This window comes from Nyctereutes procyonoides, unplaced genomic scaffold, assembly GCF_905146905.1.
Source record: "Nyctereutes procyonoides isolate TBG_1078 unplaced genomic scaffold, NYPRO_anot_genome, whole genome shotgun sequence".
Classification (NCBI taxonomy): Eukaryota; Metazoa; Chordata; class Mammalia; order Carnivora; family Canidae; genus Nyctereutes; species Nyctereutes procyonoides.
The window spans coordinates 37824759-37896419 of NW_026575043.1; the positions used below are offsets into that span (position 1 = coordinate 37824759).

At 44.9% G+C, this 71661-nt stretch overlaps 1 protein-coding gene, 1 pseudogene and 2 gene segments (V, D, J or C); all 4 read right to left on the minus strand.

Moving 5' to 3' along the window:
• Window positions 1–520: 520 nt before the first annotated feature.
• Window positions 521–17720, minus strand: LOC129508271 (immunoglobulin iota chain-like). Its single transcript, XM_055323260.1, has 3 exons — window positions 17651–17720; window positions 17007–17330; window positions 521–852 (listed from the first exon to the last, which is right to left on the minus strand). Exons 1-3 carry the CDS (start codon window positions 17694–17696, stop codon window positions 521–523), a joined length of 702 nt encoding a protein of 233 aa, XP_055179235.1. The 5' UTR covers window positions 17697–17720.
• Window positions 17721–44753: 27033 nt separating this feature from the next.
• On the minus strand, window positions 44754–45347 carry LOC129508272 (immunoglobulin lambda variable 3-25-like). The segment is given in 2 exon segments: window positions 44754–45148; window positions 45302–45347. Coding segments are annotated over 2 exon segments (441 nt in total).
• A 3900-nt stretch (window positions 45348–49247) lies between these two features.
• Window positions 49248–49961, minus strand: LOC129508273 (immunoglobulin lambda variable 3-9-like; annotated as a pseudogene).
• Window positions 49962–68680: 18719 nt separating this feature from the next.
• LOC129508274 (immunoglobulin lambda variable 2-8-like) lies at window positions 68681–69203 on the minus strand. The segment is given in 2 exon segments: window positions 68681–69009; window positions 69126–69203. Coding segments are annotated over 2 exon segments (375 nt in total).
• Between the last annotated feature and the right edge of the window lie 2458 nt (window positions 69204–71661).

Consider the following 71661-nt stretch of genomic DNA (forward strand, 5'->3'; position numbering starts at 1 on the left):
TATTGATATTCCAACCCATATCTCCTGGAGTCTGCTGTGGGAAGAGTTGTACACTAGTCTATTTGGTGTCTGGGGAAGTTGGGAAACGGCTCATTCAGATGGGGATCCAACTGTAAATGGTACAGGTCACAGTGCAGCTGAAAATTTTCCCTTGGATTCCAACAGAGGAAGACAACAGACTCCAACGCCAAGGTTACCTCACTGAGACTCCCCTGAGCTGTTGTCATTAAAGAGACACTTCAATGTTTTGTAGTGTTTAACGTGAACTGAAGCGTTTTCTCATTGAGAGTGAGTGTCATCATTTCACTGCAAGTAAACCAGAAGCCCAGAGAGACTAGGTAACCAGGAAAATGGCGTATGTTGAGAGATGCAATCTAGATGTCCCAGATTCAAACCCTGAGTCCCGTGGGGCTGAGCTGGACTAGGTTGGAAAGAAGGGAGTGTGGCCTAGGCTAGACAATAGGGCTTATGTCCCCCGATCACTGCCATCCCCATCCCAGCTGATCTCTAAGGAGTCCCCTCACCTTGCATTGGAAGGGTCAATGGCATCATGTTCCAGGATAGAAATGGAGAATCTGTGGGGCTGGTGCAAGCTGTTTGGCTGTGCTGGGCCCTGGTCTGGGTCCTGCTGGCTCTGCTCAGCATTACTGCTTGGTCTTCTAGCACTGCTCTCCTGGGCCAGTGAGAAAGACAGGGATCTCGTGACCCTCTCCAGGGGGCAGTTGTGTCTTACAGGTGACCAGAGGGCCTGCAGTTTCTGGAGATTCTGGGGGTCCAGCATGCCCTTCTGGACTGAGCTCAGGGTCGGGGTCATGCTCAGGGTCCTGTGGCGGCTGAGCCTGTAGGCAGGTCCTGGGAGGCAGCACATGGGCAGAGAGTGTGTAAATTAAAACTTGGGGACTGCAGTGATGTGTTGCCAGAATTCATTCTACTGATTGTTTACAGTTTCAGTGAATCCCAAGAATGGATCCTGTGTGAACCTGGAACAAATAAAGGGGAATCAGCAGCCTTTTTGTAGCTGACAGTCACCGTGGCTGATCTGCTGGCTCAACTGGCTGACATAGGACAGGGGTCACATGGCATGTCTGTACTTCCATCCTCTGTCAGCTTTGTCTCCTGGGCCAGGTGTGCGTGTTCTGCGAGACAGATTCCTGTGACACATCCCTTAATATGATATATTTGTGTATGTGCTCAAATATTAATCACACTCAATATATGTCCGTAGATAGATTTGTCTCTGCTATCTATGCTTGTAGATGGATGTGTGTGTTTATACATACACACAAACAAACATATATCAATATTTTTAGGGTTTCAGAACTTTAAACTGGGTCCCAGAGTTGTTCTTCAGGTGATCTTTGGTTGGGAAGAAACCACCAGCTCCACTTTATGACCAATGATGAGCGAATGTTGTTCCTACAACGAACAGTGGGGTAAATGACTAATCAGAATCATTGACAGAGATCATTGGTGTGAGATGCTCCTGAGCAAAGGAGCTTCAGCTCCAGGTCTGGGTCTTTCTGGAAGTGAGGAGGTAGATATGAAGGTGAGTGGTCAGGACCCTGACTGCCCAGCACAGAGAAGTCTGCTCCCTGGGAGCACTCTTGGACAGTAAGGACACTGGCATTTCCCAAGGGGAGCATTTTCAGGGACTCCCGCCAGTGCTGTGGGTGCTGCTGTGTGAGTCTGACTCTCAGGACATGGTCCCTACAGCCTGAGGAGATAAGATGGATCATCTGTATTTTCTTCTGAGGATTTCACTGGGGACCCCTGCTGACCCCCAGGCCTGGTGTCCCTGGGAGGCACCTACTGGGCAGCCCCAGCCTCTGTCCTGCTGCTCCTGAAGCACCTCTGCTGCCCCCTGCTGGTGGAGGAGGACTCAGCCCAGGAGCTGCCTTCCTGCAGGTCACCTCACAGCACCTGTCACCTGAGAAATGTGAGGACCAGGGATTGCTACCTCAGAGGCAGCTGTACCCCCACTAACCTGCCCTGCCTCCACACTCAGGACATTGACAGGCACATGGAAGGAGGGTAGGCGACATTCATGTACCATGTCCCAGTGTTGGACTGCCCTGGCCTGGCCCATTGTTACATTTTTTTTTTTTTTTTTACTTTTTTTTATTGGAGTTCAATTTGCCAACATATAGCATAACACCCAGTGATCATCCCGCCAAGTGCCCCCCTCATTGCCCATCACCCAGTTACCCCAATCCCCCTCACTTCTCCTTCCACTAACACTTGTTCATTTTCCAGTTAGGTGTCTGTCATATTTTGTCACTCTCACTGATATTTTCACTCCTTTCCCTTTATTCCCTTTTACTAATTTTTATTTTTATTTATTTGATTTTTTTAATTTATTTTTTATTGGTATTCAATTTGCCAACATATAGAATAACACCCAGTGCTCATCCCATCAAGTGCCCCCCTCAGGGCCCGTCACCCAGTCACCCCCACCCCCCGCCCACCTCCCCTTCCACCACCCCTAGTTAATTTCCCAGAGTTAGGAGTCTTTCATGTTCTGTCTCCCTTTTTGATATTTCCCACTCATTTTTCTCCTTTCATCTTTATTCCCTTTCACTATTTTTTATAATAAATCTATTTTTATGGTGTTCAATTTGACAACATATAGAATAACACCCAGTGCTAATCCCATCAAGTGCCCCCCTCAGTGCCTGTCACCCATTCACCCTCACCCCCCGCCCTGCTCTCCTTCCACCATCCCTAGTTCGTTTCGTAGAGTTAGGAGTCTTTATGTTCTGTCTCCCTTTCTGTTATTTCCCACACATTTCTTCTCCCTTCCCTTATATTCCCTTTCACTATTATTTACATTCCCCACATGAATGAGAACATACACTGTTTGTCCTTCTCCGATTGACTTACTTCACTCAGCATAATACCCTCCAGTTCCATCCACGTTGAAGCAAATGGTGGGTATTTGTCGTTTCTAATGGCTGAGGAATATTCCATTGTATACATAGACCACATCTTCTTTATCCATTCATCTTTCGATGGACACTGAGGCTCCTTCCACAGTTTGGCTATTGTGGACATTGCTGCTATAAACATTGGGGTGCAGGTGTCCTGGCGTTTCACTGCATCTGGATCTTTGGGGTAAATCCCCAACAGTGCAATTGCTGGGTCTTAGGGAAGATCTATTTTTAACTCTTTGAGTAGCTTCCACACAGTTTTCCACAGTGGCTGCACCAGTTCACATTCCCACCAACAGTGCAAGAGGATCCCTTTCTCGAGATCCTCTCCAACTTTTGTGGTCCTGCCTTGTTTATTTTCCACATTCTCACTGGTGTGAAGTGGTATAGAAGAACCACTGACTTCTGGGCATTGATTTTATATCCTGTCACACTGCTGAATTGCTGTATGAGTTCTACCAAACTTGGGGTGGAATCTTTTGGGTTTTCAATGTACAGTATCATGTCATCTGCGAAGAGGAAGAGTTTGACTTCTTCTTTGCCAATTTGAATGCATTTTATTTCTTTTTGTTGCCTGATTGCTGAGGCTTGTACTTCAGGTACTATGTCGAATAGCAGTGTTGAGAGTGGACATCCCTGTCTTGTTCCTGATAATTAGGCTCCCAGTGTTTCCCCCATTGAAAATGATACTTGCTGTGGGCTTTTCGTAGATGGCTTTTAAGATGCTAAGGAACGTTCCCTCTATCCCTACGCTCTGAAGAGTTTTAATCAGGAATGGATGCTGTATTTTGTATTTCTCTGCATCTATTGAGAGGATCATATGGTTCTTGTTTTCTCTCTTGCTGATTTGATCCATCACATTGATTGCTTTATGAGTGTTGAAGCAGCCTTGCATCCCGGGGATAAATCCCACTTGGTCATGGTGAATAATATTCTTAATGTATTGTTGCATCTTATTGGCTAGTACCTTGTTGAGAATTTTTGCATCCGTGTTCATCAGGGATATTGTTCTATAATTTTCCTTTTTGGTGGGGTCTTTGTCTGGTTTTGGAATTAAGGTGATGCTGGCCTCATAGGATGAGTTTGGAAGTACTCCATCTCTTTCTACCTTTCTGAACAGCTTTAGTAGAATAGGTATTATTTCTTCTTTAAACATTTGATAGAATTACTCTGGGACGCCTCTGGCCCTGGATTTTTGTGTCTTGGAAGATTTTTGATGACTGCGTCAAATTCCTCCCTGGTTATCGGCCTGTTCAGGTTTTCTATTTCTTCTTGTACCAGTTTTGGTAGTTTCTGGTTTTCCAGAAATGTGTCCCTTTCTTCTAGATTGCCTAATTTATTGATTTATAGCTGCTCATAATAAGTTTTTCAAATCGTTTGTATTTCCTTGGTATTGGTGGTGATTGCTCCTTTCTCATTCATGATTTATTAATTTGCGTCTTTTCTCTCTTCTTTTTAATAAGTCTGGTTAATGGTTTATGTATCTTATTAATTCTTTCAAAGCACCAACTCCTGGTTTTGTTGATCTGTTCCACAGTTCTTCTGGTCTCTGTTTCATTGAGTTCCGCTCGAATCTTTTTTTTTTTTTTTTCCGCTCGAATCTTTATTAACTCTCTTCTTCTGCTGGGTGTAGGATCCTTTTGCTGTTTTTTTCTCCAGCTCCTTTAGGTGCAAGTTTCGCTTTTTTTTAAATTTTTATTTATTTATGATAGTCAGAGAGAGAGGCAGAGACACAGGCAGAGGGAGAAGCAGGTTCCATGCACTGGGAGCCCGACGTGATATTCGATCCCAGGTCTCCAGGATCGCACCCCGGGCCAAAGGCAGGTGCCAAACCGCTGCGCCACCCAGGGATCCCCCAAGGTTCGCTTTTGTATTTGAGTTCTTTCCAGTTTTTGGATGGATGCTTGTATTGCGATGTATTTCCCCCTCAGGACTGCTTTTGCTGTATCCCAGATATTTTGTTGTTTTTTTTTTTAATTTTTATTTATTTATGATGGCCAGAGAAAGAGAGAGAGAGAGAGAGAGAAGCAGAGACACAGGCAGAGGAAGAAGCAGGCTCCATGCACTGGGAGCCAGACGTGGGATTCGATCCCGGGTCTTCAGGATTGCGCCCTGGGCCAAAGGCAGGCGTCAAACCGCTGCGCCACCCAGGGATCCCTATCCCAGAGATTTTGAATGGTTGTTTCTTCATTCTCATTAGTTTCCATGAATCTTTTTAATTCTTCTCTTATGTCCTGGTTGACCCTTTCATCTTTTAGCAGGATGATCCTTAACCTCCACGTGTTTGAAATCCTTCTGAACTTCTTCTTGTGATTTAGTTTTACTTTCAAAGCATTATGGTCTGAAAATATGCAGGGGATGATCCCAATCTTTTGGTATCAGTTAAGACCTGATTTGTGACCCAGTATGTGGTCTATTCTGGAGAAAGATTCATGTGCACTTGAGAAGAATGTATATTCAGTCACGATTGGATGTAAAGTTCTATAAATATCTGTGAAATCCTTCTGGTCTGTGTATCATTTAAAGGCCTTGTTTCTTTGGAGATGTTGTGCTTAGAAGACCTGTCGATTGTAGAAAGTGCTACATTGAAGTCGCCAAGTATAAGTGTATTATTACCTAAGTATGTCTTAGCTTTGGTTCTTAATTGATTGATATACTTGGTGGCTCCCACTTTCGCAACATAAATATTCATGATTGTTAAGTCCTCTTGTTGGATAGATCCTTTAAGTATGATATAGTGTCCCTCTTCATCTCTTACTACAGTCTTTGGGATAAACTTTTATTTATCTGATATAAGGATGGCTACCCCTGCTTTCTTTTGAGGACCATATGAATGGTACATGGTTCTCCAACCATTTATTTTCAGGCTGTAGGTGTCCTTATGTGTAAAATAAGCCTCTTGTAAACAGCAAATAGATGGAACTTACTTTTTTATCCAGTCTGAAACCCTGTGCCTTTTGATGGGGTCATTAAGCCCATTCACGTTCAGAGTTACTATCAAAAGATATGAATTTAGTGTCATCAGGCTACCTATTCAGTCCCTATTTTATGGATTGTTTCCTTGGAATTATTCTTTCTTTTACACGGTCCCCTTTAATATTTCTTGGAGAGCCAGTTTGGTGGTCACATATTCTTTCAGTTTCTGTCTATCTTGGAAGCTCTTTATCTCTCCTTCTATTCTGAATGAGAGCCTTGCTGGATAAAGTATTCTTGGCTGCAGGTTCTTCTCATTTAGGACCCTGAATATATCCTGCCAGCCCTTTCTGGCCTGCCAGGTCTCCTTGGAGAGGTCTGCTGTTATTCTAATGCTTCTCCCCATAAAGATTATGGATTTCTTGTCTCTTGCTGCTTTAAGGATCTTCTCTTTATGTTTGGAATTTGCAAGTTTCCCTACTGAATGTCAAGGTGTTGAGCGGTTTTTATTGATTTTAGGGGGGGATCTCTCTATTTCCTGGATCTGAATGCCTGTTTCCCTTCCCAGATTGGGAAATTTTTCAACTATGATTTGTTCAAATACATATTTTGGACCTCTGCCCCTTTCGGCGCCCTCCGGAACCCCAATTAAACATAGATTTTTCCATCTGAGGGTGTCATTTATTTCCGTAACCTATCCTCATGATCTTTTAATTGTCTCTTTTTTCCTCAGCTTCCCTCTTTGCCATCAACTTGTCTTCTATGTCACTCACTCATTCTTCTACCTCATTAACCCTCATATTTAGGACCTCCAGTTTGGATTGCATCTCATGTAATTGATTTTAAATTTCTGCCTGATTAGATCTAAATTCTGCAGTCATGAAGTCCCTTGAATCCTTTATTACTTTTTTCTAGCACCACCAGTAGCTTTATAATTGTGCTTTGAATTGGCTTTCTGACATTGAATTGTAATTCAAATTTTGTAATTCTGTGGGAGAGAGGGCTGTTTCTGGTTCTTTCTTTTGAGGTGAGTTTTTCCTTCTAGTCATTTTGCTCAGTACAGAGTGGCCAAAAACAAGTTTTACTAGAAAAAGGACGAAAAAATGGGGGGGGGGGGAAGGGGGGCCAAACAGAAAACAAAAAACAAGGGGAAGTATCCTCTGATTCTATATACTGTAAATCCCTCGACTTCACCTGGAACTTTCCAGTGCTGTTTGGTCAATAACTTGCTTTTCCACTGTCTTTCTAGCTGGTCTTCTGGCAGAGGGGCCTGCTGTGCTGATTCTCAAGTGTGAGCACCTGGGGGAGCTACCCAGCCCCCTGCCAGGTGCATGTCTCAGTGGGAGCTATTTATCCTGTGAGGCCCATGCTCCCTGGTGGCCTTGCTCAGTCCCAGGTACAAGGTGACACCAGGAGGAACAAAAGCAGTGGTGGCAGCCAGCTCCCCAGCCCTGGAGTCAGCTCCCACAGTAACTACCACAGCTCCCAGTCGGCAGGGGCTGGGATGCTCCGGGGTGGGGCCGCTGACCTGCTCAGCTTGGGGCCCCCAGCGGCAGGTGTCCTCGCTGTCCTGGGCCCTCCCACCCCCACCTGTCCCGGGGGAGGCCGGATCCTGGGCTGTGTCCCCGGCGCCCTGGGCTCCCGGCCTGCGCTGCTGGAATCGTGCTCCCGGCCGTGCAGCCCCCTCCGCAGAGCCTCCTTCCGAGCCCCTCCAAGCTGCTCCTGGGCGGCAGGGCGAGCTGCAGCCCTTTAGGGAGCTCGGGCGTGGGGTGTGGGACTCTCCCTGGGGGCAGGGGCTCTGTTAGTGCCCCTGGGAGCCTGAGGGCATCCCCGCCCTCCTGGGGTCCTGCTCCGACTCCCTGTGAGCACCTGTCCATCTGGGAAGGTTGGTTCAGCTCCTGCTCCTCCAGGCGGGGAGCTCCTGACCTGGGGGCACTCGCCACAGCCTCAGCCTGGCTCCTCGGGGCACCTCCCCCTTGGATGCTTTTTTATTTCTTTTTATTTGTCCGTCTTCCTACCTTGATAGAAGCGCAAATTCTTCTCACTGTAGCATTCCAGCTCTCTTTAAATCTGAGGCCAAATTAGTAGGTTTTCAGGATGATTTGAAAGTTATCTAGGTAAGTTGGTGGGGACAGGTGACTTTGGGACCCTACTCTCCCGCCTTCTTGCCCCCCTCGATCCCATGTGTTGTTTCTTATTTCCATGTATTTCTTTCTCTTTTTAAATCTAACTGAGAATTGTCAAGTGACTCCATTTCTTCTCAATATTTAGGCTCATTGGCTCTAACTGCTTATGACCTCATTACCTCTCCCCTGTCATGTCTGCTTGCAGGTGATGGTAGAGCAGGTCACCAAAAGAGGAAGAACCTGAGAGCATATCTCTGTGTGCTCTGGTTTTGTGCCGTCATTTTCATGCTTATTACTCTTACCTCTACTGTAAATTCCAACATAGGAACAAATTAGATTTGCTTCAGACACTAAGTTACCTTGAAACAGATTTGGATAAGCAAGACTGTTAGTATTTATCCCAGTCAGTGGCCTTTGGGTTTCTTTCTTTCATTTTGTAGCTTCACTTCATTCTGGAATCACTTCCTCCTGGGCATTGTTATTTCTTATATTATGGGTCAGCTGGTGATCACTTTTGTCACTTTGTATATCTGATAAAATTTTATTTATTTTTCATTTTTGAATGATGTATTCCATGAGTCAGGAATGAAGTTCTTTTCTCTTTTTTCAATATTTAAAACATGCTGATCCACCATCTTTGACTGCATTTCTACTCCTGAGAACTCTGCTAGAATCCTTCTGTCTGTTCATCTGAACATAGTGTATCTTTCCCCTCTGGTTCCTTTTAATCCTGGTTCTTTTCATCTGCCTTAAAGAATTTGATAGGGACCGGTGTTGGGTTCGGTTTTTAAAAACTATGTATCTTGTGCTTGAGGCATTGAAGTTTCTGTATCTGTGGGTTTTAGATTTTGATGAAACTGAGCATAATTCTGAGCAACATTTCATTAAATACGTCTCTATCTACCTCCGGGGACACAGTTGCATGTTCTTACATTGCCTGAGGTGGCCCAGACTCACTGATGCTCTGTTCGCTCTTTAGAGTGTTTTTTTTCTTTCACTTTGCAGTGTCTGTGCTGTGTCTTCAGGTTCCTTCATGTGTTCTTCATATTGTCATGTTAGCTCCTCATCTCAACTCTGGTATCTATGATCTGAGACATGCAGATTTCATCTCTAGGAGTCTCAGTGGGATCCTTTAATTTTCTTCACCTGCTAATGTGTTCCATCATTCAGACTAAATTTGGACCACAGACTGCATCATGGTTTTTCCTGGAATCTCCAGCTTCCTGTCCTGCCCTGCAACTTCCAGGCCTGTCACCCTATGACAGCGTGAGCCATTTATCAAGGTAAGTCTCTCTCTTTCTCCTGATCTCTCTCTCTCTCTCTCCCTGTGTATCACATATACACACACATATGGATAGATATGAGATACTTGTTCTATTGGATCTGAATTCTCTGGGGGACCCTAGCTGATGGACCTCATTAGCTGGAGTATTTATTTATTTATTTATTTATTTATTTATTTATTTTATTTAGAGAGGGAGAGACACAGGCAGAGGGAGAAGCAGGCTTCATGCACGGAGCCTGATGTGGGACTCGATACCAGAACTCTGGGATCATGCCTTATCGAAAGCAGATCCTCAACCACTGAGCCACCCAGGCTTCCCTGGAACTCTTTGTTGTGAAGAGGTTTTATCTTAATGGTTTCTTTAGGATTTGAGTCCTCACCTCCTAACTGATCAAAGTACTTAACTGTGACATGGATCCGATTGATATGTAGGATAAGCACATCATAACTCCGTCTTCTCTCCCCCATCATCTTTGCTCTTATTGTCATATGTTTTATTTTTATGTTCATTGTAAATCACAACACCTTGTTATCATTTCTGATGTGAGCAATTGGCTCTATATTGGACACATCAGCCAAACTAATGCTTTTCTTTTTTTCAAACTAATGTTTTTATATTTATCCACATGCTTACAATATCTGATGCTTTTAATAACTTTACATGGATTCATTATATGTCTATCAACCTGTCCTTCCAACTTTAGCTCATCCATGTAGAGGGTCTTGTGTGAAGTTTGCAACAGAAAATGCTTTATTTTGCTTTCAGTTTTCAAGGACATTTCACTGGGTAGACATCAAGGTGGACTGGTATTTTCTTTAGTATTTTGAAGATACTGCTTCATTCTTTTCTTGCTTATGTGGCTTGTGATAAGAAATGTGCCCCACCATGATGCTGGTTCCTCGGTAGTGAACACAACTCTCCTCTCTGGCTGTGAGAATGTCTGCATCGCTCGTTTGTAGCAATTTCATGACATGTACAATGTGCTGTCTCTCCAAGCGTCTTGGATATATTGGTTCATTGGTTTCTCCAAATTTGAAAACGTGCTGGCGCTTTTTCCTTCAGATATATTTTCAATGACTACCTGCCCACACCTCCTCTGCCTCAGTTGCTCTGACGACCCATCTTTAGGGGGAATGAAGCTGACCTTCCTGCACTGAGGCTTTATTCAATTATTCCAGCTATTTAGCTCTGTGATTCAATTTAATTCATATTGCTGTGACACCAAAGTGACTAATCTATTCATTTGCAATATCTAATCAGCTATCAATTTATTTTTTTAATAAATTAAATTTTATTGCTGTTCAATTTACCAACATACAGAATAACACCCAGTGCTCATCCCGTCAAGTGTCCCCCTCCGTGCCCGTCACCCATTCACCCCCACCCCCCGCCCTCCTCCCCTTCCACCACCCCTAGTTCATTTCCCAGAGTTAGAAGTCTTTATGTTCTGTGTCCCTTTCTGATATCTCCCACACATTTCTTCTCCCTTCCCTTATATTCCCCTTCACTATTATTCATATTCCCCAAATAAGTGAGAACATACACTGTTTGTCCTTCTCCGATTGACTTACTTCACTCAGCATAATACCCTCCAGTTCCATCCACGTTGAAGCAAATGGTGGGTATTTGTTGTTTCTAATGGCTGAGTAATATTCCATTGTATACATAAACCACATCTTCTTTATCCATTCATCTTTCGATGGGCACCGAGGCTCCTTCCACAGTTTGGCTATTGTGGACATGGCTGCTAGAAACATCGGGGTGCAGGTGCCCCGGCGTTTCATTGCATCTGAATCTTCGGGGTAAATCCCTAACAGTGCAATTGCTGGGTCGTAGGGCAGGTCTATTTTTAATTCTTTGAGGAACCTCCACACAGTTTTCCAGAGTGGCTGCACCAGTTCACATTCCCACCAACAGTGTAAGAGGGTTCCCTTTTCTCCGCATCCTCTCCAACATTTGTTGTTTCCTGCCTTGTTAATTTTCCCCATTCTCACTGGTGTGAGGTGGTATCTCATTGTGGTTTTGATTTGTATTTCCCTGATGGCAAGTGATGCAGAGCATTTTCTCATGTGCATGTTGGCCATGTCTATGTCTTCCTCTGTGAGATTTCTCTTCATGTCTTTTGCCCATTTCATGATTGGATTGTTTGTTTCTTTGGTGTTGAGTTTAATAAGTTCTTTATAGATTTTGGAAACTAGCCCTTTATCTGATATGTTATTTGCAAATATCTTCTCCCATTCTGTAGGTTGTCTTTGAGTTTTGTTGACTGTATCCTTTGCTGTGCAAAAGCTTCTTATCTTGATGAAGTCCCAATAGTTCATTTTTGCTTTTGTTTCTTTTGCTTTCGTGGATGTATCTTGCAAGAAGTTACTGTGGCCAAGTTCAAAAAGGGTGTTGCCTGTGTTCTCCTCTAGGATTTTGATGGAATCTTGTCTCACATTTAGATCTTTCATCCATTTTGAGTTTATCTTTGTGTATGGTGCAAGAGAGTGGTCTAGTTTCATTCTTCTGCATGTGGATGTCCAATTTTCCCAGCACCATTTATTGAAGAGACTGTCTTTCTTCCAGTGGATCGTCTTTCCTCCTTTATCGAATATTAGTTGACCATAAAGTTCAGGGTCCACTTCTGGGTTCTCTATTCTGTTCCATTGGTCTATGTGTCTGTTTTTGTGCCAGTACCACACTGTCTTGATGACCACAGCTTTGTAGTACAACCTGAAATCTGGCATTGTGATGCCCCCAGATATGGTTTTCTTTTTTAAAATTCCCCTGGCTATTCGGGGTCTTTTCTGATTCCACACAAATCTTAAAATAATTTGTTCTAACTCTCTGAAGAAAGTCCATGGTATTTTGATAGGGATTGCATTGAACGTGTAAATTGCCCTGGGTAACATTGACATTTTCACAATATTAATTCTGCCAATCCATGAGCATGGAATATTTTTCCATCTCTTTGTGTCTTCCTCAATTTCTTTCAGAAGTGTTCTATAGTTTTTAGGGTATAGATCCTTTACCTCTTTGGTTAGGTTTATTCCTAGGTATCTTATGCTTTTGGGTGCAATTGTAAATGGGATTGACTCCTTAATTTCTCTTTCTTCAGTCTCATTGTTAGTGTATAGGAAATGCCATTGATTTCTGGGCATTGATTTTGTATCCTGCCACGCTACCAAATTGCTGTATGAGTTCTAGCAATCTTGGGGTGGAGGCTTTTGGGTTTTCTATGTAGAGTATCATGTCATCGGCGAAGAGGGAGAGTTTGACTTCTTCTTTGCCAATTTGAATGCCTTTAATGTCTTTTTGTTGTCTGATTGCTGAGGCTAGGACTTCCAGTACTATGTTGAATAGCAGTGGTGAGAGTGGACATCCCTGTCTTGTTCCTGATCTTAGGGGAAAGGCTCCCAGTGCTTCCCCATTGAGAATGATATTTGCTGTGGGCTTTTCGTAGATGGCTTTTAAGATGTCGAGGAAAGTTCCCTCTATCCCTACACTCTGAAGAGTTTTGATCAGGAATGGATGCTGTATTTTGTCAAATGCTTTCTCTGCATCTAATGAGAGGATCATATGGTTCTTCGTTTTTCTCTTGCTGATATGATGAATCACATTGATTGTTTTACGAGTGTTGAACCAGCCTTGTGTCCCGGGGATAAATCCTACTTGGTCATGGTGAATAATTTTCTTAATGTGTTGTTGGATCCTATTGGCTAGTATCTTGTTGAGAATTTTTGCATCCATGTTCATCAGGGATATTGGTCTGTAATTCTCCTTTTTGGTGGGGTCTTTGTCTGGTTTTGGAATTAAGGTGATGCTGGCCTCATAGAATGAATTTGGAAGTACTCCATCTCTTTCTATCTTCCCAAACAGCTTTAGTAGAATAGGTATGATTTCTTCTTTAAACGTTTGATAGAATTCCCCTGGGAAGCCATCTGGCCCTGGACTCTTGTGTCTTGGGAGGTTTTTGATGACTGCTTCAATTTCCTCCCTGGTTATTGGCCTGTTCAGGTTTTCTATTTCTTCCTGTTCCAGTTTTGGTAGTTTGTGGCTTTCCAGGAATGCGTCCATTTCTTCTAGATTGCCTAATTTATTGGCGTAGAGCTGTTCATAATATGTTTTTAAAATCGTTTGTATTTCCTTGATGTTGGTAGTGATCTCTCCTTTCTCATTCATGATTTTGTTAATTTGAGTCTTCTCTCTCTTCTTTTTAATAAGGTTGGCTAATGGTTTATCTATCTTATTAATTCTTTCAAAGAACCAACTCCTGGTTCTATTGATCTGTTCCACAGTTCTTCTGGTCTCAATTTCGTTGAGTTCTGCTCGAATTTTAATTAACTCTCTTCTTCTGCTGGGTGTCGGGTCGATTTGCTGCTTCTTCTCTAGCTCCTTTATGTGTAAGGTTAGCTTTTGTATTTGAGTTCTTTCCAGTTTTTGAATGGATGCTTGTATTGCGATGTATTTCCCCCTCAGGACTGCTTTTGCTGCATCCCAAAGATTTTGAACGTTGTATCTTCATTCTCATTAGTTTCCATGAATCGTTTTAATTCTTCCTTAATTTCCTGGTTGACCCTTTTATCTTTTAGCAGGATGGTCCTTAACCTCCACGTGTTTGAGGTCCTTCCAAACTTCTTCTTGTGATTGAGTTCTAATTTCAAGGCGTTATGGTCTGAGAATATGCAGGGGACGATCCCAATCTTTTGGTATCGGTTCAGACCCGATTTGTGACCCAGTATGTGGTCTATTCTGGAGAAAGTTCCATGTGCACTTGAGAAGAATGTGTATTCAGTTGAGTTTGGATGTAATGTTCTGTAGATATCTGTGAAATCCATCTGGTCCAGTGTATCATTTAAAGCTCTCGTTTCTTTGGAGATGTTGTGTTTAGAAGACCTATCAAGGTTAGAAAGAGCTAGATTGAAGTCACCAAGTATAAGTGTATTATTATCTAAGTATTTCTTGACTTTGGTTATTAATTCGTTTAAGTATTTGGCAGCTCCCACATTCGGGGCATATATATTGAGGATTGTTAAGTCCTCTTGTTGGATAGATCCTTTAAGTATGATATAGTGTCCCTCTTCATCTCTCACTACAGTTTTCGGGATAAATTTTAGTTTATCTGATATAAGGATGGCTACCCCTGCTTTCTTTTGAGAACCATTTGAATGGTAAATGGTTCTCCAACCTTTTATTTTCAGGTTGTAGGTGTCCTTCTGTCTAAAATGAGTCTCTTGTAGACAGCAAATAGATGGGTCCTGCTTTTTTATCCAGTCTGAAACCCTGCGCCTTTTGATGGGGTCATTAAGCCCATTCACGTTCAGAGTTACTATTGACAGATATGAGTTTAGTGTCATCATGATATCTATTCAGTCCTTGTTTTTGTGGATTGTTCCACTGAACTTCTTCTTAAAGGGAATTTTAAGAGTCCCCCTTAAAATTTCTTGCAGAGCTGGTTTGGAGGTCACATATTCTTTCAGTTCCTGCCTGTCTTGGAAGCTCTTTATCTCTCCTTCCATTTTGAATGAGAGCCTTGCTGGATAAAGTATTCTTGGTTGCATGTTCTTCTCATTTAGGACCCTGAATATATCCTGCCAGCCCTTTCTGGCCTGCCAGGTCTCTGTGGAGAGGTCTGCTGTTACCCTAATATTCCTCCCCATGAAAGTCAGGGATTTCTTGTCTCTTGCTGCTTTAAGGATCTTCTCTTTATCTTTGGAATTTGCAAGCTTCACTATTAGATGTCGATGTGTTGAACGGTTTTTATTGATTTTAGGGGGGGATCTCTCTATTTCCTGGATCTGAATGCCTGTTTCCCTTCCCAGATTAGGAAAGTTTTCAGCTAGGATTTGTTCAAATACATATTCTGGCCCTCTGTCCCTTTCGGCGCCCTCGGGAACCCCAATTAAACATAGGTTTTTCTTCCTCAGGCTGTCATTTATTTCCCTTAATCTGTCTTCATGGTCTTTTGTTTGTCTCTTTTTTCCTCAGTTTCCCTCTTTGCCATCAACTTGTCTTCTATGTCACTCCCTCGTTCTTCCACCTCGTTAACCCTCGTCGTTAGGACTTCTAGTTTGGATTGCATCTCATTCAATTGATTTTTAATTTCTGCCTGATTGGATCTAAATTCTGCAGTCATGAAGTCCCTTGAGTCCTTAATGCTTTTTTCTAGAGCCACCAGTAGCTGTATAATAGTGCTTCTGAATTGGCTTTCTGACATTGAATTGTAATCCAGATTTTGTAACTCTGTGGGAGAGAGGACTGTTTCTGATTCTTTCTTTTGAGGTGAGGTTTTCCTTCTAGTCATTTTGCTCAGTGCAGTGTAGCCAAAAACAAGTTGCATTAGGAAAAGGAGAAAAAGAGAGAGAAGTTAAGAAAAGAGAAAAAGATAAAAGGAAGAAAAAAGGAAAAAAGAGAAGAAAAAGAGAAAGAAAAAGAAAGAGGTGAAAAAAAAGGGTGGGGGAAACAATCAGAAATCAAAAAGAAAAGAAAAAAAAAAACACGGGGGAGTATCTTCTGATTCTGTAGACTTTCAGTCCCTTGACTTCCCCTGGAACTGGTCAGTCTAGCTGGTCTCTGGGGGAGGGGCCTGTTGTGCTGATTTTCAGGTGTTAGCACTTGGGGGAGCTGCTCTGCCCCTGCCTGCTGCAGGGCTCAGTGGGGGTTGTTTACCCCGTGAGGCCCCAGGAGGAACAACCGCAGTTGCTATGGCAGCTCTGGAGCCCTGGAGTCAGCCCCCGCAGTAATTCCGGAGCTCTCTGTCCGCAGGGCCTGGAGGCTCTGGGGCGGGGCCGCTGATCTGCTCAGCTCGGGGCAGGAGCGTCCTCGCTGTCCTGGGCCCTCCCGGCCTCTGCCTGTCCCGGGGGAGGCCGGATCCTGGGCTGTGTCCCGGCGCCCTGTGCTCCGGGGCCTGCGCTGTTGGATTCGCGCTCCCGCCCCGCAGCCCCCTCCGCGGAGCCGCCGCCCGAGCCCCTCCGAGCTGCTCCGGTCGGTCCCGCCGTGCGCGCTGCAGCCCTTAGGGAGCTCGGCGCACTCTCCCGGGGCGCAGGTGTCTGTTAGTGTCCCCGGGAGCCCGAGGGCATCCCCGCCCTCCTGGGTCCTGCTCCAACTCCCTGCGGGCCCCTTTCCGCCCGGGAATGTTGGTGCAGCTCCTGCTTCTCCGGGACGGGGCTCTCCTGTCCTGGGGACACTCGCCCCGGCCTCAGCCCGGCTCCTCGCGGGGCCCCTCCCCCTCGGAGGCCTTTTGTTCTTTATTTCTTTTTCCCCGTCTTCCTACCTTGATAGAAGCGCGAACTCTCCTCACTGTAGCATTCCAGCTGGTCTCTCTTTACATCTCAGGCCGAATTCGTAGATTTTCAGGATGATTTGAAGGTTATCTAGGTAATTTGGTGGGGACAGGTGATTTGGGGACCCTACTCTTCCACCATCTTGCCCCTCCTCCTGCTATCAATTTCATCTCTGTATTTTTAAATCTCAAAACATATGATTATCATTCAAGGAGGTTTTAAAAGATTTGCTCTTAAAAGTATCTTCTACATGTGCTCTTATGTATCAAGTAATTCATGTGCTCCAGCCACAGATTAAATATAGTTATAATAAACGTGTCCATATCCTCTGCCCATCCATCTCATGCAAAGCCCACCTGCAGGGATGTGAGGAGGGAGCAGCCTGGGACCTCAGTTGTTGTAGCCTGGGTCAGACCTGCTCATGCTCTGTGCACAAGCCCTGGGGGTGGAGGAGAGGGCGACAAGATGGGGACGGGGTTTGTGTCTCACTTCCCCATCTGCCTGTGTCACTGTGAGCCTTATCACTGCTGTCCCACACCTGACAGTAATAGTCAGCCTCATCCTCGGCCCTGACCCCGCTGATGGTCAGGGTGGCCGTGTTCCCCGAGCTGGAGCCGGAGAATCGCTCAGGGATCCCTGAGGGCCGCTTGCTATCCTCATAAATAATCAGCACGGGGGCCTGGCCAGGCTTCTGCTGGTACCAATAAGCATAGTTATTTCCTATGTTATTTCCCTCACAGGTGATGCTGGCGGTCTTTCCCAGGTTCATTGACACTGAAGGCAGCTGAGTCAACACATAGGAGGCCACAGAACCTGCAAGAGAGAAAATGAGAGGTGGGCTTTCAAACTGAGGTTTCATCTTTAGGAAGCCCCACCTACCTCAGCTGGATTGGGGTTTCAGGCTACTCTGGGCACCCAGGGAGCTGGCTCCCATCAGTCTCAGCCCCTGGGACCCTTACGCCTGGCTGACGGATGGAGTCAGTGAGCAGATTATGGGATTTCACCCTCCAGCCCCTCATCTTGCAGCAGGATCATGAGCATCCCGACCCCGACGACAGTGGCTGCTGCTGAGCTGTCAGGACCAGGCTTGGGACAGTTTTGGGGGTCTGGTGGCATGAGCCTGGGCTCAGCACCTGTGCAGTGAGCCAGGAATCCGAGGAGGAGAGGAGTCCAGGCCATGGTGGAGGTGCCCTGATTTGCTCCCTGAGGCCCTAGGCTGGGTGCATTCCTTCCCAGGCCTCTCTTATCCCCTTACTGGAGGCACCTGCAGGTTATGCAAATCATCTGGGGCTCAGAGGCTACTGCTGAGGAGCTTGTGGTTTCAGAGAAGGCTCAGCCACAGGGGACAGGGAAAGGTAGGGGTGTCCCTGCAGACCTAACATCAGCCCAGGGGATTAGGCTTCATCCACTCATCCTCTATGTGGTTCTGAAATCTCCTCCTCAGATTTTTATCCAAATCTTGCTCCTGGGTAATCATAAGAGCCTTAGGTCAGTGCACTTTTCACCTAGAACCCTGCTGTGACCAAACTTGAAGAAAATTCTTCATGTACTAAGCACACACTGACTTTTGAAGGACCTATCGAGATGCTGTACATGATGTCCCAGGGAGAGCCACTAGAGCAGGTCATTGATTCTGTGGCTCAGTATCCCCAGTAGATCCCAGCACTCAGTTCCTGGGAGAGATGCAGTCCTGAGCAAGGTTAGACAGTGACTGGTTTTTAGCAGGAATGGGCTGGGCTGGAGAGGCGTGACGTCCCAGACCTGTGCAGAGACAGTGGCAAATTCCTGAAGGTACAGATCTAAGGGACACTGACGCAGAATTTTATGCTGATGATAAAGGTGACAGTGTAGAAAGGGTGTAGCTTTTTCTTTATATCTCAGGTGGTGGTGATGAACCCTCTGTCCCGTCAGAACCCCTGGTGCCTAGACAGTCCATGTGCAGGCGTCTTTGGCAGGTGATCTCTGCTGCCCCCTGGTGGCCGCTCCACCTTGAAGTTGCAGGTGCAGGAAGACCTTCCTCCAGGTGAAGATTCTGAACCCACTGCTCACATGCTGATTCCCTGATCCATGGACTTTTGGCTCCATGGGAGGAATTGCCTTTCTCGAAGTAGTCCCTGCCAACCTCAAGATCACGCAGGTTCGGATCAGATTACTCATGAAAATATGAGCAGGCTCATTGAGAGGAGGAGAATGCAGGGACCCTCTGCAGTTTGGGTGGTGGGTGGTCATGCAGGTTGTTTGGAGCTTGGACCTGGGGACACAAGACTCAAGGACCACCTATTACTGGTGCCAGCAGCTGGTGAAGGACCAAACTGGGGCAGAGGTGACTCTTGCTTCAAAGTCAGAGACAAGAGAACAGTCACTTAACAAACATTTATTCAGACCCACTTTGGTCTGGCAGACATTCCATCATGGAAATTAGTGTGAACAAGACACAGTCACTTTGTCAGTTTCCATCTTGGGCCTGGGGAAGCAGAGGGACATACCTGATTTGATTATATAGTATAGATTCTCCAACCCCATCTTTCTGCATCTTGTTTTTTATATTCTTTCAAAAGTTACACAATTGCTGTCCCAGGTGCCACTTGGTCAGCATTGACTCTATGGTCCAGAACTGACCCATGGATGTATCATGTGTCTGAGGTTAGTCTGGGGGGACTTTGGTCTTGTGAATAGAGAAACGGATTATATTTATGCAGTGGTCTTTCTCTTGTACCCAGGTGTGATAGCTGGAGCTGCAGCAGCCATTCTGAGTTATCTTGTCCACAAGGATGAAAAACAAAACCTCCAAGCAGTGATGGTGAGAGAGCAAGTTGGGACATCACAGAATTAATTAGCAACTAGAGAACCACCAGTTGACATCAGACTTATTTCTGTGGGGAACATTGTTGCCTGAATATTCATGCCTCTGATTGAGAGAGGTGTGCTTGCATTGAAAATTATTGACCATTTATGATAATGATTAACACAATGATCAATGAATAAAATAATGACAGATGAACATATGCAGTGTTGGGCTATGTGCAGAGAATGAAGTGAGATCAGACATAGGGACAGGCAGGTCATGTGTCGGGAGAGGCTGGAGGGGCCTCTCTGCAGCGGTAACAGTGGGGCTGCTGTCAGGATGGGAATCAGGGACCAGACCTGAAGTGTGTTTGGAGTCAGTGTCTGTGGAGCAGAATCTGGTTTGTCTGACGATGCAGGGACAGTGAGGAGCTCAGGTGGCTGTGATTCAAAAGTCGTTTAGTACCAAGGTGATATTTTCTCATGAGTGAAAATCTCAAAGGCTGGTGTGATGTGTTAGAATTCGCCTGTTGTGTGTTTCCAGAAGAGGTGAGTCAGAAGAGGAGTGCCTGTGAACCTCCCTGCAACCTGAGTAGGAAGCAGGACCTCTTTGTAGGTGACAATCGCTGTGACTTCTCTGTGGCTCACCTTGGTGTGTGTGTGCTGTATGACATTAAATTCTCGTCACACATCCCTTGATATCATATATTTATGCAATTAGGCAAGGAGTATACTTGCATATGTGCACATATATACTAAGTATGTCTGCTGTATGCATGCTTGTAGATATACATGTGTGTACATATATACACATATATTTACACTATACATACACACATTTTCTAGAGATTCTGAACTCTGAATTGTGTACCAAAGATGCAGTTGATGTGATCCTTGGATTTTTAGGAGGCACGTGATTCCATTATCAGCAATGATCAGATAGACGTCGTTACTGTAATGATTAGTGGGATCAAATCAACTGCAGACACATTTGGCAGAGGACGTTGGGATCCATCAGTTAATGATGGTGTTCCTAGACCAAAATACAAGAACAGATTACAAATTGTTTACATCTGTATAAGTGGAAAACTCCATTAGGCAAACTTGCTTAAACTTGTCTTGCTACTGAACCTTAGCAGAGACTGTGCATTCCTTAATAGCTGCTGGTTTACTTTGTGATCTGAACTGCCTGCCTGGGCTGAGTACCATCTGTCCAACCATTCCAGGGAACTTGGTATTCACAACAGTTGTCCATCATCAAATAGAAGAGGTAAATTTGATATCAGGCTTTGCTAGGTCCTAAAGGCACAGGTGAGTTGCATGAGGAAGAGGCCCAATGCCCATGACCCCAAACCTTACTGAATTGCCTTCTCTCTGTCTCCCAACTATGGCCCAAAGTAAACAATCCTGTGACTAGCTGATAAAGAGCAATATATACTGGTTTATAGTGTATTATAGTGGTCCCAGTATGATGTGCAGCCAATTCTGATAGTTAACAATATTAGTCCAGCAGCCCTCATTTGGGACACTCCTGCATAACATGGGTAGAGAAAAAATATTCACTAAGGTAATATTTGAGCAGATTACTTGGTTTATTTTGCCCGGATAGAGAGAAGGATAGAGGTGGGTTTCTACTAAGAAACTACATACTTACTACATAGGTTCTGACTCAGAGTTCAGTGGATGGCCAGAGACTTCAGGAAACACAATAAGAAAACTGGTGAAAGATATCTGAGGAAGTTATATGTGAGTAGAACCCCGCAAATGAACACAGAGCTTGGTACTATTTGTGTTCCATGAAAATGTCTACCATAGAGTGTCCTCAAAAGGAAATGGTGTAAAAAAAAAAAAGGAAATGGTGTTAATAATCAGGTGGATAATGTGACATGTCTGGGGACAGTGGTCAGTTTCTCTTTCCTCTTTCTTCTTCTTTCTTTCTTTCTTTCTTTCTTCTCTTCTTTCTTTCTCTTCTTTCTTTCTTCTCTTCTTCTCTTTCTTTCTTTCTTTCTTCTCTTCTTTCTTTCCAATTTGCCAATCTATAGCATAACACCCAGTGCTCATCCCATCAAGTGCCCCCCTCAGTGCCTGTCACCCAGTAACCCCCACCCCCCTGCCCACTTCCCTTTCCACCACCCCTTGTTCATTTCCCAGAGTTAGGAGTCTCTCATGTTCTGTCTCATTCTCTGATATTTCCCACTCATTTTTTCTCCTTTCCCCTTTATTCCCTTTCACTATTTTTATATTCCCCAAATGAATGAGACCATGTAATGTTTGTCCTTCTCTGATTGACTTATTTCACTCAGCATAATACCCTCCAGTTCCATCCATGTCGAAGCAAATGGTGGGTATTTGTCATTTCTAATGGCTGAGGAATATTCCATTGTATACATAGACCACATCTTCTTTATCCATTCATCTTTCGATGGACAAGTGGTCAGCTTTCTTGTCCCTCCATCCTTGATCTTTGTCCACTGGGCTCCATGGCAAAGTAGCCACGTTGCAAGGTGGGAGGTTATTCATGGCATCATCACTATGGATCTCCACTCACTAAAGCTGAACTGAATATTGTCACTTCTGAGAACCCACCTGCCAATAGCAGAGACCAAACCAACCTTGAGTTCCAAGAATGAGATCATTCCTAGGTAATCAGCCAGGATCCTCGTGGCAGATTGATCCCATTAGACCTCTTCCATCATGGAAGGGATTGCTCTGTCCTTATTAGAACAGACCTAGATAAGGACCTGCTTTCTTTGACTTTAATGCTTCCTCCCAAACTATTTCCCTGAATTTACAGAATGCCTCACCCACTGTTCTAGTATTTCAAGGAGGCTTCTGTCCAAAGTACATATTTCACATCAAATAATACGATGCAGTGTGCCCATGTCCATGGAATTGGCCAGTTCTACCATCTTCCCCACCATTCTGAAACAGCTGGATTGAATGAGTGCACTAATGGCTGACTGAAGACTCAGTTACTGTGCCTGGCACAGGACAACACCTTGTGGGGCTTGGGCAACATTTTCCAGAAGGTGATATTTGCACTACATGTGTTTCCAACCTATGAGGCTGTGTCTCCCATAGTCCACGAATCTAATGGTGGAGATGGGAATGTCCACACTCACTGATTCAGAATCATGACTCTATCCCCATGACCCTAAACTCTGATACCATAGAGGTCTTAGTTCTAAAGGAGAACTGCTTTCCTTAGAAACACAGCAATGATACTATTCAACCAAAAGGTCAGAGAGCTCCTTGTCATTTTGAGCTTCTTGTGTATCCATGGATGACTGTCTGTAGTTTCAGTGGTCTTCTATCCCCAATAAATACACTAGCCAGGGACACCTGGATGGCTCAGGGTTGAGTGCCTACTTTTGGCTTGGGTCGTGATCCCAAGGTCCTGGGATCAAGTTCCGGATCAGGCTCCCCATAGGGAGCCTGCTTCTGCCTCTGCCTGTGTCTCTGCCTCTCTCTGTGTCTCTCATGAATAAATATTTTTAAAAAATACACTAGCCAAATAATGTGACAGCCTCATTCTGCCTCCTGCATATACGCTCCTGATCTACAGGATGCAGAGCCTACCTGAAGAGCTGGGTTGGGAGGGAGGTCTGAGAATCTCAGATCTGGGGACCTAGCCTGGGCCTTCTGAATGCTTTGTACACAGTCCTTCTGGGGGTAAATAGATATTCAGCACAGGAGCTTGGCCCAGCTTCTGCTGCTGTCACTGGACATTTTCCCCTCCCACATTTTTCCCCGCAGGTGATCCTGGCTGTCTGTCCTAGGGTCACTGACATGGAGTGGAGTTTTGTCAGTACCTAGGAGACATGTGAACCCAGGCACAGCACCTGTCAGTGAGGGAGGACACTGAGGAAGAAAGGGGTCAGACCATGGTGCAAGTGCCCTGATTCTGTTACCATAGCCTAAGGCTGAACAATGTTCCTCCCAGGCCTCTCTTATTTCCTTGATAGAGACACCTTCTGACTATGGAAATCAGATTGGGCTCCAGGGCTGCTGCTGAGGACCCTTGAGGGTTCAGAGAATATTCAGTACCAAAGGACATAGAAAGTGGAGGGGCAGCCTGGACCCATAGCCTTGGGCTGATATCTTAATCCCAGATTGTCCTACATTCACTCCTTTGCTGGTCTGGCCCCTGAGATTCAGAAGTGGATTGGGTCTTCATTTTCTAAGCCCATTCTGGCAGTGACATTATCATGCTCCCAGAGGTGCAGGATGCTACATCAGATCACAGCTCATGGCCACAGATACCAAATAAAATTCATCCTCTACCAAGAGCACATGGCATTTCCATAACCATCATGGTGCTGTATGTGTCTGCTCTTGGTTGTGAGCTCTTGCAATGGGTCATAGGGACTGTGCCTCAGTATCCCCCTGTTCCAACCAGCCTCTGCACATGCCTCTGCAAGCAGTATTTTCCATGTCAGAGGAGAAGAAGCTTCAACAATTAGTAACTCTTCAAGGGAATGTCTATCAAATTTAAGTGTCTTCAGTTGTGGAGACACATGAAATAAACATCTTAATTGATAAGTTAATTTGGAAAAAGTTTATGATATGGAACATTATTGTATCGCAGGTACAGGGAAAGGGAAGAACAGAGTCTTCCACAACCCTCTCCCTTGAGGGGGATAAGTGGATGGACAGGTGAGGGGGCAGGTGGAAGGACCTTCCAGGAAGGAGGAGCAACTGTATCTTGCAGCACTGGGGACTCTCAGCACAGAGGAGGGAGGGGGAAACGTGTGATCACAGAGAGGATGAGTGTTTGTGGACAGTGATCGCCCTTTAGTTCTGTTGAGGTAGGGAGGGCACAGGTTGGTGGTGGGAGGGAAAGTGCTTCTACCAGTGTTAGAGAAATAAGCAATGTCTGCAAGAGCAGGACCTGACACAGGTACCCTAAGAATTTGCACTTGAGAGTGAAGGATGAGTGTGCACAAATGAAAAATAAGCCTTAAAAAAATAAAAATAAAAATAAACCTTGCCTGTTAGAAACTCCGATGCCCAGGCCCTCCCCAGTTGCATGTGGCTTTACCACATGATCTCTGCTGTCTCCTGGTGGCCACTCTACATGGCTGCTGGAAGACCAGAAGTTCTGCTTTGGTAAGGTGTAGATTCATAGTTCATAGTTCAGGTCCAAATCCTCATCAGTGGACCTCTGCCAGAGTGAGGAATGAGCTTTGTATGCATGGCTTCTGCCTGCGTCATGATCTGGCTGATGGGCCCAGATTGGCCACGAACACATGCACAGGCTCATTTGGAGGAGGAAAGCACTGGTTTACCCGAGGATTCCCAGTACATGTCTGTGGGGTGTAGTAGGTCATGCAAGTGGTACTACAGCTTAACACTAAGGGTCACAGGACTCAGGGGATGGCTCTTATTGGTGCCAACTGTGAGTGCAGGGTTCCTGTGTGTGTGTGTGTGTGTGTGTGTGTGTGTGTGTGACCAAGGACTAAAGGCTCAAAGACAGAAACAGAAGATCTTCTGGTCAAGCAGACATTTCTTCAGACCCACATTCGTCTGGCCCATCTTCCATCCTGGGAATGCTGCATGAACAGGACACAGTTCCTCTTGAACAGGGAACTCGGCTGCTGCTCCTGTGATGGGAAGAGAAACACACAGGGAGCTGTGTGTGGGAGGAGCTCAGTCAGTGCCCCCGGAAGCACGGTACAGGTGGTCAGAGGATTGGGAAAACAGGACCAGTTGAGGGACCTGGATTCCACCTCAGTTCAGGTCTAGTCTGGACCTTTCTCCTAAGGTGAGCGCACTGGGCACAGAGGGATGTGTCAGGTGTGGGAAGAGGCCATTCCCAGGTAATTAGTCAGGTTCTGTTGGGAGGTGCTGGGAGCATTGAGGGGCCCCCATTGTGAAGCTGCTTGGTGGGGACATGTTTGACACCAGGAGGAATCAGACAGGTCCTGAGTTCTCCCTAAGTCATCTGGGGGCTGAGATCCCTCAGGGAAGTGGTACTGTTCCCCCCATCCCTCTTATATGACTGCAGCCTCAGGGACTAAAGGGCACCATGAGCCTCCTGTGTCCCTGTCTGCGGTCCCAGTGGGTGACCTGTCACTGCTTTCTCCAACCCCCCACAGCCTGGCTGAGCTGAATAGGAATAGAAGGAGGGGTGCACCGGACAGGGAGGGGAGGGAGGATGGAGAGCAGGTCCTGGGTCCCTGGAGAGGCAGATGGAGGAGCAGGAGCTGGAGGAGCATGGCAGCAGTGGTGAGGAAGGCTGCCCAGGCTGAGAGAGGAGGTGGGGCAACCTCAGCCAGAATGTTCCAGGTTCTGAGCTTCTTCCTCTCTGTTCTGCCAGCTGCCTATGGGGGGCACCGCTGCACCTGGCCACAGTGACACCTGCTACCTGGAAGGGAAAGTGGCAGCCCATTCATTGTCATGTTCATGAAAAAGTCAGTGATTAGTATCTTTCTATTATAATGCACTAGATAGACCTTTTCATGATATTTTAGTCTGAAAGGTCCTTGGGAATATTATTTCAGTCCTAGAGGTTCCCCTAAAAAAATATAGGCTGCATCATAGTCTATCAGGTCAATAGCTACATTCCAGATTGAATAATCCAATTGTAGCTGTCCATGCTTTTTTGAGGAGGAAATGATTTTGTCCTGAGTTTCCTTATCCTCACTAAGATGTCAACTTGGCTATAAGCCAGAAATGGAAATAATGTGAACCCCTCCTTTACCTTCTTAATATATTGCACATTTGTTGTTTTTACTTCATGTGAGTGTCCTAAAAAGCATTGTCAAAATCACATGCCAAAGAATCATGAATAGAAATTCAGCTTATAATACAACTTTATTCAAGTCTTGGAAAATGTGTCTACCCTCATAGCGACAGGTGAGGCTCAAACGTAGACATTTTCATCTGCAGGGTCAGAAATGATGTGGATGTGAGTCCATGTGGGTCACACCTCAGCTAAGCCCACGTGATCTTTCCCCGTGAACAACATGGCTCTGTCCTGCTCACACCTGTGGGAAATTCACTTTGATCACAGGCAGGAGATTCCTCCTTCTGGGAATGAAGAGCTGGGTTGTGTGCGGGCACATGAAGACATCTGTCCCATATTTCTGTCATGGCTCTGGTGAGCTGGTAAGTGCTTCCTTTTCTCTCAATGCCAATTTCTCACAAGCAGGAGATCAGAGAGTGGTCCCCTCTCCTGTCACATGCTGTGCTCTAAGGTTGGGAAGTACTAGCTTTTCCTATTGTGGGTTTCCCTGAAGATTACCATAACATGAGTCTTGTTGAGTCCCTTCCTCACTGAGGCCCAAGCAGTTGGGAAAGTGTCAGAATTGCTTTTTCCAATGTGGCTTCCCCAAAAAAGTTAGTTTGCTCTTAAATCGAAGAATTTGTCACTTGAAATCCAGGCCTTGTAGAGATTTGTTTACTAGTTCATGCCACGGAAGATGTCTCCAAATGGATTGGATACTGCACACATATTCACTCTCAGGGCACTAATATAGTCAGGAAGTTGTTTGTAGACCACAATGTGAATGAGCGTGTTATATACTTCCAAGGCAAAGACAGGAGAGAATGCAAAAACATCTCCATCCTATTTACTTCTAATCCCCATGACCCACATTTAACCTGTGTGCATGCATCTGGTGTTGTCTGGGCAATGGAGATTCAGCATGTGCAAATCTAACCTAACTTAAACTGGTACAGCAGTCATAGAAAACATATGGAAGCTCCTCAATAAATTAAAAGAATCACCATACGATCCAATTATCCCATTTCTGCATATAAATCCAAAGAAAATGAAATCCATATCTCAAAGAAATTTCTGCACCCCTATGTTCATTGTAGCATCAATCACAATCACCAAGACAAGAACACAATCTAAGTGTTCATCCATAGATGAATGGATAAAGCAATTGACATACACACACACAGAGGATTATTATTCAGCTTTAAAATAAAAGGGAATCTTGCCATTTGTAACAAATGGATAAAGTTGGAGGGCATTATGCTAAGTAATACAAGTCAGATAGAAAATCAATATTTGGGACACTAAGGTGGCTCAGCAGTTAAGCATCTGCCTTTGGCTCAGGTCATGATCTTGGGGTCCTGGGATCAAGTCCCACATGAGGCTCCCTGCGAGGAGCCTCCCTCTCCCTCTGCCTGTGTCTCTGCCTCTCTCTGTGTGTCTCTCATGAATAAATAAATAAAATCTTTAAAAAATCAATACTCTATTATCTCACTTGTATGTGGAATCTAAAAGTGCTGAATTCATAAGAATAGAGAGTAGATGGATAGTTACCAGGGTCAGAGGGTGGGAGAAATGGAATGTCAATTGAAGAGTATAGATTTCTAGTTAAAAGATGAATAATTTATTGGGATATAATGTGCAGCTTGGTGGTTATAGGTTACAATATTGTATAATTGAAAATTACTAAGATGATAGATCTTGGATGTTCTCACCACACACACTAACACATAGATGCACGAAGGCAAGTGTGTGAAGGGATGGATGGGTTAACTAACCATATTTGGGGTCATCGTGTTAAAATATATGTGTGTATCAAGTCATCATGTTTTATACCCTCAACTCACACAACGTCATATCTCTATAGCTAGATAAAGCTGGAAAATCAAGGAAAATTCCATTTGTATTTTTGTTTTCTTTTTTTTCCTATCAATTTTGGGGTGGATCTTCCTCTGCAAAGGGTGAGAATTTGACTTCTTTGCCATTTTGGATGTATATTATTTCTTTCTGTTGTCTGATTGCTGAGGCTAGAATTTCTAGCACTCATTGAACAACAGTGGTGAGAGTGGACTTCCCTGTCATATTCCTGACCTCAGGGGAACAGCTCTAAGTTTTTCTCTGTTGAGAATAATTCATCCTGTGGGCTTCTCCTATATGGCTTTCATGATATGGAGGTATGTTCTCTATACTGTGGAGAGTTTTAATCAAAAAAAGATGCTGTATTTTGTCAAATGCTTCTTTGTAGTTATTGAGAGGATCATTTAGCTCTTATGTGTTCTTTTATTAATGTGGTGTATCATGTTGATTGATTTGTGGATGTTGAACACACTTGCAGCCCAGGAATAAATCCCACTTGCTCAGGGTGATCAATCCTTTTAATGTATTCTTGGATCCTATCGGCTAGTGTCTTGGTGAGACATTTAGTATCTATGTTCATCAGGGATACTGGTCTTTACTTCTACTTTTTGGTGGGGTCTTAGTCTAGTTTTCAGATTAAGGTAATGCTGGCCTCATAAAAAGAGTTTGGAAATTTTCCTTCTAAATAACAAATGTTGGAGAGGGTGTAGAGAAAGGGCAACCCTCCTGCACTGTTGGTGGGAATGTGAACTGGGGCAGCCACCCTGGAAAACTGTGTGGAGGTTCCTTAAAGAGTTAAAAATAGAGCTACCCTATGACCCAGCAATTGCACTGCTGGGGAATTACCCCAAAGATACAGATGCAGTAAAACCTGGGACACCTGCACCCCAATGTTTATAGCAGCAACGTCCACAATAGCCAAACTGTGGAAGGAGCCTCGGTGTCCGTCGAAAGATGAATGGATAAAGAAGATGTGGTTTATGTATACAATGGAATATTCCTCAGCCATTAGAAACGACAAATACCCACCATTTGCTTCAACGTGGATGGAACTGGAGGGTATTATGCTGAGTGAAGTAAGTCAATTGGAGAAGGACATACATTATATGGTTTAATTCATTTGGGGAATATAAAAAATAGTGAAAGGGAATAAAGGGGAAAGGAGAGAAAATGAGTGGGAAATATCAGTGAGGGTGATGAAACATGAGAGACTCCTAACTCTGGAAAATGAACAAGGAGTAGTGAAAAGGGAGGTGGGCGGGGGGTTGGGGTGACTGGGTGATGGGCACTGAGGAGGGCACTTGACGGGATGAGCACTGGGGGTGATGTTATATGTTGGCAAATCGAACTTCAATTAAAAATATACAAAAATAAATTTTAAAAAATTTAAAAGGAAATTTTCCTTCTGTTTCCATTTTTTTTGAACCAGCTTCGGAAGGAGAGGTTTTAATTGTTCTTTAAATGTTTTGTAGAATTCCCCTGGGAGAGGAATGCTGGTCCCTGGTCCCTGGTCCCTGGGGAGTAAGACAGAACGAGAGAGAGAGAGAGAGAGAGAGAGAGAGAGAGAGAGAGAGAGAGCAGAAACTGGCAGGTGCAAGGCAGCAGAGTTCCCTGCACCAGGTGAGGAAGGCTGCCCAGGTTGAAAAGGGACGTGGGACAACCTCAGACAGAATGTTCTAAGTCCTGAAGCCTCTTCCCCTTGTTTGGCCAGCTGCCTGCACTTGGCACTGTGCACTTGGTCAAGGGGGATCTGGGGACCAGGGAGGTGGGGGCCCATTAATTGTCAGGTTGTTGAGAAAGCCTCAGCTAGGAATCTCCAGAATATAATGATCTAGTGTGGCCTTTCATTATGCTTTCACCTGAAATATTCCTGGAAATATCTTTTTGTCACAGGGATTCACACCAAAAATTTTCTTTCCTGTTCATCAGGTCAATACGTAAATTTTAGATGAAACATTCCAATTGCTCTTGCCATTCTTTCCTGAGGAGATAATTATTTTCTGTCCTGTGTCTCCTACTCCCACAAGTTATCCCTCTAACAGAACCCAGGGTGGAAATAGGGAAAGCCTGTGTTCCTCCTTCTTAATAAATTCTCCTCTGTCATTCGGACCTCATGCAGTCGCTCTAAAAAATCAGCCTGAAAATTACCAAAGATATAGGGAGAGAAATTCAATTCATGGAAAAAAATTTATCCAAATCTTAGAAAACGTCTTTACCTTCAGAGGGACAGAAGTGACCTGAATGCAGCTGTGTCCGCCACATGGGGTCACTTAGTCAAGGTGTGAGTCCACGTGGGTCAGACCTGAGCTAAGGGTCAGAGCTGCCTGGTGCAGGTGATGGGCCCTGGGAGGACAGTGGTGCAAGAGGAAGTCCCCAGGTGGCCCCAGGTGGTGTCTGTACTTCCTCCAGTTTCTGTAAAACCCGAAGAGAGAAGGGCCTGGGGTGGCAGGGACATGTATCCCTCTCAGGAAGCCTCACAGCCCTTCATGATGTGGGGACCCCTACCCGAGAACCAGAAGAGACACAGCCTCTAGGGCCTACCCAGGCCACCTGCATGCAGGAGAAGAGGGGTTCCCTCCAGACTGTGCTGTGTGAGACAGCTGTCTCCTCTCCTGAATGACACATGATTACATCTGGGTCCCTCTTGATACATCATGACGTCCTAAATCTTTACTCTCAACTCTAAACCCCAATTATAATCCCAATAGTCAGAACAGCCCCTCACTCTGTCACTGTTCAGGTGGATAAACATCCCAGATGGGACGACAGAGAACCAGTTAGAGTCTCCCCCTCGGAGTGTCAGCCCAGGACTGGGAAGGACACCTGATCCTAGCAGCTGCTCAGAGAGCAGGAGAGAGTGAGAGCCAGACCACAGAGGAGATTTGTGTCCCATTGCCCATCCTTCTGTGTCACTTGTATCCCTGCCAAGCATACCTCAGCCATGATAGATGATCCAGCAGTGAGCAGCCTTGTCCTGGCCATTGTGGCCCTGGTCATGCTCAGGTGGCCATGAAGTTCCATCTTCAGAATTAGCCCCAGATGGTTGCTCATGTCTGTATATATATAACCAGCTCAGGGATCTGGTATATCTTCTGCCTCTAATAAGAAATATGTTCCTGCCTGAGCTCAGACCCAGAGCAGGGGATCCTGGGCTTAGCCAGGGTGATGATGTCAGGGGCGTATTCTCAACCTCAGGTTAAGGGAGGCAGAGCCTATAAGAGAGGAAAGGAGAGAAGGCTGGAGGGAGACAGGGAGGCTGAGTCAGAAGTGACTGTCCCAGCCCTGAGGGGAGGGAGTGGTGTGGACACACGTGAGGACAATATCCTAACCCTAGGCAGCCTGGGGGGGGGGGGGGATGGACAGCAGGACCCTGGTGCCTCATATTGTGTTTCTCCAGGAAGCCTGTCTCCTGTGCTGGGAGCAGCTGGGAGCAGCTGGGAGCAGGACATAGGCGCTCAGAGTGCAGTCTCCGAGGAAGCAACAAAGACTCCCCTGGGAGCTGTTCCACCTGCATCTGCATCTTGCAGAGCCTTCCCCTCCTCTGGGGACGATGTGCTTACTGAGCTTCACAGGGTGGGGCTCCAATGCTGTGGAAAGTCTCACTTCCTCTCCTTGTCTTCCTAGGTCCTACTTGACCACCTGGCTCTTGGGGCTTAACTGTCTCCTCAGGTCACTGAACTTGATTCAGAGTCTATACCCTGTAATGGTTTCAGAAAATGGTTTAAGAATAGACTTTTTCACCTGTCCCATGGGATCTGTGTTATGCAGGGGCGATGCCCTGGTGCACTCATGGGTCCTGTGCCTGTGGAGCTGTGCTCACCTCTGGGCTCCATGGGGAAGCCCTCGTCACTCCGTGAACCTCTTAAACGCTGGGAGTGGAGAATGTAGAGTCGATGGCATTTCTGTCTCTGTTCTCATGAATGTGTGCTGTGCACAGCCTCTGTGTGTGGATAAAATATGTACCAGATATCTCCACACTCTAAGTGTCCACATTAGCTTCATGGATTCTCTGTCTGTTCTGTGAATGTTTCATGTCCCACAATGTGGGGCAGACTGTGTGTAATTTGTCCTTAACTTCTGCTTGGATTTCAGTGTCACTTCCTTTCCTGGAGGCTTCTGATCTGCAGCATCTAGGCGGGTGATGCTGTGAAACTCAATCCCACCTCCCTGTCTTTAATCGTGATGTTAAGAGCGTTTCCTGAATGTGATTCGTAATATCATTTCCATATAGAATCTTGCTTTTACTTTCACTTTGTCCCATGTGTTGTTTCTTATGTCCATGTATTTCTTTCTCTTTTTAAATGAGCATTGTCAAGTGACTCCATTTCTTCTCAATATTTAGGCTCATTGGCTCTAACTGCTTCTGACCTGATTACCTACCCCCCCCCCCCCCCCCGTCATGTCTGTTTGCAGGTGATGGTAAAGCAGGTCACCTGCAGTGGAAGAACCTGAGAGCATATCTCTGCATGCTCTGCTTTTGTGCCATCATTTTCCTGCATACTACTCTTAGCTCTAATGTAAATTCCAACATAGGTTCAAATTAGATTTGCTTTATTGTTTTTATTGGAGTTCAATTAGCCAACATATAGAATAACACCCAGTGCTCATCCCAACAAGTGCCTTCCTCAGTGCCCATCACCCAGTCACCCCCACCCCCGGCCCACCTCCCTTTCCACCACCCCTAGTTCATTTCCCAGAGTTAGGAGTCACTCATGTTCTGTCTCCCTTTCTGATATTTCCTTATTTTTAATAAATTTATTTTTTATTGGTGTCCAATTAACAAACATACAGAATAACACCCAGTGCTCATCCCGTCAAGTGCCCCCCTCAGTGCCCGTCACCCATTCACCCCACCCCCCACCCTCCTCCCCTTCCACCACCCCTATTTCGTTTCCCAGAGTTAGGAGTCTTTATGTTCTGTCTCCCTTTCTAATATTTCCCACACATTTCTTCTCCCTTCCCTTATATTCCCTTTCACTATTATTTATATTCCCCAAATGAAGGAGAACATATACTGTTTGTCCTTCTACAATTGACTTACTTCACTCAGCATAATACCCTCAGTTCCATCCACGATGAAGCAAATGGTGGGTATTTGTCGTTTCTAATGGCTGAGGAATATTCCATTGTATACATAAACCACATCTTCTTTATCCATTTATCATTCGATGGACACCAAGGCTCCTTCCACATTTTGGCTATTGTGGACATTGCTGCTATAAACATTGGGGTGCAGGTGTCCCGGAGTTTCATTGCATCTGTATTTTTGGGGTAAATCCCCAACAGTGCAATTGCTGGGTCGTAGGGCAGGTCTATTTTTAACTCTTTGAGGAACCTCCAGACAGTTTTCCAGAGTGGCTGCACCAGTTCACATTCCCACCAACAGTGTAAGAGGGTTCCCTTTTCCCCGCAGACTCTCCAACATTTGTGGTTTCCTGCCTTGTTAATTTTCCCCATTCTCACTGGTGTAAGGTGATATCTCATTGTGGTTTTGATTTGTATTTCCCTGATGGCAAGTGATGCAGAGCATTTTCTCATGTGCGTGTTTGCCATGTCTATGTCTACCTCTGTGAGATTTCTCTTCATGTCTTTGGTCCATTTCATGATTGGATTGTTTGTTTCTTTGCTGTTGAATTGAATAAGTTCTCATGAAGGCAAGATAAACAAAAACAAAAATGAACTATTGGGACTTCATCAAGATAAGAAGCTTTTTTTTGCCCATTTCATGATTGGATTGTTTGTTTCTTTGCTGTTGAGTTTAATAAGTTCTTTATAGATCTTGGAAACTAGCCCTTTATCTGATACGTCATTTGCAAATATCTTCTCCCATTCTGTAGGTTGTCTTTTAGTTTTGTTGACTGTATCCTTTGCTGTGCAAAAGCTTCTTATCTTGATGAAGTCCCAATAGTTCATTTGTGCTTTTGTTTCTTTTGCCTTCATGGATGTATCTTGCAAGAAGTTACTGTGGCCAAGTTCAAAAAGGGTGTTGCCTGTGTTCTCCTCTAGGATTTTGATGGAATCTTGGCTCACATTTAGATCTTTCATCCATTTTGAGTTTATCTTTGTGTATGGTGCAAGAGAGTGGTCTAGTTTCATTCTTCTGCATGTGGATGTCCAATTTTCCCAGCACCATTTATTGAAGAGACTGTCTTTCTTCCAAAGGATAGTCTTTGCTCCTTTATTGAATATTAGTTGACCATAAAGTTCAGGGTCCAATTCTGGTTCTCTATTTTGTTCCATTGATCTATGTGTCTGTTTTTGTGCCAGTCCCACACTGTCTTTTTTTTTTAATTTTTTTATTCATTTATGATAGTCACACAACACACAGAGAGAGAGAGGCGCAGAGACACAGGCAGAGGGAGAAGCAGGCTCCATGCACCGGGAGCCCGACGTGGGATTCAATCCCGGGTCTCCAGGATCGTGCCCTGGGCCAAAGGCAGGCGCCAAACCGCTGCGCCACCCAGGGATCCCAGTCCCACACTGTCTTGATGACCACAGCTTTGTAGTACATCCTGAAATCTGGCATTGTGATGCCCCCAGCTATGGTTTTCTTTTTTAAAATTCCCCTGGCTATTCGGGGTCTTTTCTGATTACACACAAATCTTAAAATAATTTGTTCTAACTCTCTGGAGAGGGTCCATGGTATTTTGATAGGGATTGCATTAAACGTGTAAATTGCCCTGGGTAACATTGACATTTTCACAATATTAATTCTGCCAATCCATGAGCATGGAATATTTTTCCATCTCTTTGTGTCTTCCTCAATTTCTTTCAGAAGTGTTCTATAGTTTTTAGGGTATAGATCCTTTACCTCTTTGGTTAGGTTTATTCCTAGGTATCTTATGCTTTTGGGTGCAATTGTAAATGGGATTGACTCCTTAATTTCTCTTTCTTCAGTCTCATTGTTAGTGTATAGAAATGCCATTGATTTCTGGGCATTGATTTTGTATCCTGCCACGCTACCAACTTGCTGTATGAGTTCTAGCAATCTTGGGGTGGAGGCCTTTGGGTTTTCTATGTAGAGTATCATGTCATCGGCGAAGAGGGAGAGTTTGACTTCTTCTTTGCCAATTTGAATGCCTTTAATGTCTTTTTGTTGTCTGATTGCTGAGGCTAGGACTTCCAGTACTATGTTGAATAGCAGTGGTGAGAGTGGACATCCCTGTCTTGTTCCTGATCTTAGGGGAAAGGCTCCCAGTGCTTCCCCATTGAGAATGATATTTGCTGTGGGCTTTTCGTAGACGGCGTTTAAGATGTCGAGGAAAGTTCCCTCTATCCCTACACTCTGAAGAGTTTTGATCAGGAATGGATGCTGTATTTTGTCGAATGCTTTCTCTGCATCTAATGAGAGGATCATATGGTTCTTGGTTTTTTCTCTTGCTGATATGATGAATCACATTGATTGTTTTACGAGTGTTGAACCAGCCTCGTGTCTCGGGGATAAATCCTACTTGGTCATGGTGAATAATTTTCTTAATGTGTTGTTGGATCCAATTGGCTAGTATCTTGTTGAGAATTTTTGCATCCATGTTCATCAGGGATATTGGTCTGTAATTCTCCTTTTTGGTGGGGTCTTTGTCTGGTTTTGGAATTAAGGTGATGCTGGCCTCATAGAATGAATTTGGAAGTACTCCATCTCTTTCTATCTTCCCAGCTTTAGTAGAATAGGCATGGTTTCTTCTTTAAACGTTTGATAGAATTCCCCTGGGAAGCCATCTGGCCCTGGACTCTTGTGTCTTGGGAGGTTTTTGATGACTGCCTCATTTTCCTCCCTGGTTATTGGCCTGTTCAGGTTTTCTATTTCTTCCTGTTCCAGTTTTGGTAGTTTGTGGCTTTCGAGGAATGCGTCCATTTCTTCTAGATTGCCTAATTTATTGGCATAGAGCTATTCATAATATGTTTTTAAAATCGTTTGTATTTCCTTGGTGTTGGTAGTGATCTCTCCTTTCTCGTTCATGATTTTATTAATTTGAGTCTTCTCTCTCTTCTTTTTAATAAGGTTGGCTAATGGTTTATCTATCTTATTAATTCTTTCAAAGAACCAACTCCTGGTTCTGTTGATCTGTTCCACAGTTCTTCTGCTCTCAATTTCGTTGAGTTCTGCTTGAATCTTTATTAACTCTATTCTTCTGCTGAGTGTAGGATCTATTTGCTGTTTTTTGTCTAGTTCCTTTATGTGTAAGGTTAGCTTTTGTATTTGAGTTCTTTCCAGTTTTTGAATGGATTCTTGTATTGCGATCTATTTCCCCCTCAGGACTGCTTTTGCTGCATCCCAAAGATTTTGAACGGTTGTATCTTCATTCTCATTAGTTTCCGTTAATCTTTTAAAATCTTCCTTATGGGTGACGGGCACGGAGGGGGACACTTGACGGGATGAGCACTGGGTGTTATTCTGTATTCTGTATGTTGGTAAATTGAACACCAATAAAAATTAATTTATAAAAAAAAATAAAAAATAAAAAAAAAATAAAATCTTCCTTAATTTCCTGGTTGACCCTTTCATCTTTTAGCAGGATGGTCCTTAACCCCCACGTGTTTGAGGTCCTTCCAAACTTGTTGTTGTAATTTAGTTCTAATTTCAAGGCATTATGGTCTGAGAATATGCAGGGGACGATCCCAATCTTTTGGTATCAGTTCAGACCCGATTTGTGACCCAGTATGTGGTCTATTCTGGAGAAAGTTCCATGTGCACTTGAGAAGAATGTGTATTCAGTTGAGTTTGGATGTAAAGTTCTGTCGATATCTGTGAAATCCAGCTGGTCCAGTGTATTATTTAAAGCTCTCCTTTATTTGGAGATGTTGTGCTTAGAAGACCTATGGAGGGTAGAAAGAGCTAGATTGAAGTCACCAAGTATAAGTGTATTATTATCTAAGTATTTCTTCACTTTGGTTATTAATTGGTTTAAATATTTGGCAGCTCCCACATTCGGGGCATATATATTGAGGATTGTTATGTCCTCTTGTTGGATAGATCCTTTAAGTATGAGATAGTGTCCCTCTTCATCTCTCACTACAGTTTTCGGGGTAAATTTCAGTTTATCTGATATGAGGATGGCTACCCCTGCTTTCTTTTGAGAACCATATGAATGGTAAATGGTTCTCCAACCTTTTATTTTCAGGTTGTAGGTGTCCTTCTGTCTAAAATGAGTCTCTTGTAGACAGCAAATAGATGGGTCCTGCTTTTTTATCCAGTCTGAAACCCTGCGCCTTTTGATGGGGTCATTAAGCCCGTTCACGTTCAGAGTTACTATTGACAGATATGAGTTTAGTGTCACCATGATATCTATTCAGTCCTTGTTTTTGTGGATTGTTCCACTGAACTTCTTCTTAAAAGGGAATTTTAAGAGTCCCCCTTAAAATTTCTTGCAGAGCTGGTTTGGAGGTCACATATTCTTTCAGTTCCTGCCTGTCTTGGAAGCTCTTTATCTCTCCTTCCATTTTGAATGAGAGCCTTGCTGGATAAAGTATTCTTGGTTGCATGTTCTTCTCATTTAGGACCCTGAATATATCCTGCCAGCCCTTTCTGGCCTGCCACGTCTCTGTGGAGAGGTCTGCTGTTACCCTAATACTCCTCCCCATAAAAGTCAGGGATTTCTTGTCTCTTGCTGCTTAAGGATCTTCTCTTTATCTTTGGAATTCGCAAGCTTCACTATTAAATGTCGAGGTGTTGAACGGTTTTTATTGATTTTAGGGGGGGATCTCTCTATTTCCTGGATCTGAATGCCTGTTTCCCTTCCCAGATTAGGAAAGTTTTCAGCTAGGATTTGTTCAAATACATATTCTGGCCCTCTGTCCCTTTCGGCGCCCTCGGGAACCCCAATTAAACATAGGTTTTTCTTCCTCAGGCTGTCATTTATTTCCCTTAATCTGTCTTCATTGTCTTTTGTTTGTCTCTTTTTTCCTCAGTTTCCCTCTTTGCCATCAACTTGTCTTCTATGTCATTCACTCGTTCTTCCACCTCGTTAACCCTCGTCATTAGGACTTCTAGTTTGGATTGCATCTCCTTCAATTGATTTTTAATTTCTGCCCGATTGGATCTAAATTCTGCAGTCATGAAGTCTCGTGAGTCCTTAATGCTTTTTTCTAGAGCCACCAGTAGCTGTATAATAGTGCTTCTGAATTGGCTTTCTGACATTGAATTGTAATCCAGATTTTGTAACTGTGGGAGAGAGGACTGTTTCTGATTCTTTCTTTTGAGGTGAGGTTTTCCTTCTAGTCATTTTGCTCAGTGCAGAGTGGCCAAAACCAAGTTGTATTGGGAAAAGATGAAAAAGAGAGAGAGAGAAGGAAAGAAAAGAGAAAAAGAAAAAGAAAAAAGGAAGAAAAAAAGAAAAAAGAGAAGAAAAAAAGAAAGAAAAAGAAAGGGAAAAAAAGGGGGTGGGGGGAAGCAAACAAATCAAAAAGCAAAAAAAAAAAAAAAAAAAAAAAAACCACGGGGGAGTATCTTCTGATTCTGTAGACTTTCAGTCCCTTGACTTCCCCTGGAACTTGTCCGTCTAGCTGGTTTCTGGGGGAGGGGCCTGTTGTGCTGATTTTCAGGTGTTAGCACTTGGGGGAGCTGCTCTGCCCCTGCCTGCTGCAGGGCTCAGTGGGGGTTGTTTACCCCTGAGGCTCCAGGAGGAACAGCCACAGTGGCTATGGCAGCTCTGGAGCCCTGGGTTCAGCCCCCGCAGTAACTCCAGAGCTCTCTGTCCGCAGGGCCTGGAGGCTCCGGGGCGGGGCCGCTGATCTGCTCAGCTCGGGGCAGGAGCGTCCTTGCTGTCCTGGGCCCTCCCGGCCTCTGCCTGTCCCGGGGGAGGCCGGATCCTGGGCTGTGTCCCGGCGCCCTGTGCTCCGGGGCCTGCGCTGGTGGATTCGCGCTCCCGCCCCGCAGCCCCCTCCGCGGAGCCGCGCCCGAGCCCCTCCGAGCTGCTCCGGTCGGTCCCGCCGTGCGCGCTGCAGCCCTTAGGGAGCTCGGCGCACTCTCCCGGGGCGCAGGTGTCTGTTAGTGTCCCCGGGAGCCCGAGGGCATCCCCGTCTTCCTGGGTCCTGCTCCAACTCCCTGCGGGCCCCTTTCCCCCGGGAAGGTTGGTGCAGCTCCTGCTCCTCCGGGACGGGGCTCTCCTGTCCTGGGGACACTCGCCCCGGCCTCAGCCCGGCTCCTCGCGGGGCCCCTCCCCCTCGGAGGCCTTTTGTTTCTTTATTTCTTTTTCCCCGTCTTCCTACCTTGATAGAAGCGCGAACTCTTCTCAATGTAGCTTTTCAGCTCTTCTCTCTTTAAATCTCAGGCCGAATTCGTAGATTTTCAGGATGATTTGAAGGTTATCTAGGTAATTTGGTGGGGACAGGTGATTTGGGGACCCTACTCTTCCGCCGTTTTGTCCCTCCTCCCTTTCTGATATTTCCCACTCATTTACTCTCCTTTCCCCTTTATTTGCTTTCCCTATTTTTTTATATTCCCCAAATGAATGAGACCATATAATGTTTGTCCTTCTCCGATTGACTTATTTCACTCAGCGTAATACCCTCCAGGTCCATCCACCTCGAAGAAAATGGTGGGTATTTCTCGTTTCTAATGGCTGAGGAATATTCCATTGTATACATAAACCACATCTTCTTTATCCATTCATCTTTCGATGGACACCGAGGCTCCTTCCACAGTTTGGCTACTGTGGACATTGCTGCTATAAACATCCGGGTGCAGGTGTCCCTGCGTTTCATTGCATCTGAATCTTTGGGGTAAATCCCCAGCAGTGCAATTGCTGGGTCGTAGGGCAGGTCTATTTTAACTCTTTGAGGAACCTCCACACAGTTTTCCAGAGTGGCGGCACCAGTTCACATTCCCACCAACAGTGTAAGAGTGTTCCCTTTTCTCCGCATCCTCTCCAACATTTGTGGTTTCCTGCCTTGTTAATTTTCCCCATTCTCACTGGTGTGAGGTGGTATCTCATTGTGGTTTTGATTTGTATTTCCCTGATGGCAAGTGATGCAGAGCATTTTCTCATGTGCATGTTGGCCATGTCTATGTCTTCCTCTGTGAGATTTCTGTTCATGTCTTTTGCCCATTTCATGATTGGATTGTTTGTTTCTTTGCTGTTGAGTTGAATAAGTTCTCATGAAGGCAAGAGAAACAAACGTAAAAATGAACTATTGGGACTTCATCAAGTTAAGAAGCTTTTTCACAGCAAAGGATATAGTGAACAAGACTAAAAGACAACCTACAGAATGGGAAAAGATATTTGCAAATGATGTATCAGATAAAGGGCTAGTATCCAAGGTCTATAAAGAACTTATTAAAGCTCTTGTTTCTTTGGAGATCTTGTGCTTACAAAACCTGTCGATTTTAGAAAGCGCTACATTCAAGTCACCAAGTATAAGTGTATTATTATCTAAGTATGTCTTAACTTTCGTTATTAATTGCTTGATATACTTGGCAGCTCCTACATTCAGGGCATATATATTGATGATTGTTAAGTCCTCTTGTTGGATAGATCCTTTAAGTATGATATAGTGTCCCTCTTCATCTCTCATTACAGTCTTCGGGATAAACTTTAGTTTATCTGATATAAGGGTGGCCACCCCTGCTTTCTTTTTAGGACCATTTGAATGGTTCATGGTTCTCCAACCTTTTATTTTCAGTCTGTAGGTGTCTTTATGTCTAAAATGAGTCTCTTATAGACAGCAAATAGATGGGTCCTGCTTTTTTATTCATTCTGACACCCTGCGCCTTTTGATGGTATCATTAAGCCCATTCACGTTCAGAGTTACTATTGAAGATATGCATTTATGCATTTTTTAAATTTATTTTAAAGATTTTATTTATTTACTCATGATAGTCACACAGAGAGAGACAGAGAGGCAGAGACACAGGCAGAGGGAGAAGCAGGCTCCATGCAGGGAGACCAACGTGGGATTCGATCCCGGGTCTCCAGGATCGCACCTCGGGCCAAAGGCAGGCACCAAACCCTGCGCCACCCAGGGATCCCGAAGATATGAATTTAGTGTCATCATGATACCTATTTATTCCCTGTTTTTGTGGATTGTTCCATTGGACTTTCCCTTTCTTTTACAGAGTTCCCCTTAATATTTATTGGAGAACTGATTTGGTGGTCACATATTCTTTCAGTTCCTGCCTGTCTTGGAAGCTCTTTATCTCTCCTTCCATTTTGAATGAGAGCCTTGCTGGATAAAGTATTCTTGGCTGCATGTTCTTCTCATTTAGGACCCTGAATATATCCTGTCAGCCCTTTCTGGCCTGCCAGGTCTCTGTGAGAGGTCTGCTGTTATCCTGATGCTTCTCCCCATAAAAGTTAGGGATTTCTTGTCTCTTGCTGCTTTAAGGATCTTCTCTTTATCTTTGGAATTTGCAAGCTTCACTATTAAATGTCGAGGTGTTGAGCGATTTTTACTGACTTCTGGAGGGGATCTCTCTATCTCTTGGATCTGAATGCCTGTTTCCCTCCCCAAATTAGGGAAGTTCTCAGCTATGACTTGTTCAAATACATATTCTGGACCTCTGTCCCTTTCAGCGCCCTCTGGAACCCAAATTAAACATATATTTTTCCTTCTGAGGCTGTCATTTATTTCCCTTAACCTATCCTCATGATCTTTTGTTTTTCTCTTTTTTTCCTCAGTTTCCCTCCTTGTCATCAACTTGTCTTCTATGTCACTCACTGGTTCTTCTACATTGTTAACCCTTGTCATTAGGACCTCCAGTTTGGATTGCATCTCATTTAATTGATTTTTATTTCTGCCTTATTAGATCTAAATTCTGCAGTCATGAAGTCTCTTGAACCCTTTTGCTTTTTTTCTAGAGTCACCAGTAGCTTTATAATAGTGTTTCTGAATTGGCTTTCTGACATTGAATTGTAATCCAAATTTTGTGACCCTGTGGGAGAGAGGACTGTTTCTGATTCTTTTGAGGTGACTTTTTCCTTCTAGTCATTTTGCTCAGTGTAGAGAGGCCAAAAACAAGTTGTACTTGATAGAAGCACGAACTCTTCTCACTGTAGCATTCTAGCTGTTCTCTCTTTAAATCTCAAGCCGAATGTGTAGGTTTTCAGGATGATTTGAAAGTTATCTAGGTAATTTGGTGGGGACAGGTGACTTGGGGACCCTACTCTTCTGCCATCTTGTCCTTTCCCCTAGATTTGCTTTAGACACTGACTTACCTTGAAACAGATTTGAATAAGCAAGATTGTTAGTCTTATCCCAGTGGGTGATCTTTGGGTTTCTTTCTTCCATTTTGTATATTCAATTCATTCTGGAATCACTTCCTCCTGCCTCAGGGATGGGTGTTGTAATTTCTTATGTTATGGGTCAGCTGATGATCATCTCTGTCACCTTTTTTCTGATAAAATTTTATTTTATTTTTGAAGGATATATTCCTTGGGTCAGGAACAAAGTTCTTTTTTCTTTTTTCAGTGTTTAAAACATGCTAATCCATGATTTCTCTATATTTCTGCTAATGAGAAATCTACTGGAATCCTTCTGTCTGTTCTTCTGAACATAGTGTATTTTTTCCTTCTGGTTTCTTTTAATACTGATTCTTTTCATCTTCCTTAGACAATTTGATAGTGACAGGTTGGGTTTGGTTTTTAAAAACTATATTTCTTCTGCTTGAGGTTTTGAACTTTCTGGATCCATGGATTTTAGGTTTTCATGAAACTGAGTGTAATTCTGAGCAACATTTCATTAAATACTTCTTGATCTACCTGCCTCTCCTCTGGGGACACAGTCACATGTTCTTACCTTGCCCGAGGTGGCCCAGGCTCAGTGATGCTCTCTGTTCGCTCTTGAGAGTGTTTTTTTTTTTTTTTCACTTTGCAGTGTCTGTGCCGTGTCTTCAGGTTCCTTCATGTGTTCTTCATATTGTCGTGTTAGCTCCTCATCTCAACTCTGGTATCTATGATCTGAGACATGCAGATTTCATCTCTAGGAGTTTCAGTGGGATCCTTTAATTTTCTTCTCCTGCTAATGTGTTCCATCATTCAGACTAAATTTGGACCAAAGACTGCATCATGGTTTTTACTGGAATCTCCAGCTTTCTGTCCTGCCCTGCAGCTTCCAGCCCTGTCACTGTATGGTGGCCTGAGCCATTTGTCAACATATGTCTCTCTCTCTCTCCCTGTATATCACATATACTTACACATATCTACTGATAGATATGAGATACCTTTCCTTCTGCATCTGTACTCTCTGGTCCATCAACTGATGGACCTCATTAGGTGGAACAGTTTGTTGGAAAGAGGTTTTATTTTAATGGTTACCTTAGGATTGAGTCCTCACCTCCTAAATGATCAAAGTACTTCTCTGTGATATGACCCCTTTCACATGTAGGATAGGGATGTCATAATCATCTTCTCTCCCCCATCATCTTTGGTCTCATTGTCATATGTTTTATTTTTACGTCCGTCATAAGTCACAACATATTGTTAATGATTCTGATGTAAGCAATTGACTATCTTTTGTACACATCGACCAATACAAATGCTTTTATATCTATCCAGGTACTTATTGCATTTGATTGTTTTTGTAGCTTTATGTAGATTCACTTATCTCTCTATCAGCCTGTCCTTCTGTATGAGTGGCTTCTTTGTAATGAGGGTCTGCAGGTGGTCATTGTGTGAGGTTTTCAACAGAAAATGCTTTACTTTGTTTCAATTTTCAAGGACATTTTCACTGGGTAGACATCAAGGTGGACAGGTATTTTCTTTAGTATTTTGAAGATACTGATTTACTCTTTTCTTGCTTAAGTGATTGTGAAGAGAAATATGCTCCCACTGAGATGCTAGTTCTCTGTAGGGAACGTGACTCTCCTCTGTGTCTGTGAGAGTGTCTGCATCGCTGGTGTGTAGCACTTTCATAATGATGCATGCTGTGCTGTCTCTTCTGTTCCCTGCACCTAAGCTTCATTAAGGTTCTTAGATATATTTGTTCATGGGTTTCTCCAAATTTGAGATTTTTAATAAATTAATTTTTTATTGGTGTTCAATTTACCAACATACAGAATAACACCCAGTGCTCATCCCGTCAAGTGTCCCCCTCAGTGCCCGTCACCCACTCACCCCCACCCCCCGCCCTCCTCCCCTTCCACCACCCCTAGTTCGTTTCCCAGAGTTAGGAGTCTTTATGTTCTGTGTCCCTTTCTGATATTTCCCACACATTTCTTCTCCCTTCCCTTATATTCCCTTTCACTATTATTCATATTCCCCAAATGAATGAGAACATACAATGTTTGTCCTTCTCCGATTGACTTACTTCACTCAGCATAATACCCTCCAGTTCCATCCATGTTGAAGCAAATGGTGGGTATTTGTCGTTTCTAATGGCTGAGGAATATTCCATTGTATACATAGACCACATCTTCTTTATCCATTCATCTTTCGATGGACACCGAATTTGAGAACTTTTGGCTCTTTTTCCTTCAGATGTTTTCAAACACTATCCATCCCCCAGCTTCTCTGCTTCAGTTACTCTGAAGACCCACCTTTAGGGGAAGTGAAGGTGTCCTTCCTGCACTGAGGCTGTATTTAATTGTTCTAGTTGTTTCTCTCTGTGTTTCATTATGAAAAGTTTCTATTGTTGTGACATCTAGGTGCCTAATATCTTTATTTGTAGTATCGAATCTGTTATCCATTTCATCTTGTATTTTTAGGATCAGAACATATGATTTTCATTCAGGAAAGTTTTTAAGATTTGGTCTTTGAGGAATATCATCTATATCTGTTTCTAACATATATGGTAATTCATGTGCTCATAGCCACTGATTAAATATAGTTATAATAAATGTGTCCTCCATTGATACATGTTGTGCAGAGCCCGCCTGCAGGAGTGAGAGGAGGGGTCAGTCTGGGAACCTCAGATCTTGGGGTCTGGGCCAGGTCTGTTCACTATTCTGTGCACAGTCCTCCTGGTTCTAGAGAAGAAGGTGACACAGTCAGGGAAGGGGTTTGTGTCTCACTTCCCTGTCTGCCTGTGTCACTGTGATCATCAGCACTGGCGTCCCATATCTCACAGTAATACTCAGCCTCATCCTTGGCCTGGGCTCCACTGATTGTCAAGGTGTGTGTGTTCTCTGAACTGGAGCCGGAGAATCGGTCAGGGATCCCTGAAGGTCGCTCTCTGACCCCATATATGACTGTCATGGGGGCTTGGCCTGGCTTCTGCTGATACCATTGTGCATAGTATCTGCTCAGACTCTCTCCAGAGCAGGTGATGGTCGCTGTCTGTCCCAGGGACGCTGACACTGAGGGAGGCTGAGTCAGCACACTGGAGGCCACGGAGCCTGAAAAGACAGGAGGGGAGAGGTTGGTGTGAGGTTCAGGGGCTCATCCCAGGGACCCGAGACTGAGCCTGTACCGGTCTGAGCTCAGGGTTCAGGTGAGACCCAGCTCCATTCTGAGTGGGTCAAGTGTGTGGGCAGGCCCAGGGTCAGCACCTGTGCAGAGAGTGAGGATGGGGAGCAGGAGAGGCATCCAGGCCATGGTAGGTGTGCCCAAAGTTCTGCCTCCTGAGATCCACAGCACTGCTGGGCTCCACCCTGGCCTCTCTTATTCCCTTCCAGGCCCTTGGGGCTGTGAACTGTTCATAATTATGCAAATGTCCTCTATTTATGGAACTCCTACTTGATAAACCAGTGGTGAGGTCGGTACTTGGGACTGAGGAGGAAGAGGGTCCCTCCAGCTTCCCGCCCCCACCCCCAGCTCTCAGAGCAGAGCAGCAGCCTTTAACTTCAGGTCTAGGATCAGAGTTACCTCCTGGGGACCTGACTACAAGACAACGCTTCACCCCACCCTGCTGGGCTTCTGTCCTGGGCTCCTGTCCTGGGCTCCCCCTGTGATCTTTCAGGAGCCTGGCCATGGGACTGGGATAGGCCCTCTGAGAGTCACAGACAATACTTGGTACAGGGCAGGTGGTCCTGTACCCAGAGGCACTGTGGTCCCATGATTCCAATGTCTTTAGATCGTGGAACTTTCTCATTAGAATGTTTGTGCATCATCTTGTCTGGAGGAGTTCACTTGTGAAACTGCCACCTGCTCTTGGAGATTCATCACAACTTCTAGCGATTTTGTCTTTGTGACACCCTCTATCCTACAAGAGAGCTGCAATTGGTATTGTCAACAATTTTATTTCTTTTATGTTTTCCCTCAGTATTAGATGCTATCATGCAAGTTTCGTGAGAAAGTATCTCTAAATTAAAAACTACCCTCAAGTTCCATGTGTTAGGGTCCCCAGGGTCTATCTTCCTACATGGGGTGAGCTCTGCCACCAGAGCCAGGATCCCTGCAGGAACTGGATCCTGTCACTGAAGCAAGGAGAGGCCAGGGACCAGAGCTGTGGCGTCACCTAGTGAGAATCCACGTGACTCTGGAGACAGTCTCACAGGAGGCTGTGGATGCTCATTCCCACCATGAAGGGCTCTGAGTAGTCTGCCTCCTGCCCCCTGAGATGCTCCTGAGCAAAGAGGTTACAGATCTGGATCAGAGATGAGATGCAGAGGCAGATGGTGAGTGGTCAGAGCGTTCTTGAGTGTCCAGCATGGACGAGTCAGCTCCCTGGAGCACTGGGGACAGTGGGGAGAGCTGTATTTCCATGCAAGGCATTCTCTGTGTCAGGACTTCCATCAGTGTCCTTCATGTCACTGTGTGTGTGACCCTCAGAACAAGGTCCCTATAGCCTTGGAGTTAGGAGTGATCATCCCAACTTTCTTCTGAGGACTGAACCCTGGACCCCTGTTGATCCCCAGGCCTTGTGTCCCTGGGAGGCTCCCCCTGGGCAGCCCCAGTCTCTGTCCTGCTGCTCCTGATGCAGGTGGAGGAGGACTTCCCCCTGCTGGTGGAGGAGGACTCAGCCCAGGGGCTTCCCTCCTGCAGGTCACCCCACAGCACCTGTCACCTGAGAAATGATGAGGACCATGGAGTCCAGTGTCTGTCAGGCAGCTGCCCCCCCTTCCCTGCCCAGCCCAGCACAGACAGGTCATATACGTGGTGCAGGAGGCAGGACAAGTGCAATTCCTCTACTAGTCCCAGGTGGAAATGCCCTGGCCTAGCCCACTGTCTTCTTACAAAAAGGAGAGATCAGGGTACAGTGTAGTGCATTTGGAAAGGGTCGATATCCAGAAAATCCTGGGTGATGTCCCACAGCCATCAGATCCTGTGTATTTAGGGCTCAGAGGGATCTATCTTGCATCCCCAATAGTGTACTTGGGTCATCAGAGCAATAGGCAATGCTTCTGGCCCTAAGTTCAGTTGAGTAAATATTTGTTTTATTATCACTGCTGTCTTTACTACTGTTACATTTATTAAACTCGCATCACCTGGGTTTTGGTGTGGGAGTATTTTAAACTACCCTGTCTGTGGTTTGGTGAAATTGGGAATCTACTTATTCAGACTTAGATGTAATTGCACATGATACAGATCACAGTCTAGCCAAAAACTTTTCCTTGTGCCCCAAGGAGGCAGACAGGGGACTCCAACACCAAGATTAACTTACTGAGACCCCACTGTGTCTGTCTAATTAATTTAACTCTTCAATATTTTGTATCATTTAATTGGAAAAACAGGTGTTTCTCATATCAGTATAAGCTTCCCCATTTCATGTCAGGTAAGGTGAGTCCCCAGAAAGGCAGCTTCCCAGGAAAGCAGAGGAGAGTGGGATGAGTCCAGGAGTATAGCCCCTGTGCACTGAATTCAGACCCAGGGGTCTCTGGGCCAGAACTTAAGCAGGTGGGAGGGAGGGAGTAGGATCCCTGCACTCATTGTGGGGAGTGTGCCAATACTCCTTCTGACTCCTGCTGGCAGGGATTCAAAGTAGGGGGCACTTCTGGGGTGTTTCATGATGAAGATCATGGAATGATTTGGTGTTTAGAACCCAGTTTGGATAAGAAGAAGTATATGGATTCAGGAGATCCCCTAAGTGAACTGGGACTGTGATTACAGTCATAAACTCACCACAATCCAATTCAGCAGGTTTGAAAATAGGCCCATTTTTCAGAATGAAAGTTTGGTTATCCCAACTGGCAGGGATCTTGACTAGCTAAGGTACTACTATCTAAGGTCCTTGCTCAGGGAAGAGGAATATGGAGTGGGCAGTGAAGAAGATAATTATATACACCATTCTGACCACGGCGTAGTGGCAGAAATGCATAGGATAAATATAACAAATGTTTCTTCCTTATGTTGACCTGAGTATGATGTCTGGAGATAGGTAGATAGATAGATAGATAGATAGATCTCATATGTTTCTGTTTTGTTTTCCTGTCTTATTCCTTTATCATCTACCATCAGATGTGTTAACAGTAGTTAACTTTATATCTCAGTATTGAAGCCATGGGAAATCAGATAAAATGTATTTTGTATCTTCTTGTAGGGCAAGTATGAACATGTTTGGTATTGTTCACAGGTTAGTTTTACCATGGTAGGTGGGAACACGGCTGCCAACATTCTCTTTACTCAGAGACTGTGGTGTGTGGGGATCTGGGTGGATTTCACGTGGGCAAGGGTTGACTGTGGTATCCTATTAGGTGTCAAAATTGACAGGCTGTGCTGTATTTCATAGAATTGTTGTCTGTTCATATATCTTGGTAGGGTGGCTGTAAGAGAGAATCTTGCACGAGGTTTTGGGATAGAAGTGGAACAGCACCCATGTTGTGTTTCACTCTTGTGGTTGTGTTTCTTTTGGTCACTTTGCAGGCAGTGGTGACTGCCCCAATGTCTTCCATTCACCATCAACATGGATGTGACTCTCCAACTACCTTTCAAAACCCAGAGCACCTAGTCTGTGTGGATCTTTTTTCATTGTATAAAATTACAAGGAACTATCGGATCTGTCTAGGGACTGGACAAACACACTGGTGATCTGGGCGAGAAACCCATTTTGTGGGTACACATAGTCTCCGCAGGTCCATGATGATCCTGTCAGGGATGACAGCATTCCTGCATTGGGTTCCTGGAGGCAAACTCTGAGATGGAGAAGAGCATGTGTAGGAAATCTGGAAGGACTTGGAGAGGTCAGTCTGGACAGAAGGAGAGATACCACACTGAGCCATCATATGAAGCCTCCTTCCTGCAGGGAGCTCTAAAGCTGGGACCTTCCTGGACTTCTGTCCCTGAAGCAGGGCCTTGGGATCTTGGACTCAGGCCATATTTCAAGTGAATGTCTCTAGGAGCGGAACCTGGAGAGATGGATTTGAGAACCACAGCACTTGGCTGTCAGGAGCAGCCCTGTGAGCTGTCAGGGGCCCTGCAAGGGTGAGTGGGTGAGTGATGTCAGAAAATGGGATGGAGGTGACCCACAGTGTCTACTGCACTTGTCTGCTCCACTCAGAATCCCAGCTGCTGGGGACCTGGGTTTCAGGAGCTCAGCTGAACTGGGAATTTCTGGGCTCAAATCCAGGTCAGTTGGGTAAAAATGTAGCCCTGTGTCACTGTGAGCCTTAACACTGCTGTCCCACACCTGGCAGTAATAGTCAGCCTCATCCTCGGCCCGGGCCCCGCTGATGGTCAGGGTGGCTGTGTTCCCCAAGTTGGAGCCAGAGAATCGCTCAGGAATCCCTGAGGACCGGTTGCTATTACGATAGATAATTGTCACAGGGGCTTGACCCAACTTCTGCTGCTGCCAGGAAACATATGTTCTTGCAATGTTGTCTCCCCCACAGGTGAGGCTGGCTGGCTGTCCCAGGTTCACTGACACTGAGGGTGGCTGGGTCACCACATAGGAGGCCACAAAGCCTGCAAGAGAGAAAATGAGAGGTGGGCTTTCAAACTGAGGTCTCATCTTAGGAAGCCCCCACCTGCCTGATCTGGATTGGGGTTTAGGACTGCTCTTAGCACAGGGCTCCCCCTCCCATCAGTCTCAGTCCCTGGGGTCCTTTGGACCTGGCTAGTGGATGGAGCCAGTGAGCCCAGTGGGGGGATTTCACTCTCCAGTCCCTTATCCTCCAGCAGGGCCATGAGCATCCTGCCCTCCACAGGCAGTGGCTGCTGAGCTCAGTGTCAGGACCAGGCTTGTTATAGTTCTGGGGATCTGGGTGGTGTGAGCCTGGGCTCTGCACCTGCACAGTGAGCCAGGAATCCGAGGAGGAGAGGGGTCCAGGCCATGGTGGAGGTGCCCTGATTAGCTCCAAGGCCCTAGGCTGGGCACCTGCCTTCCCAGGCCTCTCTTATCCACTTACTGGAGGCACCTGCAGGTTATCCAAATTGGGCTCAAAGGCTACTGCTGAGGAGCTTTGTGTTTTCAGAGAAGGCTCAGCCTCAGGGACACAGAGAAGTAAGGGATTCCCCCTGCAGAATTACCATCAGCCCAGCGGATCAGGCTTCACCTGCTCCTCCCTAGTTGGTTCTGAAATCTCCTCCCCAGATTTTATCCTATTCTTGCTCCTGGGTGATCAGAAGAGCCCTAGGTCAATGCAGTTTCCATCCAGATCACTCTATGTGAGCATCAAATGTGAAGAACATTATTCACTGGGAAGCACACATGGACTTTTGAAGGAGCCATTGAGGTTTTATATGTGATATTCTTGGGAGAACTCCTAGGGCAGGTCAGATTCCATGGCTCAGTATCCCCAGTGAGCACTCAGTTCCTGGGAGAGATGCAGTCCTAAGCAAAGTTAGACAGTGCCTGGGTTTTAGCAGGAAGGGGTGGGCTAGAGGCATGAAGGCCTGGACCTGTGCGGAGACAGTGGCAAATTCCCAAGGACGCAGATCTGAGCGACACTGAGGCAGAATTTTATGTTGATGGTAAAGGTGACAGTGTAGGAAGCCTATAACTTTTCCTTTAGGTCTCAGTTGATGGTTGGTGGTGAACCCTCTGTCCTGTTAGGACCCCTTGAGGCCCTGACCCTCCCCTTGTGCAGGAGGCTTTGGCAGGTGATTCCTGCTAAACCCTGGTGGCTGCTCCACATTGAAGCTGCAGGTGCAGGGAACACCTTCCTCCAGGTGAAGATTCTGAACCCGCTGCTCACATGCTGATTCCCTGATCCATGGACTTTTGGCTCCATGGGAGGAATTGCCTTTCTCTGAGTAGTCCCTGCCAACCTCAAGATCATGCAGGTTCGGATCAGATTACCCATGAAAATATAAGCAGGCTCATTTAGAGGAGGAGAATGCAGGGCCCCTCTGCAGTATGGGTGGTGGGTGGTCATGCATGTGGTTTGGAGCTTGGACCTGAGGACACAGGACTCAGGGACCACCTATTACTGGTGCCAGCAGGTGGTGCAGGACCAAACTGGGGCAGAGGTGACTGTTGCTTCAAAATCAGAGACAAGAGAACAGTCACTTAGCAAACATTTATTCAGACTCACTTTGGTCTGGCAGACATTCCATCATGGAAACTAGTGTAAACACGAAACAGTCACTTTGGCAGAGTTTCTGTCTTGGGGATGGAGCAACAGAGTGGACATACACTTGCTTTGATGACACAATATACAGACTCTAAACCCTTCTAACTACATCTTGTTTTCCATATTTTTTAGATACCACACTATTGCTCTCTCAGGTACCTCATGGTCTGCATTGATCCCATGGCCCAGAGCTGGCCCATGGATGTGTCATGTGGCTAGGGACCTTTTTCAGGACTTTTGTTCTTGTGAAGGAAAGAAACAGACTAGATTTATGCAGAGCTCTTTCTCTTGTACTCAAGCGTGATGGCTGGAGCTGCAGCAGCCATCCTGAGGCAAGAACAGGAAGGAGCAAAGATTCCAGAATAGTGATGGTAGGAGAGAAAGTGAGAAGATTTGGGACTTCACAGAATTGTTGAGTACCTGGAGAACCACCATCTGACTTCAGACTTATTTCTGAGAGACATATAAGCATCTGAATGTTCATGCCTCTCATAGAGTATTGCATTATAAACCTCCTAATCACCTAATAATAATTATTATTATAATTAACACCAAAGCATCAATTAATAAAATTAATGACAGAGGAACATGTGCAGTGTTATGTGGTGTGCAGAGAAAGCAGTGAGATCAGACATAGGAGCAGGCAGGTCATGTGTCGGGAGAGGCTGGAGGGGCCTCTCTGCAGCGGTAACAGTGGGGCTGTTGTCAGGATGGGAATCAGGGACCAGACCTAAAATGTGTTTAAAGTCAGTGTCTGTGGAGCAGAATCTGGTTTGTCTGACGATGCAGGGACAGTGCGGAGCTCAGGTGGCTGTGATTCAAAACTCGTTTAGTTCCAAGGTGATGTTTTCTCATAAGTGAAAATCTCAGTGGCCAATGTGATGTGTTAGAATTCTCCTGTTGTGTGTTTCCAGGAGAGGTGAGTCACAAGAAGAGCCCTGTGTGAACTTCCCTGCAAACTGAGTGGGGAGCAAGAGCCCATTTGTAGTCACAGTCAATCTGGCTTTTCTGTGGCTGTCTCCCATGTGTATGTCCTGCATGACATCAAATTCCTGTCACACTCTCCCTTAATATTTGTATTCCCATACACATGTATGAGTATACTTGTGATTGTGTGTGCACATATATACTAATTATGTCTGCTGTATGTAGATGCATTTGTGTGTCCATATATACACATAGATACAATATATACACATATTTTCTAGATTTTGTGAACCCCGAATTAGGTGCCCAAGTTGTAGTTGATGGGATTCTTGCATTTTTAGGAGACATGCAGTTCCATTTTATCACCAATGAGAAGGTAGGTGTCACTATGGTAAATAATTGCGGGATCGAATTAGTACTCAGAATCATTTGACAGAGGACATTGGTATCAGTAGGTTAATGACTGTGTTCCAGAAATGAAATAGATGGGCAGCTTACCAACTTTTTAACACCTGTATAGACAGAAAGGCCCATTTGGCCCACACTCTGGCTTCCTACGGAGCCATACCAGACCGTATGCTTCTTATTAACCACTTATGTACCACATGAAAGAGCTGCCTTCATGAACTGGTGTTATCTGACCAACCATGCCATAGAACTGGGCATTTACAGCAGCTGTCTGTCACCAAACAGAACAGAGAAATTGGAGATCAAGCTTCACCAGGTCCTGAAGACACAGATGAGTTGCATGAGGAAGAGGTCCGATGCCAGTGACCCCAACACCTGCAGCATTGGCTTTGCTCTGTCTCATACAACCATGGCCCAGGGTGGACAATACTATGAGCAGCTGATATAGAGAAATATCACAGGGCTGTTTTACCGAGTTTCCTGTATGATACGCAGGCAACTCTGGTAGTTTATGGCAGCCCTCATCTGGGACACCCCTGTATAATATGGTGAGGAAGATTCTTCAATAAGGCATTTGAGCAAATTACTTGCTTCATTTTGCCTGGACATAGAGAAAGACAGAAGTGGCTTTATTCTATCCGAGGGTCTCTGACTCAGTTTGGCTGGATGGTCAATGACTTGAAACAATGATATGAAACAAAGTCCCTGCAGAGAGCCGATCCTGTCACTGCACAAGGACAGCCCAGGGACAGGGAGATACCACTTCACTCTGGAGACAGTCTCACAAGGAGGCAGCTGACACCCCTTCCAGGAACCAGGGGCTTCCCATTCTGTGCTCTTCCTCCCGAGGCTTCTCCTGAGCAAGGAGCTGCAGCTCAGGGTCAGCATCAGCCTCAAGGAAGGATGAAGAGGCCGAGGGTGACTGGCTGGGGCTTCTCTGGATGTGCCCAGTACAGAGGACTCAGTGCATGGGATCACTGATGGACAGTGGGGGGACATGCATTTCCTACTCGTGTGTCAGGACTCCCATCAATATTCTGGGTGATGCTGTGCGTCTCTCAGGACAAGGTCCCTGCAGTCTGAGGAGATAGGATGGATCATCCTTACAGTCTCTGAGGGCTGAACTCTGGACCCCTGCTAACCCAAGGCCTGGTTCCCCTGGGAGGCTCCCCCTGGACAGCCCCAGACTGTCCTGCTGCTCCTGAAGAAGATATGCTGCCCCCTGCTGGTGGAAGAGGACTCAGCCCAGGAGCTTCCCTCCTGTAGGTCCTCCTAAACAGCACCTGTCACCTGAGAGGAATGTGGACCAAGATTTCCAACCTCCCACAGGCAGCAGCCGGCACCCCTGCCCTGCCCGGCCCAGCACAGACAAGTCACATACACAGTGCAGGAAGCAGGACAGTTGCCATTCTTGTTGTTGTCCCCATGTTGAAATATCCTGGCTTGGGCCATGGGTTGTTGTTGTTTTTAAATAGAGTGCAGGGTAAAGTGTTGTCCATTTGAAAGGGTAAATGCCAGATAAACTTGTGTGATGTCCCACAGCCACAAGATCCTGTGTATTTAGGAATCAAGACCTAGGCTTCCTGCTTCCCTGTTAGTGTAGTTTGGTCATTAGAGCAAAAGATGGTGCTATGTTGGGCAGCCCTGGTGGCCCAGCGGTTTGGCGCCGTCTTTGGCCCCGGGTATGATCCTGGAGATTCGGGATCGAGTCCCACATCGAATCCCACATCGAGTCCCATGTCGGGTTCCCTGCAGTGAGCCTGCTTCTCTCTCTTTCTGTGTCTGCCATGAATAAATAAATAAAATCTTTTAAAAAAAAGATGATGCTATGTTCATTTGAACACCCAAATCTTTACTTTTATTGTTATTACTACTATTTTTACCACTTTCTCAAATTTCCGATCCACATCTCCTGGAGTTTGGTGTGGGAGGATCTGTAAACTAGCCTTCTCTGTGGTTTGGTGAAATTGGAAATCTGCTAATTCACACTAAATACAATTGTGCAAGAGGATTGTGTGTAAAATACATCACAGAAAATGGTATTCCTAACTATTTTAGGGATTTAATTCATCTTCGCAGATTTCTCTGTCTATTCCTCATGCATGTCTCATATTCCACATCATGGAGTAGAAATGGGTGGGAATTGTTCTAAAATGTTGCTTAAATTTAAGTGTCATTTCATTTACTGGAGGTTCTGATAGGCAGCATCCACTAATGTGGCTGCTGTGAAACTCAATCTGACAATCTTTGATTTCAATTGTGGTGTTTAGAGCATTTCCTGAATGTGATTAGTAACATCATTTCTATACAGCGTCTTACTTTTATTTTCCTGTCATCCCATGTGTTCTTTGTTCCCTCTTCCTATTATCCCTGGTTTTCTTTTTGATTAATGGAGCATTTTGTATGATTCCAGTTTACCTCCTCTTTTTGCCTATGAGCTATACGTTCTTGCTGTCTTATGGTCAGTAAATGTAATAGTCCCCATTCTGGTGATGCTACATGTGACAGCATCAGCACCTGAGAGCCTCCTCCTGTGTCTCTCCTCTCAGCACTTTTGCTGTGATTTTCTACATAGTATTATACATCTGTTAGCAATTCCAACATAAATGCTTTTTATAATGGCCATAGTAAATGAAATATCTTTTAAAGAGATTTTGAGAATAAAAAAGACTTAATATTTGTCACTTTACTCAGGATTTCTGATTTTTACATTGATTTTGTAGCTACAGATTCTTTCTGGAATCACCTCCCTGCCTGGGGATGTCCATGACTTCTATTAGTTTTATGAGTTAGTTGATGAGCAAGTCTGTCTGTTTTTGTATATGTAACAATTATTAATTTAGCCTTCATTTTTGAAAGATATTTTTCCTGGATGAAGAACTGTCCCCCCCCCCCACTTTTCAGTAATGTAGAAATGTTAGTCCACTGTCTCTCAGGGGCATTTCCACCAATGTAAAATCCCTTAGAATCCTTCAATTCCTTCCCCTGAGCACAGGGCATCTCCCCCTCTGGCTGCTTTAAGACTGTCTATCTAGTTCACCACCTTCAGCACCTGATATTGATGGGAGTTGTTTCTCTTTTTCTTCTTCTTGTGCTTGAGGTCTGTTGGATTTTAGAATCTGTGACTCTTGAGTTTCATCATCCTTCGAACATTTTGGCTAATAGTTCTTCAGAATTTTTCCCTCCTCTGTACCCCACTGTCTCTTTTTTTCTGGCACAGTCACATCTGATTTTGCTGCTAAAGCTGTCCGCCAGCTCAGAGGGATTCTCTGTTCACTTTTCAATCTCTTTCTGTCTTTCACTTTGCAGGGTCTTGTGCTGTGTCTCAGGTTCCCTCATGTGTTCTTCACCTTGTCGTGTCTGCTACTCTCATCCCTGGTATTTGTGACCTGAGAGTGTAGGTTTCATCTCTAGAAATTTGATTTTAATCCTTTAAATTTCTTCTCTGTCTCCCCTTAACATGTCACCATTCAAAATACTTTTTGACCACACATTGCAACTTCATTCGTGCTTGAATCTCCAGCTTCCTGTCCCCCCTGAAACGTCTAGACCAGCCATCCTATAATGGCATGACCCATTTCTTTTTTTTATATTTTATTTTTAAATTTTTTTATTGGAGTTCAATTTGCCAATATATAGCATAACACCCAGTGCTCATGCCGCCAAGTGTCCCCCTCAGTGCCCATCACCCAGTCACCCCAACCGCCTGCCCACCTCCCTTTCCACTACTCCTTGTTTGTTTCCCAGAGTTAGATGTCTCTCATGTTTTGTCACCCTCACTGATATTTTCACTCATTTTCTCTCCTTTCCCTTTATTCCCTTCACTATTTTTTATATTCCCCAAATGAATGAGACCATATAATGTTTGTCCTTTTCCGACTGACTTATTTTATTCAGCATAATACCCTCCAGGTCCATCCACGTCGAAGCAAATGGTGGGTATTCGTTATATATATATATATATATATATATATATATATATATATATATATAATTGGTGTTCAATTTGCCAACATATAGAATAACACTCAGTGCTCATCCCATCAAGTGCCCCCCTCAGTGCCCGTCACCCAGTCACCCCCACCCCCCGCCCACCTCCCCTTCCACCACCCTAGTTCATTTCCCAGAGTTACGAGTCTCTCATGTTCTGTCTCCCTTTCTGATATTTCCCACTCATTTTTTCTCCTTTCCCCTCTATTCCCTTTCACTATTTTTTATATTCCCCAAATGAATGAGAACATACACTGTTTGTCCTTCTCCGATTGACTCATTTCACTCAGCATAATACCCTCCAGTTCCATCCACGTTGAAGCAAATGGTGGGTATTTGTCGTTTCTAATGGCTGAGGAATATTCCATTGTATACATAGACCACATCTTCTTTATCCATTCATCTTTCGATGGACACCGAGGCTCCTTCCACAGTTTGGCTATTGTGGACATGGCTGCTATAAACGTTGAGGTGCAGGTGTCCTGGCGTTTCACTGCATCTATCTTTGGGGTAAATCCCCAGCAGTGTAATTGCTGGGTCGTGGGGCAGATCTACTTTTAACTCTTTGAGGAACCTCCACACAGTTTTCCAGAGTGGCTGCACCAGTTCACATTCCCACCAACAGTGCAAGAGGGTTCCCCTTTCTCCACATCTTCTCCAACATTTGTGGTTTCCTGCCTTGTTAATGTTCCCCATTCTCACTGGTGTGAGGTGGTATCTCATTGTGGTTTTGATTTGTATTTCTCTGATGGCCAGTGATGCGGAGCATTTTCTCATGTGCTTGTATGGCATGACCCATTTCTTAAAATAAGTGTCTGTCTGTCTGTCTCTCTCTGTGTCTGTCTCTCTTTATACAGGTGTGTGTATAACATATAAATATACATCTAGGTGTATATGAAATCATGTCCTATTGGATCTGTATTCTCTGCAGTATGCCAGGTAGTTCACCCTATTAACTCTTACTCTTTGTGGTTCAAATGGTTTTATTTTAATGGTTTATTTACATTTTGAAATCTTTATCCTCTTAACTTAGTCAAGTACCTCCTCATGACGGTAAGTCTTTCACATTTACAATTAGGACGATAATACAGTTTTATTTCCCCATCATTTTTGCTATTTGTCATTTTTCTTATCACTGTAAATCAAAACATATTTTTTGATTTGTCAAATTTTTTTATTATTTTTATTATTTTTGTCAATAGAGTAGACTACCTTTATTATTTTTGTCAATAGAGTAGACTACCTTTTATAGACATTAACCAATAAAATCTATTTCTATTTTTCATAGAGTTCTGATATTTGCTCCTTTTTAGATCTTTTTACATTACAAAAAGATTTACATTACACTCTGTCATTGATCCTTCAGCGGGGATCCTTTACTGTTGCCTGTAAGGAAAGTCTGCAGAAGACCAGTTCTGTGAGCTGTTAGTCTGAAAAGTTTATTTTGTTTTTATTTTTCACTGACATTTCTAGTGGATAAACATCAAGGTTTATACTTTTTTTCTTTTATTTTTTTAAAGACATTGCTTCACTATTTTCCTGCTGACACGATTTGTGATGAGAAATGCACTCCCATCACTAGCTGTTTCCTCTGTAAGGAACATGACTCTCCTCTCTGACTATGATAGTGTCTGCATTGCTGGTTTGTGGCAATTTCATGACAAAGTGTGCTGTGCTGCTTCTCAAGTTCCCTGTGCCTGAACATTGTTGAGCTTTTTCAGTATGTTGGCTTATAGATTTCACTGAATTTCCAATACTTTTGGCTACTATTTCCTGAAATAAATATTTTTTATTAACCACTTGCTCCCCCCATTCACTCCCCAGTTACTCAGTTACATATTTTCCACTGTATGAGGTTGTCCTAAACACACTGAGGGTGTATTCATTTTTTCTTCAGGTTTTATTCTCTTGTGTTTCATGGGTAGTAGTTTTCATTACCACAAAATATAGTTCCCTAACCTCTGGTTTTGTAGCATCAAATATGCTGACAGTCTCACTCAGGGTATTTCTGATCAGGTATTTTCTTATATATCTTCTTCTAAACTGTTACTCATTCCTTAGAACTATGAGAACATAGTTCTAAACCTGTGCGCATTTCCTCTGTGATCCACTCTGCTGAGCCTACCTGCTGACCCGGGGCGGCGGGGGGGGGGGGGGACCTCAGGAGACCTCAAATATGGAGATCTGTGTGTGTGTTACATGCTCACTGCTTTGTCCACAAGCTTCCTGGGGATGGAGAGGACAGTGACACAGACAGGGAAGGGGTTCATGTCTCACTTCCCCGTCTGCCTATGTTACTGTGAGCATTATCACTATTGTCCCACACTTGGGACAGTAATAGCCTCATCCTCATCCCGGGCCCCGCTGATGATCAGTGTGGCCATGTTCCCCAATTTGGAGTCAGAGAATCGGTTAGGGGTCACTGAGGCCAATTGGTATCTTTATAGATAACCATACTTGGGGCCTGGCCCAGCCTCTCCAAGTACCAGTAAGTATATATACTTCCAATGTTGTCTCCCCTACAAGTGAAGCTGGTCATCTGTCCCAGGTTCACAGTCACTGAGGGTGGCTGAGTCAGCACATCAGAGGCCACAGAGCCTGCAAAAGAGAAAAGGAGAGTGGGGTTTCTAGATCTAGGTCTCATCTCAAGGAGAATGCCACCCGCCTAGCCTCAGTCCCATGGATTTACTGGATGCTCAGTTCCTTCTTCCTCTCATCTCAGTCCGTGGGGCTCATGAGCCTGGCTATTGGATGGAGCCTTTGAACAAAGGAGACCACATTATTTATCTCTGGGCCAGGACAGCCCCTAAGGTTCTCACAGAGAGAGTGAGCACAGTGGGAAGATTTCACCCCTCCAGCCTTTTCATTAGGGACCTGAACCCTAAAGGAAGCCCTCTTCTGAACTCAGGGTCAAGGCCAGATTGCTCCCAGAATCTTGCTGCTGTCATGGGAGAGATCAGGGCCCAACACCTGTGCAGTGAGCCAGGAGGCCGAGGAGGAGGGGAGTCCAGGCCATAATAGTGACACCTTGATACTGCTCCACAGGTCCCTGCCTGGGCAGAGGTTCCTCCCAGGCCTCTTATCTCCTTGCTGGAGACACCTGCTGGTCATGCAAATCAACCAGGGCTCAGGGCTGCTGCTGAGAAGTTTGTGGTTTGAGAGAAGGGCTCAGATCCAAGGCTACAAGGAAGTGGATGGGAAGCCCCGTGAAGACCCAGCCTCAGACGAGGGGACTGTGCTTTAACCTCAGATAAACCTAGGGTCTGGTTTCCCCCCTCAGATTCTGTAGCCTTTTCACTTGGAGAGGCGAGGAGGCTGAGGGCAGTGCGGTATCCTACCCCAAATTCCTGTTTGTGAGTATCAAGCCTCAACAAAATTCTCCTCTTGCTAAGGGCACACGAAGGTCTTGTAAGCCCTCTAGGTGTTGTAGCTTTCTGACTATGGAGGTAGTCCTGGGGCAGGACATAGATGCTGTGCCTCAGTGTCCCCAGGGTGTACTCAGTGCAGGCAACAGATCCGGACCTTGAGCAAAGTCTGACAGTGACTGAGAGTAGCAGGAATGGGGTGGCAGGAGAGGCGTGATGTCCTGGAGCTGGGCTAGTGACAGAGGCAAATCTATGAGACCCCTGAGTCTGAGAGATGTCAGGTCAGAACTTACATCAATGTCCAAGGTTATACTGCAGAAATCCTGCACCTTTCCCTGAAGGTCTCAGGGCCCAGTGACTCAGCCCCCTTCCTGTTAGAACCCCTGATACCAGGCTCACCCCCTGTGCAGGTGGCTTCACCAGGTCATCTCTGCTGCCCCCTGGTGGCCGCTCCGCACTGGCTGCTGGAGGCCCAGGGAAGTCCCTGGTCCAGGTGGCGATGGAGAGCCCACTGCTCACATCCTGGTTCCCTGCTCTTGCCCTGCTGACCCAGGGCAGAAGTTACTCTTCTCTTCATGGACCCTGACAGCCCCTCGACCAGGCAGGCGGTGATCAGATTCTCCTTGGACATTGCTATAGGCTCAGCGGAGGAGGAGTCGGCCCCTGGGGCCTCAGAACACACATCTTTAGGGTGTTGGGCAGTTATGGGTGGGGTGCAGGACTGGGTACTTGGAGCACAGGAATCTGAGACTGCCTCTTACTGGTGCGGGCTGGTGGTGCTGGGCCCAAATAGGGTGGTGGTGGCTCCTGCTCCACATACAGGGATCTGAGAACACTCAGTCAACAAAGCTTCATTCAGACCCACTTTGGTCTGGGAGATATTCTGTCCTGGGGATCAGTGTGAACAGGACAGATGCCCTGCCTCATAGATTTATGCTGTGAGTGGGGCAGCAGAGTGGACACACTTGCCCTGGTGACACAGCACACAGTCTCTACCAGCTGCTCCCAGTTCCCTCGTTTCTATACTCATACAATATCCAGACCATTGCCACGTTGAGATCCCTCTGGGTCAGGATTGAGCACTTGCCTAAAGAAGTGTCCGTATGTGGGGTCCTTTCCGGGGACATTGCCTCTTGTGAGGGAAAGAACGAGACTAGATTAATGTGTCTTGCTCTTGAATACAAGTGTGATGGCTGGAGCTTCAGCAGCCTTCCTGACGTCTGTCATCTTAAAGAATGAAGAGTAGGGATCCCTGGGTGGCGCAGCGGTTTGGCGCCTGCCTTTGGCCCAGGGCGCGATCCTGGAGACCCGGGATCGAATCCCACGTCGGGCTCCCGGTGCATGGAGCCTGCTTCTCCCTCTGCCTGTGTCTCTGCCTCTCTCTCTCTCTCTCTCTGTGACTATCATAAGTAATTAAAAAATTAAAAAAAATGAAAAAAAAAAAAAGAATGAAGAGTAAACCCTCAGTGATGCTGCAACAGAAAGAGAGAGTGTTTGGGACTTTATGGATGTGGTGAAGATCTGGAGAACCACCATGTGACTCAGACGTATTGTTGGAGTACAAAATAGGTTCCTGTGTGTCCCTGCCACTGATTGTCATGCATATGTTTTGCATTAAAATATTCTCAGGGAGCGAGGAGGGGCAAGATGGCAGAAGAGTAGGGTCCCCAAATCACCTGTCCCCACCAAATTACCTAGATAACCTTCAAATCATCCTGAAAATCTACGAATTCGGTCTCAGATTTAAAGAGAGACCAGCTGAAACGCTACAGTGAGAAGAGTCCGTGCTTCTACCAAGGTAGGAAGACGGGGAAAAAGAAATAAAGAAACAAAAGGCATCCAAGGGGGAGGGGCCCCGCGAGGAGCCGGGCTAAGGACAGGGCGAGGGCCCCCAGGACAAGAAAGCCCCGTCCCGGAGAAGCAGGAGCTGCACCAACCTTCCCGGGCAGAAAGGGGCCGCCAGGGAGTTAGAGCAGGACCCAGGAGGGCGGGGATGCCCTCGGGCTCCCGGGGACACTAACAGACACCTGCGCCCCGGGAGAGTGCGCCGAGCTCCCTAAGGGCTGCAGCGCGCACGGCGGGACCCGGGAGCAGATTGGAGGGGCTCGGGCGGCGGCTCCGCAGAGGGGGCTGCGCGGCTCCGGGAGCAGCTCAGTGGCGGCGGCTCCGGCAGAGGAAGAGGCTCCGTGCGGAGGGGACTGCGCGGCCGGGAGCACGAATCCAACAGCGAAGGCCCCGGGAGCACTGGTCGCCAGGACACAGCCCAGGATCCGGCCTCCCCGGGACAAGCAGAGGCCCGGAGGGCCCAGGACCGCAAGAATGCTCCTGCCCGGAGCTGAGCAGATCAGCGGCCCCGCCCCCGGGGACTCCAGGACCTGCAGACGGAGAGCTCCGTATTTACTGTGGGAGCTAAATCCAGGGCTCCAGAGCTGGCCCCGCCACTGGGGTTGTTCCTACTGGGGCCTCACGGGGTAAACAACCCCCACTGAGCCCTGCACCAGGCAGGGGGCAGAGCAGCTCCCCCAAGTGCTAACACCTGAAAATCAGCACAATAGGCCCCTCTCCCAGAAGACCAGCTAGAGGGACAACTTCCAGGGGAAGTCAAGGGACTTAAAGTATACAGAATCAGAAGATACTCCCCCGTGGTTTTTTTTTTTTTTTCTGATTGCTTTCCCCACCGTTTTTTTTCCCGTTCTTTCTTTTTCTTTCTCTTTTTCTTCTTTTTTCTTTTTTCTTTTTTCTTTCATTCTCTCTCTCTCTTTTTCTCCTTTTCCCAGTACAACTTGTTTTTGGACACTTTGCACTGAGCAAAATGACTAGAAGGAAAACCTCACCTCAAAAGAAAGAATCAGAAACAGTCCTCTCTCCCACAGAGTTACAAAATCTGGATTACACTTCAATATCAAAAAGCCAATTCAGAAGCACTATTATACAGCTACTGGTGGCTCTAGAAAAAAGCATAGAGGACTCAAGAGACTTCATGGCTGCAGAATTTAGATCCAATCAGGCAGAAATTAAAAATCAATGGAATGAGATGCAATCCAAACTAGAAGTCCTAACGATGAGGGTTAACGAGGTGGAAGAACGAGTGAATGACATAGAAGACAAGTTGATGGCAAAGAGGGAAACTGAGGAAAAAACAGACAGACAATTAAAAGACCATGAAGACAGATTAAGGGAAATAAATGACAGCCTGAGGAAGAAAAACCTACGTTTAATTGGGGTTCCCGAGGGCGCCAAAAGGAACAGAGAGCCAGAATATGTATTTGAACAAATGCTAGCTGAAAACTTTCCCAATCTGGGAAGGGAAACAGGCATTCAGATCCAGGAAGTAGAGAAATCCTCCCCTAAAATCAACAAAAACTGTTCAACACCTCGACATTTAATAGTGAAGCTTGCAAATTCCAAAGATAAAGAGAAGATCCTTAAAGCAGCAAGAGACAAGAAGTCCCTGACTTTCATGAGGAGGAGTATTAGGGTAACAGCAGACCTCTCCACAGAGACGTGGCAGGCCAGAAAGGGCTGGCAGGATATATTCAGGGTCCTAAATGAGAAGAACATGCAACCAAGAATACTTTATCCAGCAAGGCTCTCATTCAAAATGGAAGGAGAAATAAAGAGCTTCCAAGACAGGCAGGAACTGAGAGAATAAGTGACCTCCAAACCAGCTCTGCAAGAAATTTTAAGGGGGACTCTTAAAATTCCCCTTTAAGAAGTTCAGTGGAACAATCCACAAAAACAAGGACTAAATAGATATCATGATGACACTAAACTCGTATCTGGTAATAGTAACTCTGAACGTGAACAGGCTCAATGACCCCATCAAAAGGCGCAGGGTTTCAGACTGGATAAAAAAGCAGGACCCATCGATTTGCTGTCTACAAGAGACTCATTTTAGACAGTAGGACACCTACAACCTGAAAATAAAAGGTTGGAGAACCATTTACCATTCAAATGGTTCTCAAAAGAAAGCAGGGGTAGCCATCCTTATATCAGATAAACTAAAATTTACCCCGAAGACTGTAGTGAGAGATGAAGAGGGACACTATATCATACTTAAAGGATCTATCCAGCAAGAGGACTTAACAATCCTCAATATATATGCCCCGATTGTGGGAGCTGCCAAATACTTAAACCAATTATTAACCAAAGTGAAGAAATACTTAGATAATAATACACTTATACTTGGTGACTTCAATCTAGCTCTTTCTATACTAGATAGGTCTTCTAAGCACAACATCTCCAAAGAAACGAGAGCTTTAAATGATACACTGGACCAGATGGATTTCACAGATATCTACAGAACTTTACATCCAAACTCAACTGAATACACATTCTTCTCAAGTGCACATGGAACTTTCTCCAGAATAGACCACATACTGGGTCACAAATCGGGTCTGAACTGATACCAAAAGATTGGGATTGTCCTCTGCATATTCTCAGATCATAATGCCTTGAAATTAGAACTAAATCACAACAGGAAGTTTGGAAGGACCTCAAACACGTGGAGGTTAAGGACCATCCTGCTAAAAGACGACAGGATCAACCAGGAAATTAAGGAAGAATTAAAAACATTCATGGAAACTAATGAGAATGAAGATACAACCGTTCAAAATCTTTGGGATGCAGCAAAAGCAGGCTGAGGGGGAAATACATCGCAATACAAGCATCCATTCAAAAACTGGAAATAACTCAAATACAAAAGGTAACCTTACACATAAAGGAGCTAGAGAAAAAACAGCAAATAGATCCTACACCCAGCAGAAGAAGAGAGTTAATTAAAATTAGAGCAGAACACAATGAAATTGAGACCAGAAGAACTGTGGAACAGATCAACAGAACCAGGAGTTGGTTCTTTGAAAGAATTAATAAGGTAGATAAACCATTATCCAACCTTATTAAAAAGAAGAGATAGAAGACTCAAATTAATAAAATCATGAATGAGAAAGGAGAGATCACTACCAACACCAAGGAAATACAAACGATTTTAAAAACATATTATGAACAGCTCTACGCCAATAAATTAGGCAATCTAGAAGAAATGGACGCATTCCTGGAAAGCCACAAACTACCAAAACTGGAACAGGAAGAAATAGAAAACCTGAACAGGTCAATAACCAGGGAGGAAATTGAAGCAGTCATTAAAAACCTCCCAAGACACAAAAGTCCAGGGCCAGATGGCTTCCTAGGGGAATTCTATCAAACATTCAAAGAAGAAACCATACCTATTCTATTAAAGCTGCTTGGAAAGATAGAAAGAGATGGAGTACTTCCAAATTTGTTCTGTGAGGCCAGCATCACCTTAATTCCAAAATCAGACAAAGACCCCACCAAAAAGGAGAATTACAGACCAATATCCCTGATGAACATGGATGCAAAAATTCTCAACAAGATACTAGCCAATAGGATCCAACAACACATTAAGAAAATTATTCACCATGACCAAGTAGGATTTATCCCCGGGACACAAGGCTGGTTCAACACTCGTAAAACAATCAATGTGATTCATCATATCAGCAAGAGAAAAACCAAGAACCATATGATCCTCTCATTAGATGCAGAGAAAGCATTTGACAAAATACAGCATCCATTCATGATCAGAACTCTTCAGAGTGTAGGGATAGAGGGAACTTTCCTCGACATCTTAAAAGCCATCTACGAAAAGCCCACAGCACATATCATCCTCAATGGAGAAGCACTGGAAGTCTTTCCCCTTAGATCAGGTTCAAGACAGGGATGTCCACTCTCACCACTGCTATTCAACATAGTACTGGAAGTCCTAGCCTCAGCAATCAGACAACAAAAAGACATTAAAGGCATTCAAATTGGCAAAGAATAAGTCAAACTCCCTCTTTGCCAATGACATGATACTCTACATAGAAAACCCAAAGGCCTCCACCCCAAGATTGCTAGAACTCATACAGCAATTTGGTAGCGTGGCAGGATACAAAATCAATGCCCAGAAATCAATGGCATTTCTATACACTAACAATGAGACTGAAGAAAGAGAAATTAAGGAGTCAATCCCATTTACAATTGCACCCAAAGGCACAAGACACCTAGGAATAAACCTAACCAAAGAGGTAAAGGACCTATACCCTAAAAACTATAGAACACTTCTGAAAGAAATTGAGGAAACACAAAGAGATGGGAAAATATTCCACGCTCATGGATTCGCAGAATTAATATTGTGAAAATGTCAATGTTACCCAGGGCAATTTACACGTTTAATGCAATCCCTATCAAAATACCATGGACTTTCTTCAGAGAGTTAGAACAAATTATTTTAAGATTTGTGTGGAATCAGAAAAGACCCCGAATAGCCAGGGGAATTTTAAAAAAGAAAACTATAGCTGGGGGCATCACAATGCCAGATTTCAGGTTGTACTACAAAGCTGTGGTCATCAAGACAGTGTGGTACTGGCACAAACACAGACACATAGATCAATGGAAGAGAATAGAGAACCCAGAAGTGGACCCTGAACTTTGCGGTCAACTAATATTCGATAAAGGAGGAAAGACGATCCACTGGAAGAAAGACCGTCTGTTCAATAAATGGTGCTGGGAAAATTGGACATCCACATGCAGAAGAATGAAACTAGACCACTCTCTTGCACCATACACAAAGATAAACTCAAAATGGATGAAAGATCTAAATGTGAGCCAAGATTCCATCAAAATCCTAGAGGAGAACACAGGCAACACCCTTTTTGAACTTGGCCACAGTAACTTCTTGCAAGATACATCTACAAAGGCAAAAGAAACAAAAGCAAAAATGAACTATTGGGACTTCATCAAGATAAGAAGCTTTTGCACAGCAAAGGATACAGTCAACAAAACTAAAAGACAACCTACAGAATGGGAGAAGATATTTGCAAATGACGTATCAGATAAAGGGCTAGTTTCCAAGATCTATAAAGAACTTCTTAAACTCAACACCAAGGAAACAAACAATCCAATCATGAAATGGGCAAAAGACATGAAGAGAAATCTCACAGAGGAAGACATAGACATGGCCAACAGGCACATGAGAAGATGCTCTGCATCACTTGCCATCAGGGAAATACAAATCAAAACCACAATGAGATACCACCTCACACCAGTGAGAATGAGGAAAATTAACAAGGCAGGAAACCACAAATGTTGGAGAGGATGCGGAGAAAAGGGAACACTCTTACACTGTTGGTGGGAATGTGAACTGGTGCAGCCACTCTGGAAAACTGTGTGGAGGTTCCTCAAAGAGTTAAAATAGACCTGCCCTACGACCCAGCAATTGCACTGCTGGGGATTTACCCCAAAGATTCAGATGCAATGAAACGCCGGGACACCTGCACCCGGATGTTTATAGCAGCAATGTCCACAATAGCCAAACTGTGGAAGGAGCCTCGGTGTCCATCGAAAGATGAATGGATCAAGAAGATGTGGTTTATGTATACAATGGAATATTACTCAGCCATTAGAAACGACAGATACCCACCATTTGCTTCAACGTGGATGGAACTGGAGGGTATTATGCTGAGTGTAGTAAGTCAATCGGAGAAGGACAAACAGTGTATGTTCTCATTCATTTGGGGAGTATAAATAATAGTGAAAAGGAATAGAGGGGAAGGGAGAAGAAATGTGTGGGAAATATAGAAAGGGAGACAGAACATAAAGACTCCTAACTCTGGGAAACGAACTAGAGGTGGTGGAAGGGGAGGAGGGTGGGGGGTGGGGGTGAATGGGTGACGGGCACTGAGGGGGGCTCTTGACGGGATGTGCCCTGGGTGTTATTCTGTATGTTGGTAAATTGAACACCAATAAAAAATAAATTTATTAAAAAAAAAAAAGAGGATGGGGATCCCTGGGTGGCGCAGCGGTTTGGCGCCTGCCTTTGGCCCAGGGCACGATCCTGGAGACCCGGGATCGAATCCCACGTCGGGCTCCAGTGCATGGGTCCTGCTTCTCCCTCTGCCTATGTCTCTGCCTCTCTCTCTCTCTCTCTCTCTCTCTCTCTCTCTCTCTCTCTCTGTGTGTGTGTGTGTGTGTGACTATCATAAATAAATTAAAAAAAAGAGGATGAATGAACCATAAAGCTAAAGCATGTAAAATTTTTAAAATCACAAATATCAATACCTGGGTTCTTCTATTTTAGCACAAAAGAAATATAGAGATTCTCTGAAGAATTACAAGTTAAGGGAGAGAGAGAAAAAAAATATCCAGGAAATACGTGCGGGTTCTGACCCAGAAAATCAATGGACACATGAATGGTAAACTCACATGCTGATTCCTTCACCATGTGGAATAATAAAAAATATGGATGCATATATTTACCTTAGGGACTTCAAAATATTTGAAATTGTTCTATCAAAAATGTCTATTTTTTCCTATTAAAAAAGTTTTTTAAAAATATTTTATTTATTTATTCATGAAAGACACACAGAGAGGGGCAGAGAAAGAGGCAGAGGGAGAAGTAGGATCCATGCAGGAAGCCCAATAGGAGACTCAATCCCGGGACGGAAGGATCACCCCTTGAGCTAAAGGCAGATGTTCAATGGCTGAGCCAACCAGGTATCCCCCAAAAAAGGTTTAAAACATATACAGTTTAGTTTTTTGAAAAGATATTTTTCCCCACAGGAAATACACAAGTAATTATATGAAGTGTGAACATTCTGAAGAAAATACTACATCTGCCACAGAGGAGGAGGGGTGACCATAGTGCTGTGCTTCTAGATGTCCCCATGTTGAGTGAGCATCTTCATACCAAGGAGGAAGCCTGTGAACACAGGCAGATTTAGGTCTCACTTCCTCATGAGCTTGTACCACTGTGGAAACTATTACTACCAGCATATGCGCTGCAGTAATAATCAGCCTCATCTTCAGCCTGGAGCCCAGAGATGGTCAAGGAGGCCGTGTTCCCAGACTTGGAGCCAGAGAAGCGAGCAGGGATCCCTGACGGCCGATTATTGGTATAGTAAATCAGGAGTTTGGGGGAGGTGCCTGGGAACTGTTGGTACCAGTCGATATAATTATTACTGCCAATGTTACTGCTGCTTCCATCACAGGAGATGGTGACAGTCTGGCCCAAAGTCCCAGACACCGAGGAAGGTTGAGTCAGGGCAGACTGGGCCCAGGACCCTGAAAAGAGAGAGAGCATAATACAATGAGTTTAGTGCTGGGTACCCAGGTAAGGCTGAGGAGGAGAGAGAGGATCAAACTAGATGGCCCCAAGGCCCTTTCCCTGGAGACCTCACCTGTGCCCTGAGAGAGAAAGGTGAGGAGGACCAGAGTCCAGGCCATGGTGGAGATGCCCCAAAATCACTGCCTTCTGAGACCCCAACCCTGGGCCTGGCTCCCCCATAACTCCCTTATCCCCTCCCCTGCCTCAGAGGAGGGAGGGGCCTCCATGCAAATATGTTTCCTGACCCTGCCTCTCCCCACCCACCCTGACCTGACTCTCTCTTCTAGGTACTTCTGCATCCCTGGGCAGCAGAGCTTAGCTGCGCAGAAATTAAAACACTTTCACAGGGATTTTCTGAACCATGACTGACAGGAACCCATGACAGACCCTAGGAATTCAAGCCAGACTTGGAATATCTATACCTTCCACTGAGGAATTCTTGGTGTGGATAGGGGAGGAATCTCCGACCAATTCATTGTGTGGAGGAGGGAAGAAGAGAACTCCAGGGTTGCTGAGATTAGAGGAGATTCAAGTACTCCTCTACCCAGGATCACAGGCAGAGCTGGGATCTCATTGCCCTCCACTGCGTCTTGGTTTCCCTCTAATACCTGCATTTCAACCTTTGGTCTGCGTCCTGCTCAACAGTGGATTCAGGTTAGGACATGCTTACTGGCACTTCCAGAAAAGGAATTATAGGAACACAACAGATATTAGACCCCTCTTCCTTCATGTTCCATCTAAAGTGTCTCCAGATTAGAGACACTGCATTAGACCTGCATAAAGGAGAAAAAAAAACAAATACTGCTTTTCCCACAACGGGCCGTCGCTGCCGCCTAGTGGCCCCATGGGATAAAACCAAGCACCAGGGCAGGCAGCACAGAGAGCACTCAAAACCCATGTTCTGCTCATCTTCCTCCTGCCCTCCCTCCACACCTTCCCAGCTCAGTCCCAGGCCCCCTGGTCTCTTTGACGCAACTTTAGATTCTTTCCACTTATCCTTTACTTCCTCAACATCGAAATAAGGAATCTGCAAAATGGAGTGGCCCAGATGCTCCCTCTCTGAGTCACCTTGCTTATTCCAGAAAGGCCAAGTCACAGGAATAGAATATGTGGATGGATGTGGCTCAGGGCTGAGGAAACATCACATATTATTAAATTAATTCGATCTCAGTTGGTATGAGGATGAGAAAAGAGGGACTGCGAGAAAATGGCTGAATTTTTTAAATGATTAGAAAACAAGAATATTGCAAGAAATAGAGTTGAATCAAAGTGGAGAAATATCACATTGATATCCAGACAAAGATTCCAATATTTGAGCCTCTGGGAGATGGGGACTGGAGTCAAGATTGGCCTCAGGGGGTCCAACTCCACGATGTCTCACCAGGGCAAGTGTATGTGCCACAGGGGACACTGCATGATCTCCATCCGGCCTCTTTATGCACACCTGTGACCTAACTTTGCAGCTGTGTGCCTTCCTGGGGCAACGTCTTGTCATCCACATAGAGATTTTTAACCTTCTGTGTTTTCCTAAGAGAAAATGTTTTTGGAGAAATACTGGTCAAGACGGATGGATCCTTTCTAGGAGTTCTATGGAATAGAGATGCTCTGATGACACACTTTTTGTGTCAGTCATATCACATGACAGGTGATTCCAAGAGCTTTTGAATAGTGTGTCGCTGGCCCAGACCATGGGATGAGTGGAGTGGTGGACATTGTGATGGGGGAAAGGAAAAGTATTCTTCAGAAAATATATGTATAGGTTGGGACTTGAGATTAGTGTTTGGGTGTTTTAAACATCAGCTACTGAAGTATTCAGGCACTTAATTAAGTAATGATGTCGATTTTTTTGGATAATAATAACACTAGATGATGACCTTGCCCTAAATCATCAGCGAAGCATCTGAAACTACATTTGTACCCTAGTAAATTGTATCCCTGTCTCTTGGGATCACAACAGAGAGGCCTCCTGTGAACAGTCCAAGTAGCCAGATGCTTCCTGCAAGAGACCAACCACTGATCTTCACGAGGAGCTGCTTTGCATCAGTTCCATCATCTCTGAGCTAGGAGCACCTTCTGGGTCTCCCATCATAGAAGAGAAAATGATTCATATGAAATTAATTTGTAGTACTGTGCCCACAAAAATATACATGACATAGAAAACCTATGCTAGACTGCCACAAAAGGAGGGAAAATGAACACATGCACATAATATGATGAAAGAGCAGTAAAGCTAAAATAGGTATAATTTTTATATCACACAAATTGGTACCCAGTTCTATCATTTAAAATACAAAAAATATAGAGATTTCTTAAGAATCACAAGTTAAAAGACACAGAAGAGAGTGAAAATATCTAGGAAAACTGTATGGGGTCTAACCCAAAAAATTGATGGACACATGAAGGGTAAATTCACACACATACTGATTCCCTCTCCATGTAGATAAATAAAGCACAGATGGCTATATTGACCATAATGATTTCTAGCATTTAAAATTATTTCTATCAAAAGTGTATATATTCCCATCTTTAAGAAAATTTTGTAAAATAGTTATTTAAAAAGCATAGTTAGGGGATCCCTGGGTGGTTCAGCAGTTTGGCGCCTGCCTTTG

What these genes read in the sequence shown, in the direction of transcription:
- LOC129508271 (XM_055323260.1), bottom strand. Translation starts at nt 17,696, where the DNA reads ATGGCCTGGACTCCTCTCCTCCTCGGATTCCTGGCTCACTGCACAG. An exon ending in ATTCCTGGCTCACTGCACAG is followed by an intron (nt 17,331 to 17,650) that starts GTGCTGAGCCCA and finishes TCTCTCTTGCAG; the next exon opens with GTTCTGTGGCCTCCTATGTG. An exon ending in TGACACAGGCAGATGGGGAA is followed by an intron (nt 853 to 17,006) that starts GTGAGACACAAA and finishes GCTGCCTCCCAG; the next exon opens with GACCTGCCTACAGGCTCAGC.